Source organism: Haliotis asinina, chromosome 2 (assembly GCF_037392515.1).
Source record: "Haliotis asinina isolate JCU_RB_2024 chromosome 2, JCU_Hal_asi_v2, whole genome shotgun sequence".
NCBI classification, from domain to species: domain Eukaryota; kingdom Metazoa; phylum Mollusca; class Gastropoda; order Lepetellida; family Haliotidae; genus Haliotis; species Haliotis asinina.
This window is the reverse complement of record NC_090281.1, coordinates 37,921,061-37,981,685: the sequence shown is the minus strand read 5'-3', so window position 1 is coordinate 37,981,685 and position 60,625 is coordinate 37,921,061. Positions and strand designations below refer to the sequence as shown.

The window sequence follows — 60,625 nt, the reverse complement described above, 5'->3', positions numbered from 1 at the left end:
CAAATCTCTGACCTGTATGATTAAGGGGAGATAACTCTTATAGCTCTAGGTAATCAGTAGAAACTCGCGGTAGGACGTTAACGTCTTGTCGATGTAATGGGCACGGGCAGATAAATCCAAGGTTCTTCCACTTAGCACATGGTACCAGAGAAAGAGTCAAGGAGAGGTGCAGTGAAATATTTAGGCAAATATCCCATCCACCCTTCCATTCAATTTTATAATTTTAATCTGCTGTTGTGTTACAACTATGTATATATGTCCATGTGGGATTTAAATAGGCAGGATACTTTGTGGATTCATTTATTTCAGCTTGTGAGTCTTCATTGCCAGAGGCGTAGCACATGACATTCTTGTGGATCCCCTCTGAATGGAGCCATCTGATCTCTTATGAACATTGATTAAGAGGCATTGAATTGAAGGTGGTCAAGAAGGAATGTCACAAATTTCTGTGGTTGGTCTGGTGAGGTTATAATTACCATATATTTTTACATGGAAGTTAATTCAAATTATTGTTTGCTGTTCGGTACAGTTTGTGTTGGCGGTATTCTCTCGGCAGATGCTCACACTACCTACTAGTTCTAAGCATAGGTAGGGTATATGGCTGGGCTCCCCGCTCTTATCATACTACTGGGGGGAGGAGGGGGGATTTGTGTTAGCACTCTGGTCTTACGATGTGGTGGCCCTCGGAGCCTGAGTGATGCATCATACCGGGTCTTGGCCGAGAGAAATGGTGTCTATGTGGTGGCCCTAGCACTCATATGCTCTCATTGTCATTGGCGGAAATAAGCTTGCGGCTCTCCTAGGGGATCAAGGGTGGTGTTAGGGTTGTGAGCAGTTGCTGGGGGTTTATATATAGTTTATATTCAGGAATAAACTGTGCCCATTATTCCCAAATCACTTCTTTGTTGTTTGTGCATTAGCGTTTTAAAGGAAAACTAAACTCAATTTTTTGGTACTCTTTCTATCACTGCATACGAAAGACTTTTGGTTAGTTATAAACGAAACACCATTTTTTTAAAAAAAACAAACTTGTGGTTAATTAATACCAAGCGCTTAAATGTTGCTAAAAAGCCGTCTGCCTCTCACTCGCCCGCAAATGAAACCGCAGACAGGTTACGTAACTCTGTCGCCAGAGCCCTACAGTGACGTCATAGAACGATCTCCTGTTAAATGTATAGAAAATGTGTAGGAGGCTCGTCATTTTGCTGATTTCTCGACGTCTCACCAAAGACATGCCGAATTGTTGTGTTGTCGTCAATTGTTCCTTGGGGTCGGGTGATGGTGTCACTATGCACAGATTTCCACCACACTCCGTAGTTTGTGCTTAAATTGGTTGTTAGTGTGTGCGAAGTGAGCGTTGTGGAAGCCTGTGGTATATACTAAATCGGATGTGTTCGCCCCTACCACCTCACTTCCAAACTACTTTTTACTGGTAGTTAAATATGCATTTGAATCATGGCCAAGAGGATTTTGCATGACACAACTTTTAACATAAGGACTTCTTCCAAGGAAGCAAGGTGGGGGGTCGAAGTGACATTTATATTGCAAGCAATGCTATATTGACCTCCACATCACTTCCAAGAGTGAAATTGTTATGTTATAAGCAATATCATACAAAATCCTAATGTCCATCAATAAAATACATATTTTACTACCATTAGAAAGTAATTGTCCTTTTGTAAATCGGTGAAAACAAACTTAAATAGCATTCATGCCAAGACTGGGCGCCGCCATTTTTGAAGATCGTGAAGTGAAATCCATTTGAATTAATGAGATTATGTATGGTTTGTTCTCATGAAGTTAGAAAATCCAAACTACATAAACATGTATTTGAATCATTACCAAAAGGAGTTTGCATGACACAACCTGTAGTGAGGTTGGGGTCGAAGTGAAAATACTGCGCGATAAATATCTTCATCTGATAAATTTACTTGGTTTGTAACGTTCACTCACCAGTATGTAGACACTTGTCAATATACGTCTTTATACTTGGTCTCATAATCCTAATTACTTTATAATCATACTTGTATGCATTTTGAAACTTAATAAAAAGAAGCGATCTGCGAATGTATAACAGCAATGTAACATGTAGACATTTCATAGTTTGTCTATATGAATCATAATTCGCACGCACGCCCTAGTGTATGTCGTCTCCGTGATTACGCTTCACGACGAAAACAATGATTCTGTTGAAAGCTACGACAACGTATTAAAAACAAAAATGCAAATATTAAAATTAAAGTAATAGGAGCAATGTTAGGCTATTACCTTCTTCGAGGAATGTATCCATCAATATCCACAAAAACAAGTGATATATAATTCCCAAGTGATGTGTCTTTTAACTAATATACGAAAACGTGATGTATCGTTTCAGGTATTTCACATTGCTGTATAGTTTCATTGGTTACCCAAGATAGAACACCTGGCAACTAATTGCATAATGTGCGTCATTCTTCTTAAAAAGTTATTTAGTTAACCAATAATGAGCAATCAATCAGCGTATTGGCGGTTATCCTTTGAAAGAAGGGTGTTGTTTTACATAGACACAGACACGACAGAGTCTATTCAGTATAGATTAGTAAATGTACATACATAAACACTACCTTTGACAAATTCCCCCATTTAAATCCCCATAAAACTAATTAATCAATCAGCTTGTTATCGGTTAATCCTTTGATCGATCCAGACGAAAGAAATGCCAAATGGAGGCCTTTGGCGGGTAATCTAAGTGGCGTTACCACTAATTTTACCTGTTATAAATTCATTAACTAAGCATCAAGTGAATGATGACAAATAACGTGTAGGTTTATACCACCTAACACGGTTACAACCTCGCGACACCAAGTGATTTTGACAGAATCGTCTATTAAAACAAGGGTTGTAACTCGAAAACTAGGCAAAGCAGGAGACAAAACTAAATGATAGTAGATTGTGAGAACATATAACATATAAACGAAATAGTTAAACCTCTGAAATGTAGATGAATACTGCACAGACCCTCATTTCTATACCCACTATTACGTCACGGAGACGCGACGCTCTGATTGGTTGAAATTTCGTTTGCGGTTGAGAATTGTGCACTGTTGACAAAAAGGTCGATTTAAGGTAATTAAAGATCGAAATGAGCAGTTTTAATGACGGGGTTTCATTTATAACGATGTCAACAAATGATTTTGCATTTGATCCCTATTAAAGTATATGTGACCTTTAAAAGCAGGTCGTAAGATGATAAATTGTATGGACTGCTCTTCCATTAGATCTGTCACAACATCAACCACCCTCGAAGAAAGAAAGAGAATCTGTTTGGTGGAACGACATGTGTACATGTAATGACGACAAAGTCTGGTACTAACATTTTCAAACGAACAAAAGGGTGTTCGATCTTATCCGCAAACAACTACAGGATTGATTAAAAGCTACAGTGACGAAGCTGTTCACCAACTTTTGGATGTACGAATCGCAATACACAGGAATGCTTCAGCTTTAGAATTTAGGCCTGTGGGTGAGTGAGTGAGTGAGTTTAGTTTTACGTCGCACTAAGCAATATTCCAGCTATATGGCGACGGTCTGTAAATAATCGAGTCTGGACCAGACAATCCAGTGATCAACAACATGAGCTTCGATCTGCGCAACTGGGAACCGATGACATGTGTCAACCAAGTCAGCTAGTCTCACCACCCGATCCCGTTATCCGCCTCTTACGACAAGCATAGTCACCTTTTATGGCAAGCATGGGTTGCTGAAGACCTATTCTACCCCGGGACCTTCACGGGTCTAGGCCTGTGGGATAGTTGCTTGATGTTGAGAAGTCCACTGATTGTAAATGCATTAATGTTTCTGCAATTTGTCAGACTATGTGATGTTTGGCTTGTGGAATAAGTAACTTTTTCCCTAAATGAAAATGACATGACACAATGTTCTCAGTGTGGAAATTTACACATGTATAAATATAGTTTTACACCTGGTAGTAACCACATGTGAGCTGCTCCAAGTGTATATTTACACACGTAAATAACTTCATGAATGCATTTACAAACACTGAAACTTCCAAAACCAAATACACCAGTGATAAGGAACCATATCTTGTATACCACACAAGTAAACTCTATTATTATTCACACTTTCAACATTACTCACTCTACATCAATTCAATGTGAACATAAAGTAAATCTACCATTATACACAAATATTGCACATGTGCATATGTACTTATATGAGTAATTTTTTGTGCTTGAAAACTTGTGTCAGCGCCTAAAATCATGTTTAAGAAAAATCACTTCACTTAGTGAAACGTTATGACTGAACCTTGCTTATGGACATCATCACTTTAAATAGCAAACTTTTAAGATGCAGTGTGTACAGTTTCTAAATGAAACACGTTACAAAACAAGAGATAACGACGTTATGCGTATCCGCAATAACAACCTTAAGCTTAATAAGGAAATAGGGGAAAATGACCGTAAACCAATTATTAATAACGGAACCAATTATGAACACTAATGTATGCTTAGGTGTGCACGTAGGTGCATGTGAAAGGGGCAATCTGATACCCACGCTGCTAAGTTATTCGACCAGGTTAGGAACAACACTCAACCTGAGGAAAAAGGACGGGTTCAAAACAGGGCCCACTTGCACAAAGCGATCTTAGCGCTACGACTGTCTTAAGGCTATGTTGAAGAATGGGAGTTACAATCATTGTAGCGCTAAGATCGCTTTGTGCAAGTCAGCCCAGATGGTTACTTTGATAAGTCTGTTACACGTCAACATGTAGAAATGATCGATATTGTGGACAGTGTAAATCAAATAGCCGTGATCTAGCACTTGACATCATAGGATGCACTGCTCTCTTCGCTGTAGGAACAATGGGGTAGCCTTGTGGTTGCCTCGTTAGCTCGTCTTAGGGGTACTGTGTGCTAAGCTCATTTTGGGTGTCCACAGCTAGCCGTGATATTACTGAAATATTGCTGACAGCGCTCTTCGCTGAGTGTTGTACCCACATTTGACAAAATTTCACATTATGCAATGATAACATGCTCAATCAAAGTTTTCATTCTGATTTATTATGTTGCTCACATTTAATTAAATGGCATTGAGGACATTGATGTTGAAATCAGCTTTTGCCCTGCCCGTTCCATTACGCGACTTCATCTTGGCTACTGCCAGGTACCTCCCAGCTTGGGTCGATGTCACTGACCGGAACCGGAAGTGGACCTCTCTTTCGAAGTAGCGTTTAATATCAGCAACTGGTTCGACCTTTTGCCTACTTTTCATCAGAGTGATATTTGGATACTCATACAATGTTTCACCCCATATATCTTCAATCTCACTGCCCCCAAAAGCCTTCAATTCCACATCGATGTCGCCGCCATTTTCAACATAGTAATTTCTCTCCACCTTGTCAAAAACAACTGACTTTTCAGCAAAGAAATGGGAAGCAGGTGGTGGTTGGAGAAATAGCATGTATGTGACCCTGACCCCCGCAAACAATACACATGACCTTGTCAAACTGAAGCCATTGGTGACTTTCAGAATTCCACGGGGTAAGTCACCGGATGAATTGTAATTCACGTTTACACGTCGCACATTGTACCTTGGTTTATCAACAGCAAACAGCTCATCCAAATTAAGATCATCATCAAGTGTGGGAGTATAAACTTCAAGGAATTCGGGGTCAGACTTGGCAGTTTTGGTCTGGATTCTTGGAGGGGTTATACAGTCATTGATGCTGGTAAACTCCGCTGTAAGGCCATGCCATGTACCATGGCCAATGTCTTTTGTTTTGAACGTTGTGCGGACAAGGATGGGATCTCCGGCGTTGTAGATGACACGATCCTTTGGAGTCACTTTATACTCGTATGTGGGGATGTACTCCTAGAAGTCAAGAAAAGATAGCGAAACAGCAATAATTATGGACAACAATGGCAGAATGACCTCTTGTAACCACCCTTAATCCTTAAAGGTGACATGCAACCAAAACATCAAACATAATTAAAACACAGTTATCACTTATTCATGATTCATAAAATGCATTGATGATTGAGAAAAAAACCCAAATAAACAAAATTATGAGCGTATAATCGCAAATCAAAAGTGCAATATTTTGTTCGTGGGTTTACCTCCCTCGAAACGAAGCAGCCCAGTCAGGGCCGGTTGGCATGCACTCAAGTCTAACGAAGCCTTCTCAATGGCCACTGGTTATTTTGGCTTATAGCCGACTGTTTGTTTATGTAACGAGCAGATTATTTACTTGTTTGTGTACACAACCGACATTAGACTACTGCGCACGACCTTATATTCCAGGCAAGCATATCGTTTCAAGCTCCGCGAACCTATTCACTGCGCATGCATTATGAGCACAGCGCAGCACAGCTGTTGTAACCACTTTTTTCCCCAGCGCTGGGGGAAAAATACACTCTCCTACCCAGAGTTCCATGCGGCCAGCCAGCAAAGTATCTCTGACACAGGCCAGAAAGATGTCGATTTCTCACATCTTGCACAGTCCATTTAATATTACATACACAATTTCTTAACTTCTTTATTTTTAATGAGTCTACATTTCTAATTAAACATCGTTGTAAAATGGTTTAGTTTTACTGAGAAACTATCCTAAAACGTGTAACACTATTTCGATTTGCGCAGCGATCCTTTGTTTACACGGGTTGTACGGCTCTACGTGCTGTCATCGAAGCTTTATGGAGTACAAACGATGCAGCCTGTTTGAAATATAAATACGTTTGTCATAAACTTTACTGCTGCAGTTCTTGTCGAATATTTACGTAACAGTGTAAAACAATATGAAAACCTCTCCGAATCGTTTGCGTTATGCCAGCCTCGGCCTATTTACAAACAAGGGAAAAGTCCGGTCACCTGATATGCAAATTAGCCTGAGGCAATGATGTTATGCTAAGTCATCGCTGCGCCGGAGTGTGGGAATATTAATGCATCGTTTGAACTCCGATTTCGTGGGCATTTTTTTACATCGCGTTTTTTTCAACTTTGTAGTTTGAATTGGCATTTTTGATGATTTGTTTCTATAAGTGCATATCAAAAGGTATCAGAATCTGCAAAGTTGTCTTGTACGTTGCATGTGACCTTTAATGAAATACGACTGTACATCCTTTTCTGAGAAAGTGATGACTCATTTAGGTCATGTGTTACATTATCACCCATGCAGGTGAAGCGTAATATCTGTTTGATATTTATATTTGAACAGTGCGCAGCTTAGTGATTCTCGACGTTGATTGGTCGATCGTACATTGTACATTTTCACTAGATGCCGGAACTAGTTTCACACCAATTTCATGTTTTGCAATGAAAAGGAATGTCTAAAGCAGACAAAATCGTCATTTTGTAAACAAACATGGCTATTCAGTTGAATGCAATCAACGTCAATGACCTGGTCAAGGTGGATGGAGACATTACTGGACGTGTAACGAGAATAATACACCCACTGAATTCGAATTCCTTTCATGTGTATGGTAAATGATAGTCGCAAGGTATAGACTGAAAGTTTTGCAAGAAACGACACCCAGTGAGCATGCATTTAAAAATTTCGCCAAAGGTCATAAATGACTTACTGCAAGATGATTTTGATCCCCTCAATCGAAAACAACACCAAAAAATAACATTACATGTTTGTGTTCCTGTTTTATACCCTGGCTTTGAAACATTGGCTGCGAAGGAATACCAGGACTAGGACTAAATATAAGTTTATTGTTCCTGACAAGGACAAGCAAAATGTTTATAAACGTTCATAATTGTGTATCGTGTTCGTAAGAAATGGTTCATCATTGCAGCGTTTTATAGTTCCCTTGCGGATTTTCACTGTTGTATAAGTTAACGTTAAACTAGTGACAGGTTCTTGCTGTTTTGTATCCAACAACAGTCACCCAATTTTTACACGAGTAGGCCAGATCGACGACACATTTCCGACCTTCGAATAAATATTGACAATATACTCCATTTAACTTTACAAAGGGGAGTAAAAAAATCGCCTTCATACCAATTTTGAAACTGTTGAATTGTGTTGTTTTTCATACAATTTTCTGCAGTACTATATTCTGGTCTAGTAAGCTTGAGAGATTTGCTTTCTTCCGCATATTAACACAGTCTCGCTGGAGCAGATGTGAACATTCACAAAAGAAGATGCGGCTTTGAGCTCATAACGTTGGTTTCTCGGTTTTATTACAGAATGGGTAATGAACAGAATAACCCACAAGGTACATGTGATTACGGGAAATATGTCCCAAGTGAAATTAATGTTCACTGTCCTGAGCTTTAGCGAAGGGACATGACCATTAACCTCATGAGAGACATATCTCCCCGTAATCACCCGTACCTCGTGGGTTATTTTCTAATGTGGTCAGTCTGTAGGTAACATTGTGTATTCATAGCTTTCGGCGGTGGGAGGCATGCCAATGTGCACTCGTCAGATGGGTACTCATAGTCCATACACTGCAGACTTATATTTTCACTAAATTTAATTCTCTAAGTATTTGTGACGTGTGGTCAGGAAGGCCACGAGATACCTGCCATTGCTTTATATTCCTCATGGCCCTTGCTTTACCATTGAAATCATTTGTTCCATGTACATGTAGCTGGGTATTTACACAAAGTGGTAAAGGTCTTCCATTCTAAGAGTGAATCTCAGTCATTCACTCACCAGCATGGACTTCCCAGGTGATATGGCCACGGCGTTGATGCTGATGGTGACGTCGATGGATTTGCCGGCCAACTGGAGCTGAAGTGATTCGATCTGGAAGGATTCTGGGATACGTATCGACGCCGTCGTGTACGAGTTGCCAACACCGTTGTGTGGCGTTTCAAAACCGAAATCGGCAACATCCGTTCGGAGACCATCATCACCATCTGTACAGAAAACCAACGTGTTCATTTTGCTACAACAATCAGGGATCTTACGACTAATCGAACTGAAGTCGGCAAGTTCGAACAGTTCCAAGTAACACCGGAGCCATGGTGACTCTCAATCCTACACCTACTAATCGCCTTCGAACCTTCGAGCTGGTATGCACATGAAAAGAATGCAAGTACAACTGTTTCCCATACAAAAATAACTCACCCACACCGAGTTTTCCATTGACCCACCATAACGGGGTCACCTGTCTGGGAGAGTCATACTTAACGGTGACGTTCACTGCGCCGTTGTCGTTGGCCAGATAAATCGTCTTCGGGTTAAGCCATTGTTCTTGGTATTCTTCGAAGTTTGAGGACGACAGCTGAACAAAACATATTGTGAAATGCTGATCGGAAAAACACCATCAAAACTGATAAAACATCCCCCAAACTGTATTGATGTGTAGCTGTCCGATAAAACAAATTATTCCCGCTATTCCCGCTTAATCGAAACAATATTAAAGGTCACATGCAACGTAAAACACAACTTTGCAGATTCTGGTACCTTTCGGTATGCACTTACCGAAACAAATCATAAAAAATGCCAATTCAACCTATAAAGTTGAAAAAATCGCGATGAAAAAAAAGCCCGCGAAATCGGAGTTCAAACGTTTCACTAAATTCCCCCCAGCGCTGGGGGGAAAACTGGTTTCAACAGCTGTGCTGCGCTGCGTCCATAACGCATGCGCAGTGAATAGGTTCGCGGAGCTTGAAACAGTATGCATGCCCAGCGTCTGAGGTCGTGAGCAGTAGTCTTATCTTGGTTGTGTACACAAACAAGTAAATGATCTACTCGTTACGTAAAAAAAACTTGTTGATTGTGGTAAGCAGTCTCTGTCACAGAGAAAGCTCAGTGTCTGGTTTATTCACACCTATATGTCTGCCTGCCTGTCTGCTAAAGACAACATGCAGTACACAGCTTCAATCATTGACCACATGTAATTTGAACTTGACACCTATCAGAGTATACGACATAAAGAAAATCAGTTGATTTATGACTCGTGCACCCGAGTCCCGTGTCTGCCACATTATGTAATTAGGCACGTGTGATACACATGACATGTTTTTATGTCTGTGGGTTGCAAACAAACTACATTCACTTTTTTCGGATGACTGGATCTGACGGAAACTGGTGCAAACTCTTGTCAGTTTCAAGTCCTGCCTTGTACTTGGACGAATGACAGATTCCAGCCACGCAGTAGTTTACCATCTCTACTGATGTCATTTTTGATTGGATCGAGCGCAAATTCGGAGAACATGTATTTTCAAAACCCAACATCTCTATATACATTCTTCATGGATAACGACTTGTTTTAGTGTGTATGATTTTGTTTGACAACAGTATATGAATCCATACTGAAACGACGCATCAAGTACACAAAAAGAAGTTGTTATCCATAAAGAATCTTACTTTCTTGTGACTCGCTATACTTCTAAAATGCCCATCAAACAGATCATCTGTCTGTACACACAATGAACCCTCAGCAGATCAGCAAATGAAACAGCCAATCAGAATCCGTCGTTACACTTGAGTGCACATCCAGGTGCTAAGACTGGGTTCGGTCTCCCGACGGCTTCGTTTCGGGGGAAGTAAGCCCAAGTACAAAATATTGCACTTTTGAATCGCGATTATACGCTTATAATTTGTTTATTTGTTTTTTAAAAAGCAGCAATGTATATTATATGTCATGAATAAGTGATAAATGTGTTTTAATTATGTTTGATTTTTTGGTTGCATGTGACCTTTAAGCTTGAAGCAGTAGCTGAAAACAAAATAGGAATACGACGCACATTGCTCACGCACCACAACCGAATAACAGTTCCTTGTTGTTTCATTCTACGCCTTTGAAGCATCAAGCTAAAGCTTGACAACACAATGTGTATATTCCAACCGATACCAATTTCAGAGTTGTCAAATTGATGTCGAGAAATAGGATCTACCACTATTCTCGCCAACTTACCATCAAACTTTCGGTGTTGTCAAACTCGTGTTTGAAGCTGAAGACGCAACAAAACAAAGTCAACAAAATTGTCACGTGACCGTACCGATAGAGACATGACACTCAAATGACATGAAAGTTTGACAACATGTGTTTGACGGGTGAAAACGCGAGTTTGACAACTTTTTAAAATTTCAACAACTTGTGTTCTCAAACTTTAGAAGGCCGCTTAACAATAGTACTAAGACATCAACAATAAGAATTTGCATATAACGCTGTATAAAGACAAGGTTTATTGTACGAGTATATGTATATCAACACCTCGCCATTGGCCTGGTCCAAAGTCCGTTATTTACTGACGACAGACCTGTAGCTGGTCACCTGCTAAGTGCTGCGTTTTAGAAAAAAACAAATGACAAACAATCAATATCTCGTTTAAACGTATGTTTGACTACCGTTTGAAAACGATGCAGTTGTAAAAAATTATTCGTATGCATTTTGGTAGATTTCTACATTGCGTACAACACGTCACAATTTAATTCTGGACTCACAAAAGTCCAGAAACTCTCAGCACTGTGGCCACTCTCTCACAGGGAATTTCGCAAAATTAAACAGACAGTTGTTATGTATATGTGCTAAGGATGAAAAAATGAAAAATATTTTTTTCGAAAACTCAAAATTTAAACTCGCTCGCCCATGGGCGAACAGTGGCCAATGGGTAGGCCCATGGGCAGGCCCATGGGCGAAAGTGTTTGATTTCATCCAGAATAAATGTTTTGGAGGTTGTAAATGAATGTAAAAATGTTAATAAGTATCATGACACAAATTTCAGCTTGTTGTGACTTGACTCTGCTAACTGACAGCGATTTTGAAAAATCTCGCCCACAGGTGACAAACATATTGGCCCATGGACGAGAATAATTAATTTTATTGAAACTACATGTTTTTTTCCAGGCTTTGCAGTTTTTCAATAAATGAACGTGTATTTATTAGTGTCGTGACACGAAATTAAGCTTATTTTGACTTAATTCGGCTAATTTAAAGTGATTTTTCAAAACGCCTCGCCCATGGGCGAAAACCATTTGGCCCATGGGTGAGAATATTTACTTTTACTCAAAATACACCTTTTCCCATGTTTTGGAGGTTGTGAATGGATGAAAGTATGTTCATAAGTATCATGTCACAAAATTCAACTCATTTTGAATTAATTCCGTTAATTTAGAGCTATTTAACAAAATCTCACCCATGGGCGAAAAACATTTTGGCCCATGGGCGAGAATATTTCCTTTTACCCCAAACACACCCTTTCCAATATTTGGAGGATGTAAATAAATGAAAGTACATTTATGAGTATCATGAGTATCATTTTGACTTAATTCCTCTAAATGAGAGCAATTTTGAAAACTCTCGCCCATGGCAGAAAGACATTTTGGCCCATGGGCGAGAATATTTGCCTTCACTCAAAATACATCTTTTCCTGTGGTTTGGAGGTGTAAATGAATGAGGATATATATATGAGTATCATGGCACAAAAGTCAACTCATTATGACTTAATTCTGCTAATTGAGACCGATTTTCAAAAACATCTCGCCCATAGGCGAAAAACATGGGGCCCATGAGCGAGAATTTTTCCTTTTCACTCCAAATACATCTTTTCTAATGTTTTGGAGGATGTAAATGTATGAAAGTGTCATTGTGAGTATCATGACACAAAATTCAACTGATTTTGACTTAATTTTGCGAATTCAGGAAGATTTTTAAAAATATGCCAGAATAATCACTTTTACTCAAAATACATCTTTTCCCGTGTTTTGGATTTTGTAAATGAATGAGGATATATTTGTAAGTATCATGGCACAAAATTCAACTCATTTTGACTTAATTCTGCTAATTTGTAACAAGTACAAGAATCTGGATTTCCACTTAAATTTTCATAGCTTTTTTTTATTGTCTTGGGGGTTGTAAATTTATGAATGAAAGTGTGTTTATAAGTATCACGACAAAAAAAATGAAATCATTCCGGTCTAAATTCGACTAATCTCTCTCGTGGACGAAAATATTTTCGCTTGCTCGTTTTCTATATTTTGCAAACATAAGGTTTAAAAATAGATGAAATTCTAATGAAAATTCAGTTTAATTTCGTGAGTTTAGTTTTATGTCGCACTCAGCAATATCCCAGCAATATGGCGGCGGTTTGTAGATAATCGAGTTTGGATCAGACAATCCAGTGATCAACAGCATGAGCATCGACCTGCACAATTGGGAACTGATGACATGTGTCGGCAAAAGTCAGCGAGCCTGACCACCCGATCCCGTTAGTCACCTCTTACGACAAGCATAGTCGCCTTTTATGGCAAGCATGGGTTGTTGAAGCCCTCTTCTACTCCAGATCTTCACGGGTTCCGAACACAGAGCTTTACTTCCAGCAACATATACAATACACTTAGAATACTAAGCCTTGAGATTCTTTTGAATTTAGGTATTCTATAAATATAACAAAATTCAACCTATATCTATGAAGTTATTTGTGAAAGCCCTAATCAAGAGTGACCAAACTCCAGTGACTATGCTGGGACACATTAATAAATGGTGCTGTGAGATCTTTAAACTGTATTGAAATATGTCTTGTCAATTCCATTGACATTCGCCAAATGTACCTACCTAGTAGTTTTAAAGGTCACATGCAACGTAAAACACAACTTTGCAGATTCTGGTACCTTTCGGTATGCACTTACCGAAACAAATCATAAAAAATGCCAATTCAAAAGTTGAAAAAAACGCGATGAAAAAAAAGCCCGCGAAATCGGAGTTCAAACATTTCACCAAATTCCCCCCAGCGGGGGGAAAACTGGTTTCAACAGCTGTGCTGCGCTGCGTCCATAACGCATGCGCAGTGAATAGGTTCGCGGAGATTGAAACAGTATGCATGCCCAGCGTCTGAGGTCGTGAGCAGGAGTCTAATCTTGGTTGTGTACACAAACAAGTAAATAATCTACTCGTTACGTAAAAATACTTGTTGATTGTGGTAAGCAGTCTCTGTCACAGAGAAAGTTCAGTGTCTGGTTTATTCACACCTATATGTCTGCCTGCCTGTCTGCTAAAGACAACATGCAATACACAGCTTCAATCATTGACCACGTGCAATTTGAACTTGACACCTATCAGACTATACGACATAAAGAAAATAAGTTGATTTATGACTCGTGCACCCGAGTCCCGTGTCTACCACATTATGTAATTAGGCATGTTTTTATGTCTGTGGGTTGCAAACAAACTACATTCATTTTTTTCGGATGAGTGGATTTGACGGAAACTGGTGCAAACTCTTGTCAGTTTCAAGTCCTGCTTTGTACTTGGACGAATGACTGATTCCAGCCACACAGTAGTTTATAGTATTCCCAGAAATTACTGAGAATCATGTTGCGTCATGTAACTCATTACGTTTATTAACTTCTGGCGTTTTACTTACATAAACATGTTAAAACATCATCCTTTTACAGTCTCAGTCTTGTTTTAGTACTTTGTTAGACCTCCTCGCTCAGCAATGCATGCCTGAATACGCCTAGGCACACTACCCATCAAAGTTTGTAGGTAATCGTGTGACAGGGTATCCCAATATTGGACCACCTCGGCCTTCATATCTTCAATATTTCTCAGTCCCTTTTGGTTTATTCTGTCCTTCATGACTCCCCACACATTCTCAATTGGGTTTAGGTCTGGGCTGTAACTGGGCCAGTCTAAAACTTGAACATTTTCGCCCGACAACCACTGTTTCGTGTAGCGCGCAGTGTGTTTTGGGTCATTATCATGCTGGAAAATCCAATCATCTTCATACAATGTTTGTGCTGTCGGAAGAAGGTGACCATTTAGAATGTCAACGTATCTTGGTATGTTTTGGTCGATGGTAGATAGGTTTGACAGTATCTTTGGTCCAAATTTTCACACAGTTAGGGAAAAGCCAAACAGAACTTTCGTCCGAAAAGAAAACATTATCCCAATCTTGATTTTCATGAGCCCGACACCAGTTTAAACGTTTTTCCTTTTGTGCATCTTTCATCAACGGCGAGGGAATTCCACGTTTTTTCACCCAATTAAGTCTCTGTAATTCCTGCCTAACTGTTTCATTGCATACCTGAGGACTTCCTCTGCTAATCATTTCATTTCTGATGTTCTCAACACTTTTCAATTTGCCCCTACTCACAATCTGCCCAAGTCTTCGGCGATCCACAACACTGAATTTCCTAGGCCGACCTGCCCCTGCTTTGTGTTCTATCCCGGTTCCTGTTTGAATATTCTTCAAAGTTCTGTATACTGTAGACAGAGGAATACCATGTCTACAAGCTAACACTTTAGCATCAGCCTCACCCCTTTCAAAATCATCTAGAATGAGCTTTCTTTTCTCTCTTGCTGTAAATTCTGCCATGTCAACACAGGAAGCCGTCTGCTCAGACAAGGGAGGTAACTCTTGACGTAATGAGCTGCCTTCTAAGCCTTCAAGAGTTGTCTCCCTTATTTAGTATGCTTAGTGCATAGTGAAAGCCCTTTTTTCCAATCTTAGCATCATTAGAAAAAAAACAAAGATTTTCTCAATAATTTCTGGGAACACTGTACCATCTCTACTGACATGATTTTTGATTGGATCGAGCGCAAATTCAGAGAACTTGTATATTCCAAACCCAACTTCTCTATATACATTCTTCATGGATAACGACTTCATTTGGTGTATATGATTTTGTTTGACAACAGTATATGAATCCATACTGAAACGACGCATCAAGTACACAAAACGAAGTTGTTATCCATAAAGAATCTTACTTTCTTGTGACTTGCTATACTTCTAAAATGCCCATCAAATAGATTATCTTTCTGTACACATAATGAACCCTCAGCATATCAGCAAATGAAACAGCCAATCGGAAGCCGTCGTTACATTTGAATGAATAGCCACCCGCTATGACTGAGTTCGGTCTCCCGAGGGTTTCGTTTCGGGGGAAGTAAGCCCAAGTACAAAATATTGCACTTTTGAATCGCGATTGTACGCTTATAATTTTGTTTATTTGTATTTTTAAACGCAGCAATGTATATTATATGTCATGAATAAGTGATAAATGTGTTTTAATTATGTTTGATTTTTTGGTTGCATGTGACCTTTAAGTGTACCTACCCAGTTTAGCATGTTTCGTTTTAATAGTGTGGTCTCCATTTTTAGTAATTCCCATTTGCCCGTCCCGGCTTTTCTTCGTCCGAGGTTTTATGGGGTATTCTCCTATTTGTCAGACCAGAAATTATCTACAACAGGGGTAGGTCACTCGCTTGTTTTCTTTACCATTTGTACTAATTAGTATGCGCCTCCTCATGCTCCAATGCACACAGTGACCTGATTCGTCTCCATCGCAACTTAGGCTGCGTTTAACAGTACTTCAGCCAGTGTACTGTATCAGTCGAAATCTTACAATCAATCAATGAATGAATGAATGAAGAGCAAGAAGTATATGTGAATGAATGAAACAAATAATAAAAGAAAGAAGTACATATGTGAATGAATGTAAGAATAAATGATACATCACGGCCATCCGTTCCAAAACATGCTAAAGAACGCAAAACTATCCTTAGATCACATGTGTTAACATCAGCTTGTTATTGTCTCCCCGGTAACAATTGTCAGACAGGTTAAAACAACAAACTATCTGGTTGACTGCACAGCTGCCTGTTGACGTAGTATACCCACATCACCTACTTTTCCTGCGTAACCTTCATCTACATCACCACCCTTAATATATTGAGCAGAGAGCACAGAAGGCCCTATAGCTGTAACCACTGAACCGTGCTCCGAAGTTCCCAAGTGGGGGTGTCCTTTTCTACCTATTCCATTAATCTTTAAAACATCTAACAAGCTCAACGCATGCATTTGTTTACTCAAACGTGATGTTATACATATCATAAGAGTATTTTTTATGTGTTATTCAGTTGATAAATTATTATTTCATGATACATATATGTACAATAGTTTGCTTCGATTCTGTAACTACCCACATTATGACATTGAGACCATTCTGATTTATCGAGTAAAATACGATTGTATAGTTTTGAGTTTCAATCTTGGCATATTTTAACGGTTTGCCACTTTTGCACTCTACCTTTTTAAAGGGGGGCGTGCATATTTTGGTGGTTTTTAGTATTCCATCTATTCATTTGGATTTATTAATTTATTTGTTTTTGTTTTTGTTTTGTTTCTTTACTGCTAGTGGGCCTGTTAGTCTGCTTTGATAACTGTAAATTTATTCTGACGAGCGGAACATGAAGTGTTGTTATCATGTATGTTATGTATTATTGGTATGGAGCGGCATTGATATGTATGTTTATGCTTGCCAATCCAGTCCCGATTACTTGAGGAGATTAGTTTAAACTATGGATTAACGTATCCATACTATCAGGGATACTCTATATAGGCTCCCTGATACTATTAATGTGTAATCATTATATCGGGCTATGAGGAATACGTAATGTAATCAAGATTGACTTTGCGTTTACTTTTCTATTTTTTAAATAAATTTTCACTATTTTTGCTACACTCGAACAGATTTACTTTGACTTTCGTGATTGTGGTTTCTAAGTATTTTAGAAATTATGTTGTTGAGACAACTGGAACTGTTGATCTGCAGTCTTTCAGAATTCTATATATTCTCCCTTTTTACCAGTTCTCAAAATGAACATATAGCTGTTTACACAAAGGTATCTTCCCGTAAAATAAGTAGGAGGAAACGTGAAGCATAGCAGCTTTACTGAAGCAATAACTGATTGCCATAACTGAAGTTGTTAAAATGATCCTGAAAACTGTCATTTTTAACATTCACCATGCAAGCAATTTTACCAAGAAACTAAATAACTCATTACTAATGGAAGGAGTGAACTGAAAGCCCATTTTATTAACTGAAGTCACTGATTGAACTCGCTAACATCGATTCACTTACATTCTGGTACACGTGTCTTATTTCGTTTCCTGAGGACACACATTTTACTTTTTTTTAAAGAAAATCCGTGTCTAATCCCATAAAACAACTACACCAAACGATTTTGAACCCGACCCAAAACAAAGGTTTAACTTACAGGACTACCTGTAAGATATCCCTTTCTTGATAACGAGTTTAACAGCTACGCCGAAATGCTGCTTACCTTATAAGAAGTTGTATATCCATAGAACTTTCGTATTTTTTTTCCAAATGATCATGACCTGAACAGAGATTACTTTGTCAGGGAGTAGTGCACTTTACCGGGCGCGCTTTTTCAGATTTTTTTCGCTGAGCTGGTGGGGCTCGAACGCTTTCAGCAGGGGTCGTGGGATTTCAACTGGCTAATTAAACTAATTAGCGGACACGCTACCTCGGGACCACCGGTGCGATCACAATTAGTTAGTGCTCGTTTAACGGGTCATTACCCCACTAGCTCTGCGCATGCGCAGTGAATGAAAACAAACTATTATGGTTTGTTTTCATTTACTGCGCATGCGCAGAGTTAGGCCACGCCTACCCATTCATCAAAGCGAGAAGCCACACCTAGGCATTGTTTTCAAGGTGTTGTGCAACCAATGATATGATATATTCGATTCGTGGATGGATATATGGATATAATCGCATCTAAGGTAAGCCAACCCTAACCTTTACTCCCTAACCCTAAGGATCTAGAAGAGGGGGTCCCTAACCCTAAGGATCTAGAAGAGGGGGTCCCTAACCCTAAGGATCTAGAAGGGGGGGTCACTAACCCTAAGGATCTAGAAGGGGGGTCCCTAACCCAAAGGATCTAGGAGGGGGGGGGGGGGGGGGTCACTAACCCTAAGGATCTAGAAGGGGGTCACTAACCCTAAGGATCTAGAAGGGGGGTCCCTAACCCCAAGGATACATCAGCGCGGTAAAGTGAGACAGTTCAGTAGCTCTACAGCGCGCTATCACTATAGCGCACTCATTAGCGAGCGCTGAGCAGTCCCGGGTCGCGCGCCCGGTAAACTGCACTCTAGCCCTTCAGAGACTTCATGAGTGATTTTCAAGTTCTAATCCCCACACTGATTTCCACTTTTTCATCATTTTGACTTTTATCTCAGTTTGTTGAATATCTCAGCATAACTCGCAAAGACAATGGAAACTGAGCGGAACGATGACGCTTTCTGTTTCTTCCGCGTTCACTTACGTAATTTCTGCAAAGCGCCTACGACAATTTGCTCCGAAAAAGTCATGTCTCGTCCGCTGGTCTTGTTTATTGGAGTATAACAGCTGCCGCTTTCAAGTGTATTTCACTTGTCATATACAAAATTCATCCATGGATCACATTAGGTCATTAGGGGACACCAGCTTTGAAATGAACAGGTGTTCGTGAGTGTATATGGATGAAAAAGACTGATTGCGCAAGACGCGCAGCCAAATATCTCACATTCAAAGGAAATCTCGAATTGATTGTTTTATAAGGCGTCGAGCTGACAGTTTGGTTTTGGTGTTGTATATAAACCTCCTTTGCAAGAACTTTGTCAAGCATACCTGCTTTGTCCTTTTGCAAGACCTGCACATATTAGTCTTTGAAAGACATTGACATTTATGTGCAGGTGCTCTGGAAAACCTTGTCCGGCACGATATTTTAGTTATTGTGTGCATGCTGCATTTCAATTTTGGAAATGTGCTTAAAACATATTTTGATTCTCAAAGAATGTGGTTCGTTTAGCAAGCAAAATATTGCTTTGATTAACACTTCACCAGTACTATACAATATTACAGAATACACAAAACCGGATACACAAAACGGCATTGTGATTAGGGGTATATGGGGTTATAGGAGTCCCTTTTTATCCACCGAGACAAGTCCTACACGCCCTGGTGGGGTGTGGATTCGGGGAGGGGGTAACGGAGGAGATGGCCAAAACACACGTACTCCATACGCTATCATGGTCTTCCTTACTGCTTGAAGATCGACCTTTTCTCACTGTGGTCTATGATGACTTCGGTGAACGGAAAAGAACTTATTCACTGTGAAAGCTTGATTTTTAATTTTTTAACAGGAAACTAATTAACTTGTCAAAAACCTTCTCACAAATGTTCAGTGTTTCTACAAAGAGCTAGACAGACACAACAAACCATAATTCTATTTTTCATGTTTACTTATATGATAGATGTATTTGATGTAATGATATGTATGCATATGTTATTATATGATGGTTCATATGGATGACGACACATGCTTCATTTATATTTTGTATTATATGTTGTATGGGTGAGGTACTGTAAAGCTTGTTCACCAGTCCCAATCAGAATTACAAAACACACAAAAATACAACAACGTGGAGATGTGTGGAGAAAATAGAGACATATGGAGAACAGCAATGTCATAACTGAACAGAAATCATTCCCTCTATTGGTGTAGGCCGTGTGGGATTAGTTAAACAAAAAAATGTAGTCGACCATGCCTCCTAATCCACTTACTCCTTAAACAAACGACTTGCGTGGGCTGTCTAAAATTGAACTGAAATTTTTGTAAATTCGATGTTTCGTGTATTACGTAAGGAGGTAATCAGGTGTCAACACTATGGCATTCGACGCTCCGGACATGAAGGAATACCAGATACGTTATAAAGTACAGTAATGTGGTCACTATGAGCGAGGCAGACAGTCTGATGAGCACAGATCATTACGGAAATCTCTTGTCTTTGGAGCTGCTCGTTGAGACGCTGAAGCCTTCTGTCAAGTTCTTCTTTATTCTTTATTGTGGCCACTGTGTCACAATATGCAGTTTACATTGCTCACAGACCCTCGATTCACGATGACGCCAACTTTCTCGACTACTGTTCGTGCGACGACTATCATTCAGGAATTGGTTCCACAGCTCATTCTTTCACCGATGTCTTTGTGTATATGTTTTAGCTCGTTAATTAGCGTAGAGACGAGTCTTCTGCTATTCTCGAGCATTCTCGGGCACTAGTTCTCCAAGGTAGTCGACGCTCCGGGTGTCATTAGAACAGTGTTGAGCACTGTCACACTCCACTGCTTTTCGACAGTCCTGTTGTGTATTTGATAAAACAATCGACAATCCGGGTGTGAACCAAAAGAGCATACCACCATTCTCATCGGTGGATAAAATGGGATGAAGAAAACCCGCATACTCTTCATCACATTGCTACACCGTATTTACCATAACGAATGTTTAAATATCACTTTATGTAAATAGAGCATCAAAACAAGCTGCAACCATGTATTATATTAACATGGTACTAACTATAGTCGATTCGAACTACCGCTTTACAGTTCACTGACTGGATGCAGGCTTTTCCCACGTGGCGGGGTAAAACTTAATGATCTATTCTCCCTCGCAAGGCCACGTGAACCAATCAGAAATGGACATTCTTAAATGGGGTAGGAGAAATGTGCCATGTACGTTCTTATGAACCTTGATCTTTCAGGTACATTTCTTCAGTTGTGTACAAATAATGGTCTAGAATAATGTTTCAAACACTTTAATACGTATTGATGCAGGGGCTCCATATATGTTCTTGTTTACGTCCCGCTCAAACGTCAGAATAAATGTACAGGTATCAAAGCAGACTCACTCGCTGGGCCACTTGCAATAAAAAAACCCAAACAAAGCAAAAACAGAATTTTGTAATATTTATAGAATACCTAAATTCAAAAGAATCTCAAGGCTTAGTATTCTAAGTGTACTGTATATGTTGCTGGAAGTAAAGGGCTTCAACAACCCAAGCTTGCCGCAAAAGGCGACTATGCGTGTCGTAAGAGGCGACTAACGGGATCGGGTGGTCAGACTCGCTGACTTGGTTGACACATGTCATCAGTTCCCAATTGTGCAGGTCGATGCTCATGCTGTTGATCACTGGATTGTCTGATCCAAACTCGATTATCTACAAACCGCCGCCATATTGCTGGGATATTACTGAGTGCGACATAAAACTAAACTCACGAAATTAAACTGAATTTTCATTAGAATTTCATCTATTTTTAAGCCATATGTTTGCAAAATAAAGAAAACAAGCAAACGAAAATATTTTCGTCCACGAGAGAGATTAGCTGAATTAAGACCGGAATGATTTCATTTTTTTTGTCGTGATACTTATAAACACACTGTCATTCATATATTTACAACCTCCAAGACAATAAAAAAAGCTATGAAAATTTAAGTGGAAATCCAGATTCTTGTACTTGTTACAAATTAGCAGAATTAAATCAAAATGAGTTGAATTTTGTGCTATGAGACATATAAATATATCCTCATTCATTTACAAAATCCAAAACACAGGAAAAGATGTATTTTGAGTAAAAGTGATTATTCTGGCATATTTTTAAAAATCTTCCTGAATTCGCAAAATTAAGTCAAAATCAGTTGAATTTTGTGACATGATACTCATAATGGCACTTTCATTCATTTACATCCTCCAAAACATTAGAAAAGATGTATTTGGAGTGAAAAGGAAATATTTTCGCTCATGGGCCCCATGTTTTTCGCCTATGGGCGAGATGTTTTTGAAAATCGGTCTCAATTAGCAGAATTAAGTCATAATGAGTTGACTTTGGTGCCATGATACTTATGAACATACTTTCATCCATTCACAACCTCCAAAACATGGGAAAAGGTGTATTTTGAGTAAAAGTAAATATTCTCACCCATGGGCCAAATGGTTTTCGCCCATGGGCGAGGCGTTTTGAAAAATCACTTTAAATTAGCCGAATTAAGTCAAAATAAGCTTAATTTCGTGTCACGACACTAATAAATACACGTTCATTTATTGAAAAACTGCAAAGCCTGGAAAAAAAACATGTAGTTTCAATAAAATTAATTATTCTCGTCCATGGGCCAATATGTTTGTCACCTATGGGCGAGATTTTTTAAATTCGCTGTCAGTTGTCAGTCAAGTCACAACAAGCTGAAATTTGTGTCATGATCTTTATTAACAATTTTGCATTCATTTACAACCTCCAAAACATTTATTCTGGATGAAATGAAACACTTTCGCCCATGGGCCTGCCCATGGGCCTACCCATTGGCCACTGTTCGCCCATGGGCGTGCCCATGGGCGAGCGAGTTTAAATTTTGAGTTTTCGAAAAAATTCTTTTTCATTTTTTCATCCTTAGCACATATACATAACAGCTGCCTGTTTAATTTTGCGAAATCCCTTGTGAGAGAGTGGCCACAGTGCTGAGAGTTTCTGGACTTTTGTGAGTCCAGAATTAAATTGTGACGTGTTGTACCATTTTATTGGTATGGTGGTACATTATGTAGCTAAATAACATACAAAAAGCTGCTAAAGTATGACTTAACAGAAACATGTGTCTCAAATTAAAAAAAAACACTTTTTCAAAGCAGTGATAATATCTTAACGCAACAAAGGATCAGTTCTCAGATACCAGAACATTCTAAATGCAGCAATATTCCGTACGTTTTGAAATAACCAGTTGTATCAGAAACAGCCAAATTGTTTGTAATATTTTAAGCATAGTTTCGAATGACTAAAAGTGAAACTTACCCCATGAACAACTACCAGAAGTAGAGTCAGTAGCAGCGCCACCAGTGAGGACGCCATACTTCCAAATGTGTCCTGTATGTCACGCTGCTGCAACTGGGCCCTCACTATCATCGAGCGGAAGTGAACAATTCGGTCTCAGGCGATGACATTTCAATGCACTGCCATTATGTCAAATAGAGTACGAATTCAATTACCATGACGTTGTGTGAATCATTGCTTAAAGTGTTGACGCCACTTTGACATGATATTCTTGGAAAGAAGTAAGAACATGAAATGTAATCGAATACGTAAGTACTCTAAAGGCGAGAACTTATGGATGTCAGTTTCAATATCTTGAAGAACATGACGTTTCGTAGTATATACTGATTCCTTCAGCGGGTCATGAATGAGTAGGCATACACCCCAAAACTTGTGTTCCTCAAAACAAAAACAATCCATCACAAATTGTCGCGTTTTGGGTTATTTCTTCTAAACATCGTTCAAAGACCCTATCTACACGAGGTACTCTAGACCAACAAACAGTTCCAAAACGTATATGTATGTAAAGCCTGATGCCAAAATACATTTCATGGCCTCGTCTAGTACCTGGGTGCCATTTTTATATCTTGGTTCGACAAATCTCCAATACTCAAGGACTCTTTGTCGTTCCTCTTGGTTCTCATCCGAAAACTGTAATTAACCTGATGCTATTCATTGTTTGCTTGAAAACCTGGAATGTGGAGAATATGAATTTGCAGTTAGGTCTACAGTCTATTAATATGCTACAAATTGACGGCGCTCGATGTTTGCGGGAGTGATTAGAGCACAATGTAACAGGTACAAACAAACCAAAATGTTCGTGACTGACCCTGTTCAGCACGGTCCAGGTCAACAAGAGTACAAAACAGGATTCATTTTTTGCGCTATATTTCCAACATGCTACTAGAGCTTACAGCAATAATTAGCAACACTTTTCTTTGTCCAAGTTCAAATGATCATGATGATTACCTACAATGAATATCCGTGAGGTCAGTTCAAGAATGGTAGGTACTTGTGAGCCCTTGTTTTCAGGAATGGAAATTGTTTTGTTGTTTTTGTTTTGTGTGTACATGCGTGCGTGCGTGTAATTCGCGCTGTATTGTGTTATATATCAACTACTGTGTTATCTTATGAAGTACTGACATGCCACGATATAAATCTGTAATTGACACTCGAGCAAAATGAATGCTACGGCAATCATTTATTGAACTTCACTGCAAATAGGACGCTTACAGATCAACAAGGCACATAGGACCATTATCCCAGGACGTCGATGTAGTACATCTTCGAGATTTCGGTGTCTCCACTCGACGCGCTAACATAGTACGCTCCCTGTAAGGCTTCAGTAACGTTCTTAAACCGGAAGATCTTTCGACTGCGAAAGCTAGTTCCGATTGTGAACGTTTCAACTTCCGGTTCTGTAATCTCACGACAGTCTCGGAATAACTTCAGAACAGGTTTCGGATAACCCATGGCGTCAACCTGGGTGTACGGCCATCTCGTATGAATTACTTCATTGTTGTGTCTTCTTTGAGGGTCGTCAACAAAATTGATGCTGTTCCGAAAGGGGGCGTCGTGTCCACGATTCTTCACATACACCCAACGCCTGATAATGATCGTATCAAGAAGGCTGTACGCAGAGTTAACACCTAACCCGACCGCAAATTTGACCTCCCCCTCGGTATAAGGGAACGTCGTGTCAATAGATGCCACGGTTCGCTCTACCGTCGACGTATTGGTGATGTTTAGAGGTGGTAAAATGAAAGAATTCCTTCTACGAAACCAGTGATGTTCCAAATATGGAATGGAATATATGCGAGTTTCTAATGGAGGGAGCGGTCTGTAATCAAAAGAACTTAGTATCCCCACTGTGAAATCCATCTCAAACGATCCAAGGTCCTCAGATTCCAACGACAGACTGAAGTTAACGCGTTCATTTTCGTCAAAGTTCACGAGACCATCTGGCAGAGAACGGAACACCAATGGGTTGATAGTGTTTCGCTCGAAGCGGCTGGTTCGAATGTCTCCCTTCTGGAAGAACAAGTTGATTTCGTAGTCGTCTCCATAGATACAAGTCAGTATTTGTCGTTGGCGGTCTGAACGTCGTGGATCTATGTACATGTGAAGAGTTGCAGCCCCTTCCGATCCGGAAAAGGTATGGGTTGTGTTATCTAAATCTGAAAATCATGAGATGTAATCGGAATTACATTCATACCAAAATGGCTGGTCTTTTCTCATCTTGAAGTGCATTGATTACATAATTTGGAGACAGAAATTGAACCAGTTCAGTCGCAACCCGGATTAGTCAGAAACAGATAGCATTATGAGTATATGTGGTCTGTGAGTGAATTTAGTTTACTTTAGTAATTTAGTTTTACGCCACTTTAGCAATATTCCAACAATATCAGGTCGGGTCTTCAGAATATCAGAAATGGTCTTCACATATTGTACACATGTCAGGAAATCGAACCCTGATCTACGGAGAGACGGGAGACGAGCAAACTCCTCCCCCAATGGGCTTTCCCACCAGCCTAAAATGGATTAGTATAGGTCTAACGATACGACAATGCAATATTTTATTGCTATATGTATCATATCTCACCCATCTTGTCTTGATAATTACCATATCAGGCCACATTGCATCGTTACACCTTTAGTGAGAAGGGATATGTTCCTTAGCAATACTCCAGCAATTTCACGGAGGAGACAACTAGAAATGGGCTTCACATATTGTACCAACTCGGGCCTCAGCCGTGACGAGTAAACAAACTCACAGACCCTGATTACTGACTGCATATACACGGGAGAATTAGTGGGAGAGTTTGCCACTTTATCGAATTTTCAGCAGTATCGTAGAATCAAGACATACGCTAGAGAACTCTACCCTAGAGAACTCGAATTTGGGTCCTTTAGATTTCGAGCGACCCCTGCAACTTGTAAACAAAGCCGTATCAGTATCTACATATTATCATTTTTAAGACCTGGTACTTACGGCTGATAAAGTCGTCGACCTTCCACAGCACAACAGGTTGTTTTTCCGCTTCGTACGTCACTGTAATGTTCCTCATGTCCCCTTCAACGGACAAGTGGACATAGGTCACTACAGGCACACCTCTACAGACAGACACCTAGGGAATAACATTTCTAGTTTTAATCCGCTTAATATCAAACTTCACTTCATTCTCGTTCTACTCGGATTTGGGAAATATTTCGTCAATCATACGACGACAAACACCATGTGCACCTTCCAAAATATACATGTGAAGAATCGAACACGGCCTTCCATGATAACCACTCTTTAACCGCGGTAGCCAAATGTCCATTAAATGACGAATCATCTTTACAAAGTTTGAATGGAATTCAGACTAAAACATGTATACAGTAATCTTAATTTGAGCGTATGCATTAGGAAGGTTTTGTTTTAACCCGTGCAATTATTCGCCACACTTAAACTTTAGGATAACATAAAGCGTATAATACCCACTACAACAGGCATCAAGAACGATCCTGACTTTCACAAACAAAGGTCTATTCGGATCGGCTTGTCCATCTCTGTAACTTGAGTGGTGAGTAAATTTTGTGCATCATTCCGATCTGGACATCGTATACTATCAATATTATCCTACATCAGTTTAGATCAAATGTAATCCCGATGAAAAACATGAAAGTGATATCAAATATATATCCTAACAGTTGCTTAACATCTCGACATGCATTTCTCACCGTCTGCAGCACAAGGAGCAACTTTAGCGCCGCACCGAGGCCCACAACCGCCATGTTGATATAATGATTCGCTCTGAACTTTTAAAGGTTCCCCGTTAGACCTAGTTCACCGGATGTCGATAATTTATGCATTCAGAAATGAAATCAAGTATCTGACATTTGATAGTGCAGTCATATGTGTAGGAAGTGTCAGCATATCCAGCAAGGGATATTTTTATTGATCAATTAGCATCGCTGAATAAGTGAGTGAGTGAGTTTAGTTTTACGCTGCTATATTCCAGCTACGTGGCAGCGGTCTGTAAATAATCGAGTCTGGACCAGACAATCCTGTGATGAACAACATGAGCATCGATCTGTGCAGTTGGGAAGCGATGAAATGTGTCAACCAAGTCAGCGAGCCTGACCACCCGATCCCTTTAGTCGCCTTACGACAGCCAGAGTCGCCTGCATGGGATGCTGAAGGCCTATTCTACCCCTGGACCTTCACGGGCCTCGTTGATTAAGCATAATTATGTGTATGAAGTGCTCTGGATGTAGCTATGCTTGAACGTTCACGCGCCGGTCTGACACGGCCTGCTTACAGCAGTTTTGATTTCCTCTGAATCATTGCTATTACTAGTTCACCGGATGTCGATAGTTTAGGCATTCAGAGATGAAATCAAGCAAATGATAATTGATAGTGCAGGCATTTGTATTGAGGCTGTCAGCATGTCCAGCAAGAATTTTTTATTTAACATTTAACATCTTTGATTAATTTTAAGCAGTAGTTTTCGAAGTCTGAGTGTGGTCCACCATTGAGTGCTTAACTGTGTGCTTGAACGTTCACACGCCTGCCTGTTTGCATGCGTGTCTGTGTATGATTGTGTTTGAGTGACACTGGGTGATTGTGATTGTTTTTTACATGACCTTGTTTGAATTGTTCTTAGTGTTAATAACAGTGTCTGTGTATGGCGGTTTTTGAATGGTGCTTAGTGTCAATAATAGTGTCTGTGTATAGCTTGATTATGCTTGCGTATAAGGTCTGTATACATGCTTGCCTTTTCAAAAACACGGATGCTTAGAGTGAGTGAGTGAGTGAGTGATATTTGTTGTTTATGAGAGTGTTTAAAATGAAACTGTGTGTTTATATTTTCATGATTGGGCTTGAAGGACATTACGTACTTGAAAAAGATTCTGTGTGTGATTGTGCTGGAACCAAAAGGCGTACTTATCTTATTGTGATTGAATGCCGCTGTTGTTCACGGTTGTGATGATCATTATCATGAGCATCGACCAACCGACATGTCGATCAAGTTCGTTTCATCGTGCACGATCAGGTTCAGATCAGGCGATTTTGAAAGTCAGGGAAGGGTATAGACGTTTGCTTTGGTGAGATAGACACCATTACACTAGCTTTGTGAGGACGAGCGTTGTGGTGTTGAAACAGCTCCCTCTGGCGGTTAAAAAGTGGGAGGAGGAATTGGTCGATGTCGCGAGTTGCTGTAAGATCGCCCTGAAACACTACTATCTCTGATATAACCGCGTAGAACACACAGATATTCCACCTACCGAACACGAGTCAGTGCAAAACGTTCGTGTCGACGTCGTTACAAGCACACACTCACCCCCAGTATCCGTCCCTGGTCAGTATCATTGTGTAACTGCTGGGACAAATGTCTGTAACTCAATGTACTTTCAAGGGCACGAGCATCAGATTTTTATAGAAGCAAGACATTCCCATAATCATAAGAAATCCGGTAATGTCTATCACAAGCAAGAGTGCACGAAGCAACAGCATATTGTCAACTCATTTAGCAGAAAGGTGAACTTACCGATGGCGCTCGTCACAAACACAGGTAGTGTCAAGTCAGTTCGCATTACAAAACAATATGGTTCAGTGAAAATTGGGAATTGTATATCAGTTTTGCCATTGATGCAGCAGACTCGTTGTGTCCACCACATGTCTATCGTGACACCTTATAAAAACTTTTTGAATGGCCTTTGACTGATGTAACCCAGATGAAATAACCTTTTAACTCCATTCCCAAAATACAGGTTTTATTTATATGAAAGCGTATTCATCGATCTGACTGCACGGATTGCAATGACCAGCATGGCCTGGTAAACACGTAGGCATATGATTGATATCTTAACGAATGATAAAAAGCTATAAACTGGTGGGTAAAGTCAAACACTTCTCTAAAATGCTCCACCATGAACTTGCCGCTCATTCACTCAATCATTAACTCACCCGCAGGTGCGATGGGGTATTGGGGTAGCAGACCCCAATGTATGAAATGTCCTACAATGTATAAAATTCATTCATAAAGATCTCGGCTGTGATATTGCTGGAATATAGCTAAACAGCGTAAAATCATGCTCACTCACTCACTCATTCACTCACTCACTCATTCTGCAGCTGGTGGGTTGGAATTGGTTCAGACCTTGTGTCCAATATATGAAGTTTTATGAAATAAATTGTTTTTATGTAGATTACAGTTACAGTGTGGTATATGATGCAATGCAAACAACCATGCATACATTTACAGAGTGATCACCAAGTGATATCTGCGTGCTTCTTCACCCATCCTTGTTCTCAAATAAGCCAAGAGACACCAACATCTGATGTTTCTCATGTCCTATAATGCGGTACTATTGCAGGAACTATATTCCAGGCACTAAGGGACCACAGTGCCCTTGAATTTGTCTTTGTCTGGAATACATTGTATGATTATACACAAGGAAGTGATTTAAGTTAACAGGTGATCTCGCCGATGAAGGCCTTGTTTTCGTAAGCACTTCGACTACGCAATTTATCAAATAACTTATGGATGTCACGACATATAGAGTAAGCCGGAGATGATTTCTGTGCAGATCACGTGATCACCATCATTCAGTGAAGGTTTTCTGGCAAAGACCTGCCAAGCAAATACCCTGTCGTCACATAGCTCTCACGAGACATTGCACTCCGTTGCGTTCCACTTGCAGCATAAGCTAAGCTATCCTAGGATACAAACACCCCAGATGACTTATCACAGAACTGACACACTCCAGAGTGAAGTTATCCTGGGATGAAAACGCTCTCCCTTCAGCATCAAACCATACCCCTCAGGATACAACCAACCCCCTTAGAATTAAATAGTAAATTAGCATATGCAATATGTTTGTTGTGAGCAAAGCGCTGCATTATTCCTTCTGTACGGTCTGTAAATAATGGGCACGGTACTCCAGTGATTGACATCATGAGCATCAATCTAGGCAGTTAGTATACGATGACATGTGTCAAGCAGGTCCCCGAGCCGGAAAGTAAAGAGAAACATTTGCAATGATGACACTTGATAGCGGTGAGAGCAAGAGGACTCAGTTCAGAGAGCCAAGGTACGTAAAGCAGATCATTGATATTTTGTGAATATACCATACAGATGAAATGTCCCATGTATGTACACAGATGATGGACGTATATATACTTGAAGAACTTGTGTTAAAAAGGTACCAAAAACGAAGCACGCTCTATTTGTGAGCAAGTATTTTATGAATTGAAAATGATATTTGAAAGGATATATACTGAGTAGGAGAAAATGGAAAGAAACTTAGTTTTTGATAAGTTAATATTTAAACTATTTTGTCCATAGGCAGGTCCATGAGAGTAAGTATATTGTGCCTGCATGATAATACTATAACTCAATTCAACGAATGTATAGTTTTATCAAAATGTCGGTGGACAAGACTGGTTTCCTGTAAAGTCAGGTTTCACAATGAGTGCAAGTGAGTCTATACGCATCAACTTCACCAAAATGTAACCTAACTTAAGTTTGCTAATATACGGCACTATCGACATATCTAGCCCGTGGGAAGTACAGTTTGATCCATGGACTAGTATACTTACCTTTGCTCCAACTCTTGTTATTAAGTTGCAAATTATGAAAGAGCATAGTGACACATACTGCATCGTATTTGAACGTAATTCAGGTTATTGACAAAAAAAGTAAACATGAAATAGATATGTAATGTCACGCCCATGCTGAAATCAAAACAAGGGATTCGATGGGATTCCCCTGCAGAGTCCGCCAATGCCTGTGCGTCAGTGATATCTCATTCAATATCTCTTCTGGTGGGTGTCACTCATAGCTAACCCTGGAAACAAGGAAGAAATTTCTGGAGGATCTCTTTGATTTAGCTTTCATCGAGGCTTTTCTTTTCGACACACTGTGAGATACATTACCTGCTTTGTGATATCAACATCATTGCAGATTTCTTCCTGGTATATTGGATATATAGGTCTGGATCAATTATATAGTTGATTTGATTGGCTAAGAGTCGTTAAGAGCCGAACTGTACACGTATAAAGCATGAGAGGCTCTGCTGGTATTTGTCAGAAGCAAGACATCAACATGCATGTAGGTTGGCTTCATGATTACGATCTGTCTACCAACCTTCACCTGCTCACCAATCCATTTGTCTGTGTATCTTCACGTACCTACCCATATGTTTTGATATAAATTCTGTATATTCACGTACCTACCCATATGTGTTGATATAAATTGTGTATATTCACGTACCTACCCATGTGTTTTGATATAAATTCTGTATATTCACGTACCTACCCATATGTGTTGATATAAATTGTGTATATTCACGTACCTACCCATGTGTTTTGATATAAATTCTGTATATTCACGTACCTACCCATATGTGTTGATATAAATTGTGTATATTCACGTACCTACCCATATGTGTTGATATAAATTGTGTATATTCACGTACCTACCCATATGTGTTGATATAAATTGTGTATATTCACGTACCTACCCATATTTTTTATATAAAGTGTGTGTCTTCACGTTTGTATCCACGCGTTTTTGTCTGTCTTCGCATATGTACCCAAATGTATGTGTCTGTGTGTGTGTGTGTGTGTCTGTGTGTGTGTGTGTCTTAATGTAGGTACATACTCGTTTGTCTGTGTATTGATGCACATACCCGCCCGTTAACCTGTATGTATATCTGCCCACCCATTTGTCAGTGCGTCTTCATGTGTGTCTGTGTAACAAAATATGTTTCTCTGTACAAACAGAAAGAGTTAATTTCTAGAACAAGATGGTGAAGCCAGCATGGCCAGGTTTGCTGTTGGGTTCGCTTCTCCTTGTCCTCGCACCTCTCGTCAACGTCAGTCGCGTCTCCGACATCTCAAACATAGTAAGTCTTGTTGGTTATTTGTCAAAAGGTTTGTGGTATTTTAGAAGTAAATGAATCTGTTTCCTTTCGTTTGACACATGGACACGGGCTTTTGATTCATTTCAGATCCCATTAAATTAGCATAGAAAGGAAAAGGTGATATAAGCGTTGTCGATCCTCAGGATGTGAACAGCAGGAATGGGCTTCACACATTGTACTCAGATAGGGAATCGAACCCGTCACCTCGCCGTGACGAAGGAACGCTTTAACGACTATTTGATCTGAGCATCCTTATGTGACACGTCACAACGTTTAGATTTCAGTCCCTTAAACAATACTAAAACGGCTGAGAGCATTGTGTTTCTGTCATTTATCAGATTACTGAAGACCAACTGTATCGATACTCGACATGTGTTGTGGAGGGGAGGAGCGACGTCATTGAACGCTGTGTCATACCGGTTGACGGGCAGATGGTACCGGCGGAAAATGACTTAGTTCGTTTCCCCAAACATTCCAGCTCCAAACTAAGGGGAGATAACCGCAACACAACAGTTTGTCATGACGGTATGGTTGCGTGATACTTGCAATAGGAATATAAGAGACCGAATACAAACGACTACGTTTAACGTGGCCTTTGTAGGTTTACATATCTGATCTGACTGTGTATACTCATTTGGCTCAGAGTGTGTGAGAGAGTTTAGTTTCACGCCGCAGTCAGCAATATTCCAGCTATATCAAGGCTATAAAGGCTCAGAAGTCCTTGAAGTTAATATCGAGCATATATCTGAGTAACACTGGACTGTGGAACATTCTGTACAGTATATTCCACATCATATTGTTGGAACAATATAAATCATTTCGGGTCTTCTAATGTTTTCTCATAAGGTGTATACATGTATTATATATTTGCTCTGAAAAACCGTATGCATTGCTATTGCATACTATTTTTTTCAGGCCTTCAGCGAGAGAAACGTTTTTTATCTCTATTAATCGGAGCTGCAGCTTGTTACTTTTTCTGTCGTGAGCGCAGCAGAGGTGGAGGCGAGAGTGGTATGTACCGTACGCTCACCGTGCGTCGTTATTAAGCAGCGTAGTATGTACCTTCTGTTATGAACCAGACCTGAACATATTCGCTGTTGTTTCTTTAACTTCTCTCATTATGTCTCTCGCAGTATATTTTATGTTTAGACACACCGTTGGAGGGGTGGTGGGACAGCTTCATGATGAAAGCGTTCGCGCGTCACGCTGAAGACACACGTTTTTAGCCCCGCATGGGCACAATATGTGAAGCCAATTTCCAGTGTCCCCCCGTCGTGATATTGCTGGAATATTATTGTGTATGATACTGACTGTATTTCTGATCTTCAGAGATCCCAGGGCACGCTAGTATTTTCTTTATTTTGGGGTCCATTCCTGGCTCAGTCTGATTTTGCTGTGGGATGTCTTCAGTATACAACACTACTGTCTACCGACCGCAAGCGTTGTATGAAATAGATGAACATATGGAACAATATTTATTATCGTAGAAATCTCTTACAAATATAGTAGATGAATTTCTTACCTTTTCACATGAATCTCGTCTGATGTCGCGCGAATTGTATACTAAGTATCTTAGGTACTAGATTTTATTCTCACGTGAAACGCTCTGTACTTCCTGCTCAATGTTCGTTTTGAATACCGCCCTTGAAACAGATGTCTTTCCATGTCAATCAGGTCTTAGATATATGTTTATATCAGATACATTTTCTTACGTACCTGTACATATCTCACCTGTTTTGACAAAATAACGTCATAGTGAACCTCCCGTGACCCCTATCGTTGCTGACCATGGTCTGACCAGCACAACAGTCACGTGGACAATCCCCTTGGCTGTTGACGGAAAGGGCAACTCCATAGCGTAAGTGTCAGTTGTTACGTTAACTTTATCTATCTAATTTAGTCTCCTGTACATGTTCGTACAAGCCTTAACTTCATCTGTGCAAAATGAATGTGCTTACTGCTTACTACCGGGGGGTTTGTTCTGAGGGGAGATCATTGTTTTTATTTTACCCACTCATGTCTGCCGCAAATCATTAATATTCTGTCCATTCACCCGCATTTTAGACGATTGATGGTTGGCAATTTTAACTATATACTAAACCCGTGAAGGTCCGTGTAAGAATTGGACTATCGGGATCGTGTGGTCAGACTCGCTTCCGACAAGCATGTGTTGCTGAGGATCAGCTGGTACAAGGATCTTCGGTGGGTCCAAAGTATCATCAATGAGTTTAGGCTGATTACAATGTGATAAAGTACGCTCAGATGGCATGGCTGTTTTTGTCTACGCTTCTGCATGACCGAACTCAAACTGTTAACATGTATTTAAATATTTCAAAAATCAAATATTCACTCTTGCCAAAAGTTTCACAGCTAACCATGACCCTAGAGACGACGCCATGCCTATTTCACTTCTTTCGGTTTTGCAACCTCACCGAGGCCAAACCTTTAACATAACATATCTTATATAGTATGGCATTGTTTAGCGATGAACTAGAATATGCTCACATCATTCAGAGGAACAGTTGTGTCTACAATTGATGCATTTCTTACCAGACGTAACGTCTCCTTCGTCCTTGACCTTGGTTGCTGACGTCAGCTATACCAGGGAGGGGTGCCTTTCCTCATCAAAAGCCAGTGGCCTGAAACAGCAAGTTGAACAGAACATCAATTCGCTGCCGTGTGGCTCTGATTTTGATTGCAATTCCACGGTCGATGTCCCAGACTGCACTTCTGTAAATCCTGAACCTTCTGCCAAAGTTGATTTGCCGGAAGGTGATCTTGACCTTGATGGCTACTTGAGAACTATTACGGGTAAGCTGTTTCTCTGTGTGAAAACGATGTTTTGTGTATCATGATAAAATAAATATTTGTATATCCATTGTGTATTTTAGTGTTTATTAGTATTGTTGTTTTTTCTAGTTTCTGTTGGACTTCATGTCATCAATGCAATAGAGATACTGGAAACTTGAGGAGCCGAGCTTCAGACTAGACGTGACATGTTCCAAGCTACACCCAACAACATCGTCTACACTCCAGGTTCGGTGGTCAATGTGATGGCCATGGCTGAGTGTCCGGTAGGGTCTGTCGCTGAAAATGACTTCTGCGGTAAGCGTCAATTTGCTGCATCCCAGATTTAAGGCCCATTTGTCATAGTTCTTTTAGTTTCATATCTGTTTCTGTTTCTTTTTCTGTTGACAACATTTATTTGTTCGATGTTGAATATACTCTATACACCATACTGTAACACATATTGTGGGTTTCTCACCCAGTATACGAGCAGCGTCGTCTACATGTCTGCAGTGACCAAATGACCCTTCCGATTATAGATTCAGACAATGTCAAAGAGGAATTGTTAATGTTATGTAACATCGTGTTGTCAGGGACATGACACATGTAGCGTGCGTAACTATCACCAACACCTGTCGCCCTGGTCAGTCTGGGGGAATACCATGTCATTCCATGATCACACAAGCGGTGGGGTAGCCTAGTTGTTAAACGTTCGCTCGTCACACCGAAGACTCGAGTTCGATTTCCAATGTTGGTAGAATGTGTGAAGCCCATTTCTGGTGTCCCTGTTCGTGATATTATGGGTTTCTTTGTACAATATCTTTCGTGTTACCCCTAGGATATATAGGGTTCTGTACACAGTATCTCTAGTCCATTTCATTATTATACTATGTATTATTATAAACATTTATGCTAACTCACGTTTTGTATATCACAGTGACTGTAAACATGTGATAACGTAAGTCACCTGTGTAATATTGCAGCGTTTAATCACTGTACGTGCATCTTTATGCATTATGATTAAGCATTTGATGATGATTATGATGACATGTTCATTAGATGTGATGTTATGTTATGCATATCGTGTATATTATTTTTATAACAGAGAGTCTTCTTCCACCCCGATATGGAAATAAACAGTTATGCCACTCATAACCCGTAGTCAGCGTTTAAGAAAACATTTGAACTCACTGTGTCATGGAGGCCACAGGAACACAAATATTAGCGACACAAATGTATTTCTATTTCTTGGAACCATGAGACAAAGAACAGTGTAAGTCAGGATGTTTTGGTGTGAGCGGAAGACATTTACAATTTACTATTTTTGGCCGAAAGTAGTGAATATGGTGTCCAATAAACACCAGGCAAGCACATTTTAGCAGACTGCTACACACTACTAGCCTAGACTAAGGCTTTGTCTGTGAATATATAATTGTGATTGTGACAAATAGATTGTTATAAAATGAAAAGGAGCTCAAGGGAGACCAGACCTGAACCTGACCTGAGGAAATCTATATTAGCTTCACTTGGGGCTGAAGCATTGCACTGAGGGCAAGGCAGTAGGGACAATATTCTGTTTAGGGACTGTCAGACAGACTAGCTTTACATGAAATTACATCATGTAGAAAAGCGCTGGTCAGTGATTATTCCTATAGCTGACAGTGTAGCTGCGAATAGTCGCGAATTGATGCGGCTTTAACCAATAGTTTATCACTCACAGACGTTAACCTTTTTCCAGCTTCTGCACACTTTAATGTTTCCACTTATGTTTGACATCCATGTACACTATTTTGTTTGTTAAATTATAATGAACATGTTCAGGATTTTTAAGTACATAAGAAATTATAATTATAACAGGAGCGGGCTCACATAGACTACAAAGGATGTTCAGGCATTGTCATAAATTTGGTAAATGCTACTTGGGCAGTGAAAAGCGTGAATGAAGCATGACCACAAGACTACTAACATGCGCATGCGCCTTGACCTCGGGATATTGCGCAACGATAACGTCTAAATTCGCGAGAACGCGAGAAAGCGAGATCGCGAGAACTCGGGAACGCGAGAAAATGAAATGTCGCATTCTCGTGTTCTCGCGATTTCGAGTTTTTGTGGCCTTATGTGACAAGTCGAGTTTACGAGATTTGACAGCATGTACAAATGTCGCATTCTCGTGTTGTCGACGTTTGACAGAAACGTGCTCTGTAAAACGTGCTCTCCAAAAACACGAAAATGCAAGATCGCGAGAACGCGAAATTTTGGACAAATCTCGCGTTCTCGCGATTTCGCATTCTCGCACCTTTGACTTTTTAGGCTTGTTTCAATGGCGATGTTTCATGTCGCAGAGTCAAGACGTGACGTATACGAAATGACTTTGAAACTCCTTCAATACGAATGCCACTCTCTGACAGCAATATGGATTTTTATTGCCAAACAGTGAATGCTCTTTGCTGCAAATTTCAACGGGAGCGTGGTTTCTGTTGCGTTGTAGCAGAGACCATATAATATATTATATTATATGGTCTCTGGTTGTAGCGATGCCCTTCTAATCCTTGTAAGTATTCTCATCAAAATCAACATTTTCAGGTAAAGTCGATTTTCACTTGTGCAAGTGTGTAAAATCATGTTATCAACACACTTGTTACATATTTGGACGATTGCTTGAATACAATAGGTAATGAACAGAATGCAAATCGCCTATGCGTTTCTTTTTGGGATAGTATATACCAGTCATTTTGTTTCGACGTCTTATAGAATATATGTATATCAATTACCTGCAATCAAGTAAGGTATACATTTCTGTTTACATTTAGCGTTCATTTAGGGCGATTAGTCAGTCGGTTTCTTAACATTTCTAATATCGGTCAATATTATACAATCCAACAAGGCAATGTCATACGACAAAAAGCCTGAAGGACATATGACTGTCTTGGTCAATAGAGTTCACAGACAACGTAGTTTCAACTTGATCTCTTATGAAGTACTCGTTACTTCAACGGGTTTCTAAGTACATTTGTTCGAGTGGATAGGCTTTTTCACTATCTTGACTGGTTTTTGGCATGTTCAAAGTCCCGAATATTTACATGCCTGAGTTATTACAAACAAATAATTTAGTGTATTTTAACCATGACAACATCAACTATTGCTGTTGCCTCAGGCACCGCCTGGCCAAGTAAAGAGACGATCTCGGGGGCGACTATCATCATGATAGTGGCTTCTGCTGCTGCTCTCGGTGGTCTTGGAATCATCATCGTCTTCTCGGTCGTTATCGACAAGAAACTCTCGGGTAGGTGGACCTCCTTCAAGGATTTGATTTGGTCGAGGTTTATCGCAGCCGAGGTCTGAAAATAATCGAGTCTGGACCAGGCAATCGAGTGAGCAACAACATGAGCATCGATCTATTGGCATGCGATGGCATGTTTTCACCAAGTTAGCTAGCCTGAACTCGTTATACCGTTAGACGGTGGTTCGATCCCGGTCGTTTAAAACCTTTTGCTGCCCTCTTTTGCGCTCGTTTTTAATAGTTTAAAACAAGGTCTACTCGAGGTAGAAGACCTAAAGACTCTCTCCTCCTCAGAGATGAATTTTCATCGGGATACCTGTTTTGCCTCTTGTTACCCGTTTTGCTATCAACATTGGTGAGAATGAAATATGACCTGTCAGCTAGAGGTGATTGTGCTGTGTTTGGATAGGGTATTTAAACAGGGGTGGTGGATTAGCCGAGTTGCTAATCTCTTCACTCGTCACGCCGAAAACGCCGATTTCCAACGTATTTTGCCGACCGTGTTAAAACTGGAATGATGCTAATAAGTACTAACTTACTTATCGCTCCATAAATTTCTCTCGCGGTAGCCATAAACAATTTTTTCATAAAAAATGATTTTGTTTTCAGAAAATCCACCCAGATAACACAGATCAACAAACGCCACGTAAGCGGGACTACGACCATGCAAACTGTGCACCTGAAAGAACGGTCCTACCACAGTCCTCCAGTTCTTCAGCTATGTACACAGATATAGAAGACGAGGACTGTAACCAGGAAGGGATATACTACACCCCAATAGTTGCAACTAGTTTTGCCCCTTGGTCATCGAACATGACCCCCGTGTCGGACCAGACCCGTCCCAAGGTCAAACGTCCAAGGTCATATTTCTAACAACATTTCTGCGGCTGCTTGGGGAGGAGGGTAGCCTAATGGCAAAAGCGTCCGGATTTGCCCATATGGGTACAGCGTATAAAGCCCATTTGATAAAGCGGTGTAAATTTATATTCACTCAATCACTCCGGCTCATTGTTAATGCAACAGATGTAAGGAACCTTCTCTTACTGTTCTCAACATTTCGTATCTTACAGCATTTAGTTGATAACATTATGATATGTTTATGTTCCAACAAGATGTCTGTTGTTTTGACAGTTTCAGTCGGAGCAAAGGGCAAAGCATTTGTCTGTTGCCATTCCAGACTGTTACGTTTATGAATCAGATGCATCTAATCTGTTGAAATTATTCGCCTCAGATATTGGGGGTGGGATAGGTTGAATTGTATCTCTAATTAATATCCCAGAGTCGAAATAGCTGAAGTGCATTCAGTGTCTTTAAGTGACATTTTAGATTTTCACATGACAAAAAGGATCACGTTTTTTGGAGCGACACCTTTTTCCGTAATTGTGATCACTTGCTTCATAACGGCGTTATCATCTACTCTGAAACGTCGCATCCACTGCAATATAGAGAAGTCCATTTGTCCATTGAACTTAATTGTCTTTGTCTAATATTCGATCTGTCAAGCCTTAAATATATCTCTAAAGGAAACTTACGTTTGCAAAAAGTGATTTCGTTGTCGAAGTTGAAAGGCCACTTCCTTTTGTCATACTACTTTAGGTTATATGTCATTGTCCGAGTGTTGACGGAATCACACGGTACTCACGTGTTAATTAAGCGTGGACCCATGTAAACATTGCCCTTACTTGGACAGCTAGCATTATATCCATTAATGTCATTAGTGTTTGTTTCTGCGTATTGTTTTCTGTGTTGATTTTGTTTTGTTTGTTTTTTAGTTCTTTAAATGACTTTATCATGCAAAGGAGCATCCCAGGATCCCTATGTGTGTTCAGCTAATCTCTTATGTATAGCCATGATAGGACGTCTTGTACATAAATGATGCACGCAAAATTACCGTTTCGAATATCTTTGTACGTTCTTATATCTTAAATCATTTTCGAAATGAATATTCTCATTGGTATAAATGTCTTAGTGGAGATGTTCAAGATACTGATATGTAAATGTTTCAAATGCACGGTACCTGTGGTTGTTGTCTCTAGTATTACATCGTGGATGTAATGAAGTAGAACTGCCCCTCCCCCTCCTCCTAACTATTACCCCGTGGGGAAAGGGGTGGAAGGTGTCCCAAGCAACCCTTCGTTTTACGCTGCTACTTGGCAATGTTGTATATATATGGCAGAGGTCTGTAATCAAGTATGGGTCAAATAATCCAGTGATCAACACGATGAGAATCGCAGTAGGTACATGATACGATTACATGTGTCAATCACGTCAGAGCGTCTGTCCACTCGAGAGTGTTTGACGTCTCTTGCGACAAGCATGGGCAGCTAAAAATCAGCTTGTAACCGGGATCTTGGGTGGGTTTATGGCCAAAGTGTCAGCAATCAGATTACTAGTAGTTTAGTTACAATGTGCAACAGTACGGTGAAATGAGACTCGAACCTGTTACCTACCTCTTACGACAACATTTCCATTGGCAATTTTAATTTGAGGTCCATAAGGTCACAGAGCGTATACAGAAAAAATCAGATCGATTCTGCACTCATCTGAAACCTTATACAAAACCATCAGCATTCCCCCAGTGTCTGCGCCCTAAACTTCCACTGACCTCTGGCTGGAAAGTGTTAAAGGTGGTTAAGTGGTCGCCGAGATTAGCTTCTGGTCAGTAACCTGACCTCGGGTGGCCTGGGGCAGCATGTTGCTACACACCACGAGGCATATTCAACACTTTGGCTACCGTTTGCATGTTCTAGTGTGAAGCATCCCAGTTGTCCTCATTCGTTCATGACGATCAAGACAATCAGTTCTAATTCTTATCTGTTCACGAGTAGAAGTAATCAGTACAGAGAACAAACGTGGTTTAAAGATCTACAGTACTTACAAGTAAAAGAATTTTAAAATTTTCCAAAGCGACATTTTGGTTTTAGGTTGTTGTTATTGTTGTTGTTTTGTTTGTTTGTTCTTTGTTTGTTTGTTTTGTTTAGTTATTTATTTCAACAATATCCTTTCTAGGATTCTACGCTTTTCCCATAATAGCAGCATATTCTTTTGAAATAGGAAATTATTCCTTTCATAATATCTTTTTCGCCAATATACCGATGCAAAAAGCTGGCTGTCATAAGTGTGTGGAGAAATCACGTCTTGAACATATTCAGACAATCACTTTAATACTGTTGATAATCCTGCAGATTTGGTATACCCACTGATGACACGACCCCTCATTGTTACTAATATGCCCTGTAAACAGGAAAACCAGGTGGTGATAAATTGATCAAGACCACCCGTTTATTTAACTCACAGCATCTGATGTGATCCATGGCGGATATCATGTGTACTCTTCCCCGAACGACTACCCCTGGGGCACGTGCCCATAAAACACTATCCAGTCAGGACACCAGGACAAATGAACTTCAATCCCACGATAATATTAAGCCACGCCTTAGGTTGTCCATTTTTTCCCTGAGCTTCCTGTCTCCCGACTGCCATAAATTTCCATTCCGACGTGAAATAATAAAATGATTTTCACTGCTGCTGTGATAATTTACGCCCGAGTGTGATTTTAGAAAAAAAACCCCAAAAACAATACCCTCCCACACTCATGAAAGAACTAGGTCAGCATGATGTTTTTTTTCATCAGTATGTATTTTGATGGGTCCTTACGAAGCAAATCGGCTCTATATACACAATGGATGAATTCAAATCTATAATAAAGTGATCTAAATTTTCTCTTTGTATAAACATGTTACACAGCATTTGAAAGACATTAAGGTTCCAGGAGAGAAGAACAGAATAGTCCTACTGAGACGCAATTTCGGCCCCTCAGACATCCACCTACAGTATCCATTGTTTGAGGTCAATATCTGTTCAAGTTATCTAATCAGATCTAAGGTATAAGGGAAAACTATGCACATGTTAATCGCTCTACCGCTGAACATAAAACAAGGGATTCCACAGAACGCTTGTGCCAAACCCAGGGGTCATAAAACTAATTAGGCCCATAAAGAGGCATTAGGTTTTACAGTAGATCGGCACAGGATTTATGTAAACATTTTAATGCAGTGTACATATAAACACAAGGCTGTCAACAAGGCATGTTTCAACTGCATCGCCATGTGTGTCATCGTACAGATATTGACATTTCAGATGTAGAATAGATTTTTTCAAACTGCCAATGTGAAATGAAGCGGAAATTTTGTCCCTGCTTGACTACTGGCATTGTAAACTAGTCAGGTTTAGTGAGGGCCATGTTTGGTTTGTTGTGTTCATAGGATGAAAGGAAATTAAAGCTATCCATTCATTCATCACACAAAACTGTCAAATAATCCGACGTTCAGAAAACTATTTCAGTTGTTACGTAGCATAATGCAGAATCATTTTCTCATCCTCAAAACCCTTTTCTATTTTGTCAAATCTGCAATATACGACTACTCTCTTTGAATTGAAATGCATTGAATATCCTAAATTTCGACAACCTTCTCAACCTCAAGACGCACTCCCTCCTCTTCAAACTTGAAATAAAGTCCTACTTTCTGGAATTTGCAACACATTTTATTATTATTCTACTTTTTGTTTTGTTTTGCTTTTGACTTTTTGCTTTTGCTTTTGTTTTTAAGAGTACTGACTAGGCCTGTGGGATTTAGAAGCGATACACACAAGTGAGAGAGTTTCATGAACGTCAGCGTCTTGTGATCCTCAAAGATGTTGACATCAATACAATTCTCCTCATCACTTAAATGATAGTATTTTAAGTGGCTCCACAAGATTAACTAACACCTTTGCTACCCTAACTACTGCGCCTACTCCGAAGGCTGTATACGTCCACTGCTAAAGTGTACCACCAGATGATAGCTACTAATGAATGTTCCTGTGATTAACATCAGACGTTGGATGTTGGCTACGATAAAGAGAAAACATTCATACATGTAACTTGTCACACACAGACACCACACGCTGGGTCAAATACGGCATATGTGGTGGAAAAGGTCCGCGGGTAGGCCTTCAGCAACCCATGCTTGCCATAAAAGGCGACTATGTTTGTCGTTAGGGGCGACTAACGGGATCGGGTGATCAGGTTCGCCGACTTTTTTGACACATGCCATCCCTTCCCAATAGCGCAGATCGATGCGTATGTTGTTGATCACTGGATTGTCTGGTCCAGACTCGATTATTTACAGACCTTCGGAGTATAGCTGAAATATTGCTGAGAGAAACTGAACTCACTCACTCCAAGACCCGGGTTCGATTCCCCACATGGGTACAACTTGTGAAGCCCATTTCTGGTCTCCCTCCGACTTGATAATGATGGAATATTGCTAAGACTAAACTCATTCACTCATTTTTATTAACACAAATAGTAATGATTAGAATATTTAGATATTATTAACCGAGAATGTTTCCGTAATATTAACATCAAATATAAGGAATTCAAATTATATTATATGAGTTTCCATTGCATGTTAAATATTTACGATAAAGCTAATATATATAAATTATATGCTTTAAATTCCATTCATTTGTTTTCAAATAAAGCTGAGGAATGTCTTACTCTCTACAGGTATGATGTATACGAGCCTTGACAGAGGTTTTACTGACGCTGGGAAACATCAGCAACAAATACACATAACCGAATATTAATTTGATTGTAGTCACAATCATTATGATTTGTCAGTGATGAATATTTTAATCAATCACTATTTACCCTCTGGACATAATTAGCATGTTATAACTGGAACACTCTGACTTGTCCGCGGGCTGTTCCCGGCTCCCCCTCAATGGTCCCCACCCTGTACATGACGGCATATTACGGGTCACTCTTTGACTGGATGATCATTCTGCATAACATTACGCCATCAGTAACTTGCATTTGCTGCCGTGTTCGTATATAAGTCATCAGTGTACAGATCCAAGCATCGTTTGCTCTCCATCTCATCCAGCATGGTCTCCATCGTGTGTCTTGCAACTCTAGTAGCAGTAGCGACTGCCAACAAATTTGGTAAGTAGGAAGTACCAGTACTGTATTTGTTATAATATACTGAAAAGCCAAAGAAACGCAAGTTTAAAAAAAATGAAATCTCATTAAAGTAAGCGTTCGTGTTTATGTCTTCTATTTAGAAACTTGACAAAGACAGAATTCCGTTTCTTTCTGCTCAGTATATGATAAATGCAAGCTTTACATTAAAACCAGTTCCCCAGGTTGTGAGAGTATCACGTGGGAGAGTACATTTCTCCTTATCAACATGCCAATAAAACATATTAGTTCATCGAAATACTCATACTAATAATGTCCTTATTCAGGAATCAAGGGCCCTCGTAACATCTCGGTATATCCATTTGTACATGGTTCTTTTTTCGTTCTTATTTTTCAATATCTATTCGTTGGTACGTATTTGACTTTATGGTAACCATGCGATTTGACATTAGCTTTTTCCTCGAACGTTTAGGTCAAAACATCGCCCAGAATCGCCCTACCGGCTCTAGCAGTGTCTTCGTCAACGGTGTTCCTCCCATCACCGCTAGCTCGAACCTCGCCGTTGACGGCAACTTCAACTCCAACTTCTTCTCCGGTTCGTGTTTCTCCAGCGATGTTCAAACAAATGACCCCAACCCCTTCTGGTTCGTGGACCTGGGGTCCCGAGTCTACGTGTCCGGCGTCACCATCACCAACAGAGGCGATTGCTGCGGTAGGTTTACGTTATATATATAACGATTTCGCCCGAAGTGAAAAATGGATTGTTACGAATGGGGAACTAAATCATTTGACCCCAGTCCGAACTAACCATCAATCTGTGATCGTAGTGTTCGAATCCCGCCCTGAGTATGTTTCTGTCGCAGTAGTCACAAGGCCCTCTTATTTCTGTAAAATGGTAATCATCTGGTCCCGGGTCACTTCGGGGTTTGCCGCCATTCCAAGCTAACACGCTGTGATATAACAACGGCAGTGTACAGAACGGAGTTATGCCACACCAGTTCATTCACTTTAATGTGCACAGACAGTAACACGGCCTTTCATTATACTAAGATTGATGCAGAATTCGATGAATACCAGTAGAGAGACAAACTCTCAGTAACAATTTGAATATATTACCATTCTGGTAGTCTTCAAGAAATACCCTATGAAGGATGCACTTGAATCTTGGTATTGAGAGTAACTAGATGTTTATTTACATATATTTTTAAATACTGCAGCTGACCGACTGAGTGGTTTGAGAGTTGAGGTTTTCGAGTTCAATCCAACCACGAGCGCCGAGGCACCTGAGCTGTGTACAACATTAAGTGGAGGAGTGGCACTAGGTCAGTCAATCGGTCTTGCGTGTTCTCCCATGACCACTGGACGTTTCCTCCGAATTAGCAAGCCCGGTGCCACATCCCCACTCACACTCTGCGAGGTAGTTGTTTCTGGTGGCAAGTTTTACAGTAAGTATTTAGTCATTTCTCTGTTTGTTTGTTGTTCAGTAAATAGTCGAGCCTGGAGCACACAATCCAGTGATCAAAACAGCATCGATCTTCGCACTTGAGATACTATGACATTTTGTCGACCAAGTCAGAGGACCTCACCACCTGATGCCCTTACTCACCTCTTTCTGAAGACCAGATCTAACCTGGATGTTTGAGGATTATTACCCGTTTGTTGCTTGATCAAGTGTGGAATAAACACAAATGTATATCCGCCATAACTGTATCGTGCACTTGAAGTATTTGGGGTATTTATATTTTATATCTAACGTCACATTCGGCAATATCACAGCTCTGTGGCACTTTTAGTAAGTAATCGACAATCAGACAATACAGTAATACATATTATAAGCAGAGATTAGGAGAGTACAATTATATCATAACTAAATGCATTTTTGATCTAAGAAATCTAAACTTCCAGAACGTTGTCAATCTTCCACCACTTCTACCTGTATCTGTTGGAACTATTGTTAAACGTTAGATAGATTAATGCACTATATATTTTGTATCATTTCTTTATTTTGTTTTGTTGATGAATGTTGAAATGTTCATTTCAGAACCAAATATTCCTCCAACAACCAACATCGCCCAGAATCGCCCAGTGCGTGCTACTTCCCAGTTTAATTTCGCTGCCACCAACCTGATTGCTTCCCCTGGCCTAGCTGTGGACGGCAACTTTGACACCGACTTCGTCAATGGAAGAAGCTGTTACTCCAGCGCGATTGGTGATCTAACTCCCACACTCTATATCGACCTCGGCGCCTACTACTACATCAACTCCATCATTATTACCAACAGGGGCGACTGCTGTGGTGCGTATATCTATATATTCATAATTCGTGTCACTAGCTCACAGTTTTGGAAATACCATCGCGCCAATTGTTGACATCGAACCCGACTCTTTGTGACAAGTGAATCTTTTACGTCTTACCCACTAGATTACCGTGTCGCCTTCATTAAGCTGGCAGGTTCTGACGTATATACTTAATACTATGAAAGGACGTTTTTACACAGTGTCAGCAAAATAACTACCTGCTGTATTCAATTAGTTACATTATTTTAATGCAATTTGGTACTAAACGTATTTGAATCAGTTTAAACAGTAACTGGAGTAACTGGATTAAAGGTAACTGGATGATTCACTTCAGACTAGCCTGACTAGTTAGGCTTGCATTGTCTTATCTTTCAGAGAGTATACATCGTACAGTTCAAAATATTCCACTCCGCCACTGGAGAATGTTATAATGAAGTTGACGTTCACACCCTTCTTTCAGCAATGTGGAATAAACTCAACTGTTAATGTTTCAGCCGAACGCCTGCGCAATATCAACGTCAGCACTCTGCTGAAAGACCCCTTTAGGTACCTGGAGTTCCCAAAACAGTGCGGCACCATCACTGGCAACATCGCTGCAGGAGCTGACGCCACCATCAACTGTAACCAGCCTACCATAGCCCGCTATATCAAGATTCAGAAGACTAGTTTGGTTGACAGCAACGATCTCCTGACTCTGTGTGAAGTCCAAGTAACTGGAAGGTTCGCATCCTACGTAGAACTCACAAAGAAACCCGTTGACAACGACGTTGCTCAGGCTCTGGCTGCCAACGGGGTCTTTTCCAATAAGGGAAACATTGCTCTCCTATCAAATGCTAACCAAAATACACCCGGGAGAGCTTTCTAAACAGTAAAACGGCGCGCAAAATGTTGCGTTATTTCTTTAAAGTGCCAATAATGCAATTCAGTCAACACAATGTAACAGTTACATTCTGTTATTGAATTATTCGGGTTAAACGTTTTCTTTAGTTATTATGAAATTGAAAGTACTGTGTACGTTGGTTGGTTTTCTGTTTACAACACGTACAACATGATATATGTCACTATGTTTAAATGAATAAAAAAATCACTATCAACGTTAGTGTCGTCATATGTTGGTGTAACATGTTTCATTCTTAATGTGATATTTTGATATACATTGCCATGCAATCTGAGGTGGCACCTGCCCTGAGGGGTTTGCTGGTCATAGGTTCGAGTCCCAAATCAAGGCTCGATTTAAGAGATACCAGCCAAATTCCGGATGCACATATTTTGTTGCAGTATGTAATGAAAGCAAAATGTCATTGACATATTTAGATGTTTTATTCAGAAGTTTACCAACTCAAAAGTTGACTTCCTCCTGGTGCAATTGAGTATAACAACTAGGTTGCAATACTGGGATGCAGCCCTGCAGATAACAAAGCACCAAATCGCGCCCTCAAATAGGGTAATGTGATAAGTCTTTGTTTGTGAGCTGAATTGAATGTGCCTTCCTGCTAAATCAAAAATTCGGATCTTTGAATCTGGGACACCACAGCAAAAACATGACTAATGATAGGGCTTGTTACAGTTGTTATAGCAACGGGATGTCATCGCCGCCCCATGTGTAATGGTGTAACACATATACTGTTTGCAACCGTGTAAAATGTCACTTTCAAGAGTAATCTCTTGACCATATTGGCACTTTGGGGTAGAAGTTTCCAAGATCATTATATTATGAGTGATTGTTGTTTACCACAGAACTCGGCAACATATATGATTGCGGTCTGTGAATAAACGAGATACTCGTCACTGTAGTTTCAAGAATACCTCTTTTAGTTCAGCCAAGTCAGCGAGCCTGGACCCATTAGCCTTTTCCGACAAGCATGGGTAGCCAGGGTCCTTTAGTATGTAATAAGCATGTTATTCTCATTTGTAGCTAACAATCCAGTCATTGGCATCGTTAGCATATATCTTGTCCAAACTGGATACAGTGCTATGTATAAATCAAATCTGACCAAATGATCCCTTTAAAGGCCTCCTACGACAAACATGGCTCTCTGAGGGGTCCTCATCGGCATTGCATTATCGCCACATAGACTGTTTTGTAATCTAAAAAGGCCTTCACAACTGTTTCTGCAAGGATCTGCTAGTCGTAGGTTCGAGAACCCCACTATAAAAATAACCATGACTTCTGGTTATCCAGCAGTGAATGGGTACCTTGTAGGATAATTCAAATCATTGTTACCTTTCTAGTGCGCACATGAAGCTTAACGGGGTTAACAGGAATGATAATGTCTTTGCGCTTTCAGCATTCACAAAAGCGTGGACACAGGTGCTTTATAACACTACATTATTTTATTATAGTGCAGGTCGTGAGAGAAAGGCGCATAATGGCGGAAAGCCATCGTCATTATTGACATCTTAGCACAGTGCACTGCACTACTTACGTGTTGTCTCGGGAAAGGACGACAACGAACAAAAGACCAGTGCTTCCATTTCAGTGAGTTTAGTTTTATGCCTCCTTTAGCAATATTCCAGCAATATCACGGCGGGAAACACCAGAAAGGGGCTTCCGACATTGTGCCCGTGTGGGAAATGGAGGCCAAGTGTTCGACGTGACGACCGAACGCTTTAACCACCCAAGCCTACCCAAACAATCTAAACTAATACGACTTATTGCTGAAAATCATGATGGCACGGGGTGTTCCGGTCAGCAGCATTCCAAATATCTGGAGTAGACAATCAAGTGAACAACAGCATGAGCATCGTTCCACGCTTTGAGGATACTGTATATGTGCATCTTAATTTTAAAAAAGTCGTATCCCCAATTGTTATATGTGTTATCGCAAGTGAAGGATGATGTGTTGCATTGGGTTGTTAAATGGATAAAATGATGTAGTGTCATCGAACGTATAGTTTGCTACTTGTGGGGACAGTCCTCTAGCATATGTCATTGGACAGTGACTGGACAGCAAAGAAGAGCTTAGAAATCTTTACTTGAGAATGTTTTCATCTGCCCCGAGACAGATGACAAAGAGATGACATTTCTTGCCACACTCTTGTCCTCGGTGCAAGTGTTACTTGGAAATGAAGCACTAAAATAAGCACTTGTCAATACGCAAGTTTGAGTGAATATACGGAGAGATATCCATGTTGAAATGCAGCAGAGTCCACAGATAGCAAAAACAAAAGCGTATGTTTAGACAGTTAGCACAGTCACTCACTCGCGTACACGCGCACTTTTACACACACACAACGGCACACCTATTTACTTACTCATGTATGAGCAAGCAAGGAAACCATGCACGCACGCACGCACGCACGCACGCACGCACGCACGCACGCACGCACGCACACACACATACTTTCAGTCTCCAGTTATGGAACTCCCTGCCATTTGAACAAAGAAACACAAAATCTAACGACCTTTAAAAGTCTCAGCTTAAAACCACCTCTTTCGATCAGCATTCCACGAGACGTTCTGCATTATGTGTTTGCAGGGATTTGGTTTTAACTCTGCCATAGCACCTACCGACGGATACTAAGTTTATTTTAGGTTCATCCATCCCTTACGGCATTAAACAGAGACCAGGAAGTAACTATTGAATGATCAGCACTGTAATCCAGGGCGTAGTCACACACACACACACACACACACACACACACACACACACACACACACACACACACACACACACACACACACACACACACACACACACACACACACACACACACACACACACACACACACACACACACACACACACACACACACACACACACACACACACACACACACACACACACACACACACACAAAGTAATTATCTGATTCCGAACGGTGATCATTCAGTACATGTTCAACACACCCAGTAGACGCCTTGATCAGCAGGGCCACTACAACATGGCTTAACGTTACGTATCTACCTATCATCTATCCATCCATCCATCCATCCATCCATCTATCTATCTATCTATCTATCTATCTATCTATCTAAGCTATTCAAACTATTGCAAAATATGTATAGTAATAGACTGTTTAAAAGTGGCATCATTTGATTATCGTAATATCGTAATATTCCTAAGATGACAAGTACACCCAGTTTCCGTACATTAAATGTCTGTAATACAATATGTTTCAAGCTTTCAGAGTGTCATATGGAAAAACACACGAGCTGGCACGCATGAATCAAAGTGACAATCTATTAATTGTTGCTGTAAATGAACAAAACGGGCTACTGTCATTAGGTACCTCTCTACGAAACTGCAGCAGCTCTTCATGTTGACTTCATTTGGTTGCGACAGTTATGAAGTGGATCGTGGATGAAAACAGCCAAGATGATCAGGAGGACCTATATCTGTCTCCACTAAGACAGTTGAAAAACTTTGTATAATATTATGGGACTAAGAATCCGAAGCATTTTCCATCAGCTTGGTGTAACGCCTTTATAATGTCAGTGACAATCTCCCCACCGAAGTTTACCAAGTTATGTGCCGCTATTATGCCCACCTGCTAATGTTTATGAGTCCGAAAACCAATGGTAATCGTCATGGGAAAACATTGTTAGCTGCAATTGATGAATGTGGATTGGAAGAATGTGGCATCATTTGGCTTATGCCCCTCTTCTCTGCCTAACTATAGGAACACTGTTCGAAACATGCCAAATGTGTTACTGAGACGATCACACGTGCACCTTGCTCTTCAGCAACTCATACAGGACACGTGATGATCTATATTGAATCGTACTGAACGCGCTGATCAATCAACTAAATACTGCTTGCCAATGCGCGTCGCCCTATTGTGAAATAGCAAAGCACTAACCAAGGATATAGTATGAAAACCTACCCATTTATTGTACAACAGCTCGGGCATTAGGCTAAACAGCGGATACAAATTGGATCCTTTATAATGTATTAAGATCAGACATGAAAGTAAAAATACAAAAAAGTTTTTACAAGTACGTAACCAGTCTCGTCTACTGAGCACCGAATCGCATTATAACTAGCCTGATGTGTTTGTTACAACCACCAAAGCAATAATGGGATATGTCGCATGTCGAATGACGAATGTCATAACTGACTCAGACCAAAGTAACCTCGATGTAAAATAGTTTCAGGGAAACTACGAATGATTTTGGGTTTTTTTAATAAGGTTTCAGAAACCTCCAGAATCATTCTTAATATTTCTGTATACGCGGTGTGACCTTATGATCCTATTCATTGTCAGTGGATAGGTCACGGGGCATAACTGTCGAGGACAACATACTGGCACCAGTAGCTATGCTGTTTAGTCCATAAAACTCGATATCGTTCGATAACTATCTACCATGCGTTGGAAATGTGACCTGCAGCAAAAAATAACCAGTATTATCTGACTATCCTAGTGCTGATCTTTACTACATAGCTCACGTTTGGGACATGGCCGTTATACGTGTACGCTTAGGTCAAGACTACTTCTCACAGCGCTACAAGAGGAGTGAAAAGGCGTATACAATATTTCCACAAAATGACATAAATGCTGTGAAGATGACGTCAACGCGCAGGTACTACTGCTAGTAAACTACGACTCAGACTTGTTTATTCTATACTGCAGGCCATGTGACTTAGTGTACAATTACACCACAACATATTATTTTGCCACGTGGATTTGATATGAAGAAACAAAACTAATAATCAAGAACGACGTGCTTCAAATGCGACATGCATCAAATATAATGATAGCAATTGGATTGTTTGTGGATTTTGTGAACAAATAAGTTTGATTATGCTACATTTGTTAGGCACAACAGGGGCTAACCATGGTAATATTTCGTTCTCAGTGCAGAATATTTTGGCCAAGTAAACAGTATGTGGACTTCATCTTCGATGCAGAGATCCATACAATATTCACAGAAAAAGATGTGACAATCGTTTCTCCTTCCTGTATGCATTTACTGCATATATACTGCGGCCACCTGTTTCCCAATATTGCTTCGTTTGATGCAAATTTTCCAACGGATAGGAATCGTTTCAGGTATGAAGTATGGACCTGTTCAACTGCTTCATTTTCGTAATGATACGACACTGGTTTTCAGATGTTTGCGTGTTTAGGTAAAACAACACTACAGCCCTTTTCAGCTCGGGTTCTTATCACCCACGAAAGTTGTCTTCCCTATTTAGTCCAGGAGGAGAATCTCAAAAAGGGCCAAGAGATAGGATTTCGCAGCCTCCCCAGTACTGATTTTGTTTGACACTATTTTCAGTGAGTATGGTGTCTTGAGCTCATGAAAAGGCCTATAATACTCAGACGGTGGTATCTTTTTTTTCACAGGCCATTTAATGTGGTGGGGGTCTGTGAACATTTTCACGACATTTAGTTTGCTGATCAACAACATCTCAAAGTTAATCATAGATAGTTAGTTTTACTACTATCAATCTGATCACTTTCATTTTGACTTTTGTGTATTGCTAAAGGATGTATAAAGTTTTTGAAATATTTTTGCTTTTGAAAATAATAAGTGAGTGAGTGGGTGAGTTAATATTTAACGTCACATCGGCAATACTTCAGCCATATCGTGACGAGAACATTTTGATATTGAAATGAAATATGTATACATTATAATCACCTGTCGTCAAAGGACAGTAAAACAACTAGAATATCACAGTTACAATTAAAACTAGTGTGGAGAGTTAAAACAAATACCACTATTTGGACAATACAATATAAAATACGGGCTGTAGATCGCCAACAACTGAAGGTAGATCACCATACTAGGGACCATGGGGACTTACATTACTTTTGCTACCTGCATGGACCCTAGCTGGATTTACACCATCCCCTCAGCCGTTGGTGATTGTAGGAAAATGTAGCCGAAATTTAAAATGACAAAAATACTACGATTAAAAAATTGGTCAGTTTAGATTTCACTTTGAAGTTTTGGGACTTACGTATCCTCTCAGGGGGACAATAATTTTACGCTACTTTAACCCCCTTTGAGGGCACAGCCACTAACGATCGCAGTTGACAATTCTTACCACCATGGTTAAAATATCAGCTTTCTATTTACAAAACATTTTATTCAAAATTTATCTAATAATTCTATTTCCTTTAAAAATTCAATGATTAAATGATAATTAACATTAAAAAGATCCTTCATTGTTTTGACATTAAAATATTTATCCCTTGTGATGGCAAAATCAATACAGTCAAGCAAGATATGCTTGACCGTGATTCACTCATCACAAGGGATACAAAACGGAGGATCCTCACCTTTAAGTATATATTCGTGAGTATATCTAGTATAGCCAATGCGACATCGTCGCATAACAACTTCCTCAAATCTGGACTGACAACCCAAGTAGGTGTAACCAATATAGGGTTTTATTTCATGTAACTTATTAAAACCCACTTGGGTGTCCCACTGCTTGTGCATTAGATTACGGATATAAGATCTAATTGTGGCTTTATAGTCTGAGTATGGAATCAGAAGTGGTGTCACAGATTTATTGAGTGCTGCCTTAGCGGCAAGATCGGCCATTGTGTTGCCAGAAATGTCAACGTGGCTGAGTAACCAACAAAAGACGATGTCGCATTGGCCAGTAGCAAGAACATTATATAACTCAATAATTTCTGTTAAACGTGGATGGTTGCAAGATATGTTTTTAATAGCCTGAAGACAAGAAAGAGAGTCTGGAAAGATTATATATTGTTTATATTTAGGATGTCTTTGAATATATTTAATGAGCTGTTAGTATTGCGTTTGATTCTGCTGTAAAATATAGCTATCATTAGGTATTCTAGAAGAGATTGTTCTGGATCCAATGACAGTGGCACAAGCTACTGCACCCCCATCCTTGGACCCATCTGTAAATAAGGATTTGTATGTATTATATTTATGTTTTAACTGAATAAATTCTTGTTTATATTGTAGTTCATTAGTATCTGATTTTTTAAACATTGTCAGTGTTAGGTCAACTTGTGGCCTCACCATTTGCCAAGGGGGAGAAGAAAAAAGCCGGGAAGGAGAAATATTCAGGACACCCTGATCCTGATTATAATGAGCAGACAGGGTTGAACCCACTCGGACTTGAAACTGCCTGTCGGTTAAAAACTGTGATATAAAGAGAGGCAAACGACCTCGCAAACCAAAATCATGTAAATCCTTTAAAATGCCATGCTTCCACGTAGTATCGTATGCTTTCTCAAGATCAAAAATATAGATACTGCGTGTTGTTTGGTGATAATAGCATTTTTGACGAAGGATTCTAAACGTACTAAATGATCAATAGTACTTCGATTCTTCCGAAAACAACATTGAATATTTGTAATGAGGTTATTAGTTTCCAAATACCAAATTAATCTGTTATTTACCATTCGTTCCATGGTTTTACAGACGCAGCTGGTTAAAGATATCGGTCTGTAATTTGATGGGTCCGTGTGATCCCGGCCAGGTTTTGGTATTGGCACTACAATGGCATTACGCCACGAAGGAGGAAAAATTCCAGACGTCCATATTTTGTCAAATATATCTAAAAGTGTGACCAGACATGGTTCAGGCAAGTGTTTCAATAGCTGGTAATGAACATTGTCATCACCTGCTGCAGAATCAGGAGCTTGATCAAGAGCCGTGTGGAGCTCATGTAACGAAAACACTTCATTATAGTCTTCACCATTATTGGAATCGAAATTAACTTTTGTCTTTTCCTGGTGTTTCTGATACCTCTGAAACTCAGGAACATAATTTGCTGATGATGAGTTTTTGGCAAGAGTTTCGCCAATTTTATTTGCAATATCTGCTTTGTTAGTTACTAATTTGTCACCATCTTTAAGATGGTGAACTGCAGATTTTGAACCTTTGCCTTTTATTCGCTGAACCATGTTCCACACCTTACACATGGGTGTACGTGAATTAATTTTTGAAACATAGTTCCTCCAAGATTGGCGCTTGTTTTGCTTATACGTACGTCGTGCCTTAGCACTAGTAATTTTAACGTTGTTGAAGTTATGAACAGTAGGATGTCTGCGAAAATATTTTTCTGCTTTCTTCCTACGTTTTCTTGCCTGTTTGCATTCGTCAGTAAACCATGGTTTACGAATATGAGGAGTTGCAGATGACTTAGGAATGGTTTGATCAGCAATTTCATTCAGTTGTGTTGAGAGCTTCAAGATGGGATCTTGTACATTACTGCAGTGATCGGGTGTTAATTTTTCAACGCATAATTGCTCATATACAGGCCAATTTGCCTTAGTGAAATTCCACCGGGATGAAGGTGGATTGTCACCTGGTGCTATAGATTTCAGGAGCGTAGGGAAGTGATCGCTTCCGCAAAGGTCATCATGTACAGACCATTCAAATTCATTGACAATGTACGACTCTGTGAGAGTTAGATCAAGTGCCAGTGCAGAATACGTTCCAGTGGCTGGATGCAAGTAAGTATTGGAATCATCATTAAAAACACATAAATTATTATCGGAAATGAAATCTTCAATAACTTTCCCTTTATTGTTTGTATTTGTACTACCCCATAGAGGGTTGTGCCCATTTAAGTCACCCATAATGATGCAGGGCTTTGGGAGCTGGTCATACAAACTTTGAAGGTCAGTTTGACGAAGAACTGATGAAGGTGGTACATACAGTGAGCACAAAGTAAGAGCAATGTGCAAGGTCAGCCGGATAGCAACAGCTTGAAGATTAGTATTCAGCGGAACGGCACTATGAATCATGTCCTGTCTGACCAGGATACTAGATCCTCCTGTAGCTTTGTCCCCATGGGGAGAAAATGAATGGTAGCAACTATATTGTCTTAAGTTAAAAACATCAGTATGTTTCAGATACGTCTCCTGTAGACACAATGCTGAAGGTTTAAAGTCCTGTAACAATAGAAGAATCTCATTATAATTCTTCCTAAGTCCTCTGCAATTCTATTGTATTAGTGTATCCGTCATTTAGGATGTGTTATCGGTGACAGTTCACGACCCTTTTTCTTAGGAGAATGGCTCCGAGAGCGGGTTGTCAGAGGAGGTGACACCTCCATGTCATCTAAAAGATTAAATCTGTTTACAAGTGACACAGAGCTTCTTTGTCCTTTAGGAAGAGGGTCACGTGTATTTTGCTTCTTAGAGTAATCTACATTTACCTTCTTCTTTTTGATAACCGGTGTAGGTGCTGTTTGAGTATCAGAGGATTGTGAAGTTTTTCGTGAGGAAGAAACAGAAGGAAGGTCCTGAATACTCATAGGTGTCTGAGCTGTCAGCCAAGTCAGGTCTGTTTGGCAGTCAATAGATTTAGTGGAAGGTCTCATCACCTCTGCATATGTTGACTTACCTCTCAATACAGTACTACCAGATGGTGTAGCTGAAGTTGCCAACTTCCTTGCTTCTGAAAAACTTCTTCTCAGTTTTAATACGTTGGACACTCATTTCAAACTGCCATACCGGACATTCTTTCGAAGACGACATGTGAGATCCAGAACAATTTACACATTTGATTTCAGACGAACAAGTGCTGCTGTCGTGATCTTTACCAGCACAGCGTGAACAAGAAGCATGATTCTTACAAGTCTTCTGCCCATGGCCAAACTTCTGACAGTGAAAACATCTCAGTGGATTTGGAACATACATGTCAATTTTCATAGAGACGCATCCTACTTTAATTGATTGAGGTAAACTGGGTACATCAAACGTAAGCAAGTAAGTATTTGTGGGTAGATATATTCCGTCCTTTTTAAAGCTGAATCGCTTAGCCTCGACCACTCCTTGCATACGCAGCTGACTAACAATGTCATCGATTGACAGATCAGCAAGACTCTTATCTCTGTCTCGGATGATTCCTTTGCTAAAATTTAAAGATTTGTGAGCATAGCATTTTGCAGAGATATTTGCGAATGATTTTGCTTCCAGAAGATTGGCCGCTTGCTCTCTCTTTAGACATTCTATGAGAATTGAACCAGATCGAGTTTTTGTAACATTGTTGACAGTCCCAGCAATTCCTTGAATTGCTTTCTCTAGCAGAAAGGGAGAACAAGATGTTAACGTTTTCTCACTTGATTCAGCGACAATGAATCGAGGCCATGTGTTACGTTCAGAGTAACAGAGTCTGGTAATGATATCATTCTCATCATCAGTATCATCAATGTGATAACGTTTTTGCTTTTGGGGGTTTTGGTTTGCCATGGTAATAGATTTGTGTTTCATCCTCCTGGCTCCCCACCCACCACGGAGTGTCAACAAGGACGATGTCTAATGCCTGTGGGCCTCCAACAGGCGGCACCAAGGATACCAAGAGGATATACTCAAGCAGTAGCATTAGAGATATGCACCACAAGATTGGCCCAAGGGCCACCGCCCTCTGGGCATGAGACTCTAGGCAAAGTTCATGTAAACAAAATTATAGTTAAATAATATTACTTAAACCAAGGGCGCCAAGACCAAAATTTAAACAATTCCAAATCACAGTTTGTGCAAATTTCAACATAAACTCCATGCACAGGGCTTGGCATGACCAGCCGATTGGTTGAACCGGGCCCATTCAACCACCCGTCTAGGCGAAGTCAGGGCCAAAGTGGTGTATTGAGCAACAGGAACATGGTTGCAAGCCCCTATTGCCCTCAACCACCAGGATCCTCTCCTCCGCCGACACAGGGCCGCAACCCACGGCAAACGGGTTGGTGGACCAAATATTTGAAAATAATAAAAATGGCTGCCATCTTGAACTGTCGTGTGTTGCCTTCTCGGCAGTTTAATTCACATAACAATTAACACCGAATGTGTCCATTTACATCCAATGTTCATACTTATGATGTTTTTTCACACTTGTCTCTTCTAGAGTGGTGGCTTGGGCACAAGAAAATTTGTATGGTAATGTCGTGTTAATATAATGTTTTACAGCTTATTCTTTGAGACAGGGGGTTTTAGCGATTCTTCGATTTTCATGGAAATGTGTGGTGGTGACTTATTCATTGAGAAAGTTTACATTATTCTTGTAACTAAAATCAGTTGTGTTTATTTCCTGTTTACTTCTAGAGTGACAGCATGTTATATGGAATTGTTTCATATTAATCAGAATTCAAAATGGCTGCCAATATGCCCGCCTTTGTAGTTTTATCACTTATACATAGCAGAGGACTAAGTTTGTACTGATATGTAAGCAATGCATTTGATGTCTAATGTTTTATACAGTATCGGAAAAGAACAAAATTTCAATGGTATGGTTTATGAAAGCGTCATTTGCCTAAAATAGTTGATGACATAGCATCATTCAAAGTGTTAGAAAACTATGCTTCAACGTCGATAACTGCGTCTAAGCTCTGGCTGTACAGAGTCGGGGAAGCAGGGGTACAGCTGCCCCTATAATGTTCTTACAGGTTACTTTTTTGCATAAACGTATTCACATAACACTCTTTTAATGTTGATAGTGCTCCTTTAATTGAGAAATGATAACTTCGGCCCTGTTGTAGCTTTTCAACGTGGTCTGTCAGATAACTCTTAATCACTTTTGCTACATTAAGAAACTTACAATTAACACTCGTCTTCACTTTCTTTCATATCATATGTTAAATTATGTCAGAAATGGGGTCATCTGCAAGCCAAAGCTGTTCAGGCAACAATCACCGGCCATACAAGAAGACATGTCTCTGTGCACAAAAAATCAGTTCATCTGCATTGACATAGATCTCTCTGCTGGCATGTTGACCTTTCGCATTTACTCGACGTCAGTTCAACCATTGTACGGGGAGCAGGGTCTCTCAACATCAGAACGCCAGAAAAAGGATAAGCTGACCACCACAAATGCTCCAACTATGGTCAAGTGGTGAAGGAATATGATTATCTGCAGATACTGTTTCCAAACATGCACTTGGTAGTTTACTTGCTGAATGTGATATTCTAGACTGTTGGTGGGAGCTTTTCATTTAATGTTTTGTCTCATCTAGAGACATCACTGAATTGTTTGTACAAATATTGAACTAAAAGTCTGTTCGATTTGATCTGGTAATGTTGATAGGCTTTTGTATTGGAAGTTCTGCTTTGTAGATATTATACTGTACTGATGTATTTTTGTTTTAATTTTAGACTTCTTCCTTGATGTGTTTCTGTGTTGGCAGTGTTCAGCAGTGTATGGCAAAAACAAGCACTCCTACACGGCGATAAAGTCGGGCACATCCGATTTCCATCGAGTTCACAACTTTCAAAACCAAAACAACAAAACAAACAAGTACAATTGGACCAGCTGTGCGGATTACGTTTTTTAATGTCATCATTCCCAAGATGGAACAATACCAAATCCTTGAACATAAACACCAACATTGTTGTCTCAGAATGTGTGTTTAAATTGACCTTGTTCAAATTTGAGATATGAGCATGGTCAGAGGTAACTGAAGCCCGACACGTAAAACCAGAGATAAAAAAACATTTTGAGAAAAAAAAAACCTCTGGAACCGTGTTCTTTCAACGTATGCAATGCTACCTATTCTACTGGAGGGTTTACAGTAGTAGACACGCATAGTACATTGTCATAAAATGTACGAACAGTAAAACGTCCACATCCACATCCACATCCACATCCACATCCTGCTCCAGAAGAACCCTTGATCCACTTATGTCCATGGAATGTCTTCCTTCTTGGGGGACTTCAGTGTCGATTTCCACCCACAGGAAATCGAATTAGGGTCATGAGCGAACGCTTTAACCATTCGGTTATTCGACGATTCCCATAGATTTAAATGCGAAAAAAATATGTCGGGACGTGAAAAACAAATTTTCATCTAAATATTAAACTGTAATATTGAAATGCTTTACCAGCAGGTGGCCGCACAGTCGTCCAGTACACCGACCCTCAAAGTGACCATCCGGGTACGCCATCTACAGATATCATCGTACAGGGCATGCACAAAGGGGGCCCTGTCTACACTACCACCTAAATCTACCAGTCAAGTGCAGTCACCATTGGGCCTACTGGGGATGCTGAAAAGACTGGGGCCACAGAGTGTGCCAACCCTAAACTAGCTGGGTTACTGTAACAAGCATCCTGACTGTACAATC

The 60,625-nt window shown here is 40.0% G+C and overlaps 3 protein-coding genes across 3 annotated transcripts; 1 reads left to right on the top strand and 2 right to left on the bottom strand.

The window, feature by feature from the left end:
• Positions 1-5,041: 5,041 nt before the first annotated feature.
• Positions 5,042-23,481, bottom strand: LOC137273693 (uncharacterized). The gene is made up of 4 exons (XM_067806491.1): positions 23,366-23,481; positions 9,080-9,236; positions 8,663-8,868; positions 5,042-5,871 (listed from the first exon to the last, which is right to left on the bottom strand). Exons 1-4 carry the CDS (start codon positions 23,474-23,476, stop codon positions 5,080-5,082), a joined length of 1,266 nt encoding a protein of 421 aa, XP_067662592.1. The 5' UTR covers positions 23,477-23,481; the 3' UTR covers positions 5,042-5,079.
• A 1,088-nt stretch (positions 23,482-24,569) lies between these two features.
• On the bottom strand, positions 24,570-27,175 carry LOC137273694 (uncharacterized). Its single transcript, XM_067806492.1, has 3 exons — positions 27,107-27,175; positions 26,376-26,511; positions 24,570-25,560 (listed from the first exon to the last, which is right to left on the bottom strand). The coding sequence occupies exons 1-3, from the start codon at positions 27,158-27,160 to the stop codon at positions 24,641-24,643; spliced, it is 1,110 nt and encodes a 369-aa protein (XP_067662593.1). The 5' UTR covers positions 27,161-27,175; the 3' UTR covers positions 24,570-24,640.
• A 16,997-nt stretch (positions 27,176-44,172) lies between these two features.
• Positions 44,173-47,491, top strand: LOC137271792 (uncharacterized). The gene is made up of 5 exons (XM_067804193.1): positions 44,173-44,352; positions 44,801-45,040; positions 45,546-45,773; positions 46,370-46,624; positions 47,121-47,491. The coding sequence occupies exons 1-5, from the start codon at positions 44,295-44,297 to the stop codon at positions 47,489-47,491; spliced, it is 1,152 nt and encodes a 383-aa protein (XP_067660294.1). The 5' UTR covers positions 44,173-44,294.
• The last annotated feature ends 13,134 nt before the right edge of the window (positions 47,492-60,625 follow it).

What these genes read in the sequence shown, in the direction of transcription:
- LOC137273694 (XM_067806492.1), bottom strand. Translation starts at nt 27,160, where the DNA reads ATGGCGGTTGTGGGCCTCGGTGCGGCGCTAAAGTTGCTCCTTGTGCTG. An exon ending in TGCTCCTTGTGCTGCAGACG is followed by an intron (nt 26,512 to 27,106) that starts GTGAGAAATGCA and finishes GTTATTCCCTAG; the next exon opens with GTGTCTGTCTGTAGAGGTGT. An exon ending in GGTCGACGACTTTATCAGCC is followed by an intron (nt 25,561 to 26,375) that starts GTAAGTACCAGG and finishes CATGATTTTCAG; the next exon opens with ATTTAGATAACACAACCCAT.
- LOC137271792 (XM_067804193.1), top strand. Translation starts at nt 44,295, where the DNA reads ATGGTCTCCATCGTGTGTCTTGCAACTCTAGTAGCAGTAGCGACTGCC. An exon ending in TTCTGGTGGCAAGTTTTACA is followed by an intron (nt 45,774 to 46,369) that starts GTAAGTATTTAG and finishes TGTTCATTTCAG; the next exon opens with AACCAAATATTCCTCCAACA. An exon ending in CAACAGGGGCGACTGCTGTG is followed by an intron (nt 46,625 to 47,120) that starts GTGCGTATATCT and finishes TTAATGTTTCAG; the next exon opens with CCGAACGCCTGCGCAATATC.
- LOC137273693 (XM_067806491.1), bottom strand. Translation starts at nt 23,476, where the DNA reads ATGATAGTGAGGGCCCAGTTGCAGCAGCGTGACATACAGGACACATTT. An exon ending in TTCTGGTAGTTGTTCATGGG is followed by an intron (nt 9,237 to 23,365) that starts GTAAGTTTCACT and finishes TGTTTTGTTCAG; the next exon opens with CTGTCGTCCTCAAACTTCGA. An exon ending in CACCTGGGAAGTCCATGCTG is followed by an intron (nt 5,872 to 8,662) that starts GTGAGTGAATGA and finishes CTTGACTTCTAG; the next exon opens with GAGTACATCCCCACATACGA.